This window comes from Chiroxiphia lanceolata, chromosome 2, assembly GCF_009829145.1.
Source record: "Chiroxiphia lanceolata isolate bChiLan1 chromosome 2, bChiLan1.pri, whole genome shotgun sequence".
NCBI lineage: Eukaryota > Metazoa > Chordata > Aves > Passeriformes > Pipridae > Chiroxiphia > Chiroxiphia lanceolata.
Genome location: NC_045638.1, coordinates 68,490,503 through 68,551,450, shown reverse-complemented (window position 1 = coordinate 68,551,450; position 60,948 = coordinate 68,490,503). Strand labels below are relative to the sequence as shown.

The 60,948-nt window shown below is 39.8% G+C and overlaps 2 protein-coding genes across 11 annotated transcripts in view; one reads left to right on the top strand and one right to left on the bottom strand.

Annotated features, from left to right (window-relative positions):
• Positions 1 to 4,167: 4,167 nt before the first annotated feature.
• Positions 4,168 to 21,110, bottom strand: SPART (spartin). 7 transcript variants are annotated; one of them, XM_032679135.1, is made up of 9 exons: positions 21,049 to 21,110; positions 15,212 to 16,044; positions 13,843 to 14,040; positions 10,886 to 11,015; positions 9,901 to 10,095; positions 8,787 to 8,945; positions 8,622 to 8,712; positions 7,577 to 7,635; positions 4,168 to 5,915 (listed from the first exon to the last, which is right to left on the bottom strand). In XM_032679135.1, exons 2-8 carry the CDS (start codon positions 16,040 to 16,042, stop codon positions 7,587 to 7,589), a joined length of 1,653 nt encoding a protein of 550 aa, XP_032535026.1. In that variant the 5' UTR covers positions 16,043 to 16,044; positions 21,049 to 21,110; the 3' UTR covers positions 4,168 to 5,915; positions 7,577 to 7,586. The 7 variants fall into 7 exon arrangements, with proteins under 7 accessions (XP_032535026.1, XP_032535019.1, XP_032535022.1 ...); XM_032679128.1 differs by lacking the exon at positions 7,577 to 7,635 and adding an exon at positions 12,730 to 12,834 and having other exon boundaries at positions 21,049 to 21,093; XM_032679131.1 differs by lacking the exons at positions 7,577 to 7,635; positions 21,049 to 21,110 and adding exons at positions 12,730 to 12,834; positions 20,893 to 20,968.
• A 34,199-nt stretch (positions 21,111 to 55,309) lies between these two features.
• The window catches only part of CCNA1 (cyclin A1), a 6,201-nt gene continuing 562 nt past the window's right edge, over positions 55,310 to 60,948 (top strand). The window contains exons 1-8 of one of the 4 annotated variants that reach the window (XM_032679138.1): positions 55,310 to 55,406; positions 55,518 to 55,666; positions 56,837 to 57,080; positions 57,316 to 57,437; positions 58,148 to 58,371; positions 58,983 to 59,187; positions 60,000 to 60,113; positions 60,779 to 60,912. In XM_032679138.1, the coding sequence (XP_032535029.1) occupies positions 55,538 to 55,666; positions 56,837 to 57,080; positions 57,316 to 57,437; positions 58,148 to 58,371; positions 58,983 to 59,187; positions 60,000 to 60,113; positions 60,779 to 60,912 (1,172 nt within the window). In that variant the 5' untranslated portion in view covers positions 55,310 to 55,406; positions 55,518 to 55,537. Of the gene's footprint in view, positions 55,414 to 55,512; positions 55,667 to 56,836; positions 57,081 to 57,315; positions 57,438 to 58,147; positions 58,372 to 58,982; positions 59,188 to 59,999; positions 60,114 to 60,778; positions 60,913 to 60,948 lie in introns of all 4 variants that reach the window. The other 3 variants (XM_032679137.1, XM_032679136.1, XM_032679139.1) reach the window with 3 other exon arrangements.

Below are 60,948 nucleotides of genomic sequence, written 5' to 3'. Positions count from 1 at the left end.
CTTCTCCCATCTGCTTCAGTGCCAGCTCTTGACATTTATGCAACTCTCCAATGAGCCAGTACAGCTCCTGAAACCCTGAAAACTTACATCAGGGATAATGGTTAATGTTTGTAGCTTCTGTTGGTTGGTGAGCTGAAAAGGCTCACCAGCTGCACAGAAAAGCACTGGACTTTATGCAAGGGACAGGGTTAAAGTGGGAGTGATAAGTGCACTCTTAGATCAACAGATAGTGAACTATCTGTTCACTTTCTCAGGAGGGAGATGGACTTTAATTTTCCTTTACTGATATCCTATGAAAAAATGAAGGGTGTAGTTTCTCAGTTCACTAAGTCTGTTGCATGAGTAGCGAGCCAAATGCAATAGCCCTACCACTTGTTGGGTAACAGAGGCACTGCTTTTAAAATTTAAAACATGGGTTATGTATCACCATTACTTTAACATAGCATAAATCAGTACTGCCATCCAAAAACCAGCCCTGAAATGTTGTGAATTGTAATCCTAAAGTGGTAGTGTGTGACACTGGAGTGGGCCAATCAACACCTCACTGATACTGCGAGGCACTAATCCAGCAGGATCTAATGTCTGGGAGTAGAACAGTAGGAATGGAGAGTGGGAAGCTTGATTCTAAGAAGAAAAAGTCATTGTCATTTCACTTGTCTGATATATATTAGAGCAGAATTTGAGTCTCAAGTTATAACTGATGCTGTCAGCTAATCAGTGAATTATCACGAGGTGTGGATTGAATTCAAAATTTTCTGAAATAATTTAATCAAGAAACAAATTGAAGAAGAGTTCTGCACTGTAACTGCATTTAAATTTAGCTGTTCATTTTGCATTCATGTTTTACTGAGTGCTACCTTTTTAAGATTCATATTGACAACACATTTCATACCAAACCAGTAATTTAAGTAATGACTTGGACCTACGTTAGCATTCATAACTAACTCAGGATACTGAATCTTAGCAGCAAAGGTGCTAATCAGTAACCATTTTTCTTGTTACCAGTTTTTGTGAACAACTGCTTCGAGATTAATTTAACCAGCCTGAAGGATTGTTCTCCACAAGGAGGGCACATTCGTAGATCTCAGAAAGAGCCCTGGAATCAGAAGGAAGTCTGAGAACAGAGGGCACAGGGGAACTGAGAGCTCTTTCCCAATCACAGTGTATCTCTCCGCTCCAGGAGACTTTCATTTGACCTCCTGTTCAGGATACTTTCAGGTCTCAGCCTCAACTCAGGGATTACCAGGTGTCTTAACTAGGTAAGCTCTCAGGAACTATGTCACCATGCACATAAAGATGTGCCCAGACCACACCAGTTGGGTTGGTACAGGACAGCAGGTCTAGCAGTGTGCTTCGCCTGCTGGTTTGGAAACTGCAGTGGGAGAAAAGCAACAGTTTCTTGTCAACTGAGGTGTGTGTAAAACTTCAAACCTTCAACATTTTCAACAATCACAGCAGTAACATAGTGACACTTGCAACACATGAGAATTTTCCTCCATTTCTTTATTCCAAATAAACCTGTTAAAATTAGATATGTGGCTACCTCTAAAGGTATTTGCATTGTTTTAAAGCTTATAATGTTATTTTTGAGATTAAAATGTTTAGTAAGAAAAGTTTGGAAACTTGGTCACAACACAATGTGTTTTGAAAGCAGAATTTTATACTTAAATACGTAACTTCATATTATATGAAGGCAATAAACTGCAAGAGTTACTTAAAAGCAAGGCAGACCAGTTGCTGAAGACAAGCATTTGGATTATGACATAAATTACAAAGAAGTGGTTATTTCTGTAGTACCAGTAACTAAAGTATGATGACTGGCTGTGTGGGCAAGGAGAAACTTGTGGATATTGTGTATTTTGACTTTACCAAGGTCTTTGATATAGTCTCCCACAGTACCTTTATAGCCAAATTGGTCAGCTATAGATTGGAAAACTGGGTAATAAGACTGATGGAAAATTGGCTGGGCCATCAGGCTTGAAGTCTGGTGATCAGCAGTTAGGACTGCTTGACTCAGGGATCAGTATCTGAGCCAATACCCTTAATTCCTCATTAACAGCCTGGAAGACTGATGTGGTGGTTTGGAATCATAGAATCAGACGGGTTGGAAAGGACTTCTGAGATCATCAAGTCCAACCCTTGATCCACTACCACCATGGTTGCTAGACCATGGCATGAAGTGCCACGTCCAGCCTCATCTTAAAAACCTCCAGGGACGGAGAATCCACCACTTCCCTGGGCAGCCCATTCCAATGGCTGATTACCCTCTCTGTAAAGAATTTCTTTCTAATGTCTAACCTAAACCTCTCCTGGCGCAGCTTAAGGCCATGCCCTCTTGTCCTACTGCTGGTTGCCTGGGAGAAGAGACCAACCCCCACCTGGCTACAACCTCCTCTCAGGTAGTTGTAGAGAGTGATGAGGTCTCCCCTGAGCCTTCTCTTCTCAAGGCTAAATAACCCCAGCTCCCTCAGCCTCTCCTCATAGGACTTGTGCTCCAGTCCCTTCACCAGCCTCGCTGCCCTTCTCTGCACCTGCTCCAGCACTTCAACATCTTTCCTGAACAGAGGGGCCCAGAACTGGACACAGTACTCCAGGTGAGGCCTCACCAGCGCTGAGTACAGGGGAAGAATCACTTCCCTGGACCTGTTGGCCACCCTGTTCCTGATCCAGGCCAGGATGCCATTGGCCTTCTTGGCCACCTGGGCACACTGCTGGCTCCTGTTCATCTTAGTGCTGTAAAAAGCTATGTAAGAGGAAAGTGTAAAGAAGACTGAGAAGTCAGACTTTCCTCCAGTGTGCATTATGGAAGGATATGCGGCAACGCACCAAAACACATATGAAAATCTTTGGCTTAGTATAAGGGAGAAATATTTACCTTTACCAGAATCAAGCTGGGCAAAGGTTGCCCAGAGGGGCCATAAAGTCTTCACTGTTGGAGATAAAATGTGAGCAGAACTGGCAGAATACTGTGCTCCAGCTAGACCTGTTTTGCAAAGGAGGGTGGATTACAGACCTTTGGAGTCCCTTCCAACACCATTCTGTGGTAAGCTGGTCAGCATGTTTTAGTGGAAGGGACTTTTACCAATTCTTTTTAGGGGATTACAGATTCAGTCAAGCAACATTAAGAAATAAGCTGTTGTAAGTTGGTTTTAAACCAGCATTAAACAGACCAACCCACTCTTGGAATCCAGGGTAATCTATTCAAATACAAGGGTTTAGACTTGAGGTAAAAACAGTGGTTTATACCTACAGAATGCTGAAAATGCCACAGACAGCAGTAGCTTAGAATGATTTGGAGGTCATTAAAAGTAATCTTCCCAAGACCAGATTCGAGATCAATATTATAGCAGAAAAGACTTTGAATAAATTTGGAAATAGGAATACATTAGGAATAGGGTAGTAGTTCATGCAGTACACAGTAAGGAGTCTTATAAGACTTCTTCTAGGACTGCCATACATCAAAAGATGTTCAGTGTCCAAAGAAACAAAACTGAGCTGTGAATAGAAAGCAAACCTAAGATGAGCTTTAGGGAGCTTAGTGTATAAAAGGGAGAGCTGAGGTAAAGCCCTAAGTGTGAGAAGACTGTTGCATATGGTAGAGGAAGTGGGGAGAAGCCTATGGATTTGCTACCCTGGGCCAAACTAGTGATAGCTGAAGCAAAGTAAGTTTGGTAGCATCGTATTCAGCTGTGAGAATTAACTAAACTTTGGAACAATGTAAAAGGGAAGATCATGGATGTATCACTTTACAAACTGGGGTAGGCATCATTAAAGAAAGTCTCAAAGTAGATAAATACTATTTTGAAAGACTGGCTACACGTGAACAGAACAACAGCAGGTTGAGCAAGACAACAATGCTTGCCTGATACCGATGGCATTTAAATCTTTTTTTACTCTTGGTCTCTTGAAGACCTTGATCTTAACTGTTGTTTTAAAAGAGCATGAGCTACGCGCAAAACCAAAGTGGAAGAAGGAAGACCCAAATAATACATCCCTATTGTAAATGTAGTTCATAGTAACAAAAATGCTTTTGCTAGTGTGAAGTTTTAGTAGCCTGTAACTGGTTACACATGCTGGCAAGTGGCAGACTACAGTAATAGAAACTGTTGCAGTGTACTTTAGATGGACTTTTTTAGTTTGAAATATTTTAATTGATGAGCTTGTTTGTATTGCAGACATACCCCAATACTGTTATTTTATTACTTCAAAAGTCCTAGTTTTTCCACTCACTGATCTGTACAGAAGCTTCCTGTCATAAAAAGGTCAAGAACAGATTAACCAATTTTAATTTCATCTTTATTTCCATAAATCAAAGTTAGACTTCAAGTGGTTAGATCCTTGTGTTTCACATTTCTCACCCTACAGCAGCTACCACAAAATGTGCACCTATTACCATTTTAATAGACATTAGTTGTTACTGTGTTTTTTTTTTTAATCTGATACAAATATCACTTGCTAACAACCATTTAGTTATTTTCTCCATTTACATGAAATGGAGATAAGTTGTAAATTGATGGCGTTCTGTTTGTTGCAGGTACAGCCAATATTAGAATATGCAGCAGCTTTAAAACTCAACAGTGAACTGTTAAATAAGTAGCGGTGCCAAAGCATTTCAAGGATTTGACATACTGAGTTATTTTACACTGGGCTACAAAGAGGATTGCAAATCTACACAGTTGCATCTATTCTACACACCTCTCTCCATTAAAAGGGCTTGCCTTTGTACCCTTTTTAAAGACTTCATACCCTTGTGCAACTATGAATTTAATGGAATAAAGATGATGACTGTTAGAACTATTTGTTCAAATATATACTGTCTTCCATTAGGAGGCCATGATATATAATCTGAATCCTTCTGGATTGCCTGCAAAGTACAGAATGCACAGAAGTTCCTGGTGCATTCTACAGAATATTTTCACAGAAAAATAATTTATGCAAAAACATACTTCTCCTCTCTACATAAAAATCTGAATTTCAAAGAATCTTTGTATATTCCTTATGGAGTCAAGTGGAAAATGCATTTTTCTAGAGCTCTAAATACTATCTTTTAAAAGAAATGCTTGGTATCTTTGGTTTACTTATATGCTGGATGAAAAAAAAAAAGTTTAAAAGGGAATAACTGCCTAGTTACCTGAGGTTCATCTTTCATTTCTCCTAACATGAACTTTGGATAAGATTAGCTGTTTGGTAGCTGAAAAGATAAATTCTCTATAAAACAATTAAACCCAATGCTTATTTTAGCAATGCATATTAGATAAGACAAGGCTAGGTTAGTAAAACTAACTCAAGGATCGTTATAAACCCAAAACTAATAATTCTACTTGTTCCAGAATTAGTAATCCTACTTTTTCAGTATCATCACCTTCTTTATAAAGTGTTACAAAAATATTCACAATAGTATTACTATATTAATCTATTATTCCATATATTATTTTGAAAAAGTGCTTACAGAGCCAAGTATATGAACTGCAAACTCATAATCTTCCAGCTGCCTAAAGTCCTGATCCAGTTGTTTAAAATTCTTGTTCAATACAGAACAAGGAGTTGACAACTTTCATTTTTCCTTCTACGAATGCTCTCCCTATTTTTACATTTTCATGTCAAATTAAGTAACAGTTGCTTGGAAAGTACAGTGTGATTTATGTTCAATTGCAGATGAGCAATGCAGTTACTTATAAATAGGAAGTTTCATCTCGAATGTAAGGCTTTGAGAAATATTTAATTGCTTTCATTTTTTACCCTTCTTCTCATTATCCAGTACTTTATATTCATCTAGCACAGCATGGCCAGTTTCCTTTGCAGTTCTCTTTACAACAGCTTTGATACCAATATTGTCAATGTTAAATGCTGTCACACCAACATTGATTGCAGAATTCATAGCATTGTCTGTAGCATGGCCAGCATCCTCTCCATACCTAAAGAAAGAGAGCAGTTTTGTAGATTTGTATACTTAGTTTTTTAATCTTCACTGGAATTCTTTTGAAAGTTTAGGCATTACCAAGAACAAATAATAAGTACAGAGCCTGAATGTCTTAAGAATAAAATTAGAAATTACAAAGCCATTTGAGTAAGGGCTGCTCCTCTATCAGATGGATTACCCTTTAAAAATACCAATGTGCTTCTGCCCTTTTTCCTCAAAAAACCTTCCAGTTTTTCTCCCTCTTTTCTCTCTAGTGTCAAAGAGTAGAAGACCTATCTATAGAACCATAAGCAGGGGAAGGGGAGAGAAGTGCAATAACCTCCAAGTCCTTACATAATATTCCTATACCCTCTATATAGAAAGCCAGCCATATCCTGGACTGCGTCAAAAGCAGTGTGGCCAGCAAGTTGAGGGTGGTGATTCTGCTCCTCTACTCTGCTCTGGTGAGACCCCACCCAGAGTACTGCATCACACAAAACTCCAAAAGGCTCGACACAGCTATCTTGAGGCTATGATGAAAATTACAAAGAGATAAAAACCTTTGGTGTCTCCCATGGGGTGTGGGTCCAGCTTCTTTATGCTTTAGGGCGAAGTCATTAGTCTCATATTAACTACTTAATATGCTCATCTGTACAGAGAGTTGAGCACTGAAGGAGGACAAGAATACAGTGAGAGCAGTAACTCCAACTGTTCTGGGCAGCCAGACATTTCCCCAGAGAGCACTGCAGTCAGACAAACCAGGCCAAAGGGAAGTATTCCTGGCAGCATCAGAATTCCAGCAGTCGCCAGAGTTACTTTTCCCCTATGTTTTTTATGACCAGAGATTCTTTGAGGACCTCGAAATAAAGCCAGAGAGAAGCACAGAATATCAAAGAATCCAAACATCTATAACATTATCAGTTCAGCAGCCAGAGCATATGGCTGGAACCAAGAATGAAACCGAATAAAAAGAATTAGTGGGTTTTTTTGTTTTGCTTTTAATTCTCTGATAGAGCAGCAGCCTTGAATCACCAACACTGGATCTGCAGATCACAGAATTAATCTCACAGCAAAGTGCAGTATTTGTCAATTTAATTAATTATTTTCACCTCAGGAGCATCATAATCCAGTATATAATATCAGTAGAACAGGTAACCTCATTTAAAGCAGGACTCTAGTTTATCCAGTACAGTAAAACTAACAACTTCTTAATGTCTGATAACTAATTTTTTAGTTTGCCAGTCTCAATTGCATAATTAACTTTTTTTTTTTAAGAAAAAAGTTGTGCACAGCTATATACTGCATTTATTTAAATTGTTTGTAAAAAAGACAGTAGCATGGGACTTGAAATATTACTTCTGAAGCTATGTTTTCCCCCAATTCCGATCAACATGCAAATGATGAGCATCTCTATATAATTCCAAAGGTATTGTAGCTAAGTTTTAGCCAAGTTTTTTTTGATTTAGAGACACTGTGACGGTGCTCCTTTAATGCTGTTTCCATTAAGGGAAATTTGGCTCATTCACTGGTATTTTGAATGGCAGAAATCTTTGTCAGTGACAAAAAACAGCTTCCAAAAGAGAGATTATGCAGAATTTTAATACAATTATAAAGATAGGTTTTAAAGATTAAATATCATTTTTCATTGTATTGCAATTAGCTTCAACATTTAATTACTTATTGTTTTTCACTGAGTGTCTGTTGTCTGCTCATCTCCATATTTTCTGTTTTTATATCTAAAACAAAAACATTAATTTGAATTTATGTAAAATGAGTACCAGTACAATACCTCCTGACATTCCTACCTACTGAAAACAAACATTAGCAGTAAAGCACCACTGCCTAGAACTTCACTGTCTGGCCTCCTATTTGAAATGCATCACAACACAACCCTGAACACCAATCTGTTTAATACTGTATGCTGATGTTTATCTTGTTACCTTCTGCTAGGAGCCTGTATGCACCTTCAGCCAACCCTTTTTAATATCTCTTTTGCTACGATTACCACCTGATTACATGCTTTGGCTTACTCTTCACTTTCTATTAAACCTACTGCACTTTTTTTGAGGGGTGCATTTCCTATCTTTCACAATTATTTCAATTCCCTTTTTCTCCATAGCATCTTCCAGTATGCGCACTCAGCTTTCATCTTTCCATCACCTTAGAAACATCATCTTAATCCCAAATGTCGCTTTCCTCTTCCCCCACTATCTTTTTCTAAGAACATCTGTATTTTGCAAGTCGAGGCTGTTCTATTATTGCTATTTATGCCTTAGATTTCCTTACACAGTTTTCTTTTTTCGTACCTCCTCGCTATAGCCAGACCTGCTGATAGATGAAGTTCTTCCATCTTTCTTAACTTTAGCTAAGTTTGCAAAAATTCAGGATTAGAGCCACGAGGTTTAATCTAGTAACTTTTTTCATAATGACATTATACTGTAGAGCGAAGATAAAAATCTGAACATTATTTGTGAGAGCCTGAAGCTGTAATACTTCGAGAGAGCTAAAAAAATACTTCACACAGTCATTCACTCATTTCATATTTTTGCTTACAGGAGACGCTCATTAGTGTGCACTTGGCACCTTATCACGTGCTACATAATTATAGCAAAGCAGGTATTTCAGATAGTTTCCCTGCACTTTCATAAGCTCTTTTTTTGCCATTATTCAAACAGAATGACAATGTACCATAGAAGATAAAATCAACAAAAATATAACTTACTTGTATTTGACAGTTTTTACAGTCTCAGTTGAAACACTTTTAGCAATGCACTTCGCTGCACTTTCTAAACCTTGCCACACTGTTGAAAACCCTGTAAAAACGATCAGCTTGAGTTCACAACTTGAAAATAATGCAATTTTAAAAAGTATAAAGAATTTTTATTACCTTGAACTCCACTTGCTGCTACAACCAGAGCACCATCAAAAGTGGATTTGCCATCTTTATCTTTCTTAAGGGATTCTGGAACTAATTTGCTGCCATGCTTCTTCACATGTGGAGCCAACTCCCTTCCGACACAGCTCGCTATAGAACATACTCCTTCAACTGCCATAAAACAATGGCATGCAGATTATTTAGTAAGAACACAGAACATCTTTCCTTAAAAATCTTTACTCTTAATTAGAAGAAAGCTTCACTGAAGTTTTAAGTGTTGCTTCTATTTAAATATGCTTATTTGAAAGACAGATTTTAATCCACACTTAAGTACCCAACTGATACAGAGCAACCTTATTTTTCAGATTCTGCACAGCTTCAGATATTAAGAAACAAGTAAGGTTGGTCTTATGGCTAAAAAGTGCTTTAAAAGAAATACATACACATCTCACACTTCAAATTTCAAGAAACTGATTCCATTGCCTTGTTATCCCCAACTTGCAGACAGGGAACAAGCTGCTGCTTTCCTGACTTGTCTTCTGTAGAAGACTTTCCTACAATCATTCCAGCTCTTCAAAGTAGTTTTATAACAACCAGCACAATTTTCTTTAAAACTTGGTTGAGTCACTAGACAGTAAATATGAACATTATATGCAATTAAATAATGAAATGAAGTTACTGAGAGCTGTTAGGGTTGCCAAGCACCTCTCAACACCAGGCCATTTCTATTTGGAAATTTATATGTAGTCAAACAGATTTGTTTCAGGTGTGTGAGTTTAAAAATATATACAGTGACAAGAGAGCTTTTAAAATACATGGTTATCAACTTAAGAAAAGAAAGAGACAATGTTCAAATTAACTGTCTAAAACTTTCAAAAGCATGTCAAACTTAAGACTATACACACTATTGTTTTAGGAAGGAAAAAGATATCTTGAGGCCAAGTAATAAATACTAATCCTGAAACATGTCTGTTGCAGGAGGTAACTAGGCACAAACTATTGTTCTCTGGATTTCATCAGGTCAGTTCCTCCAGCTGTTAATTGGCTAGAGAAACCAGCTCTCATTTTACAAGGTATTTATTATTTAAGGCAAAAAAAAAATACATTATGAGATGGAAATTTTTACCTAAGAATTGGCTGACTTTCACAGCTCCTCCAGTAGCCTGTTTTGCTACATGAAGTCCCTTTGCTACAGTTGGATTGACTTCCACAGGTTTTTCTTCTGGTTGAAGGTGTTCTCGCAGTTTAGAAGCTCCTTTGTGAATAGCTTTACCAGTATATTCTGCTCCTTTCATTAGGCCCCAGCTTACCCAAGATGCACCTAAAAGGCAAAAATTGCTTTTCTTAGAATGTACAATTTTACAGGTTATGATTCCTACGGCTATCCCTCCTCTACCTCTGCAACACTGACTTTAGAAACAGTCCTGATTACATAGTCTGCATTTATACCCTTTCCTGAATGGTCCAGCATGAATTCCTACATTAATTTCTGCTCCTAAACCACTGCTTTTGAAATTAATTTTATTTAAGTTTAATAGAGCCAGCCTTCATCCAAATGTCAGCTTAATACAGATAATCATTTTTTAATATATATCCAAGCCCCAGCTAGGTGAGAAGTGATAGAACGGCACACCTCAATGCTATTAACACTCATGAAAACATGCAATGAAACCCTCTAGCCCTCCTTGCAGATTCATATTTATTACAGTCAGCTAGTGGTCATTAGTATATTCCAAAGGCACTCAGAGGAAAAAAACCCACATGTTTATCTGCAGAAATCACAACAGGTGCCTGCTGTAATATAACTGCTCATACAGGGGTAAAATTGTTCTGTCACAATGGTCTGAGTCACAGAGGGTGATATCCTAACAGTGTCACATGAGGAGCCAGATTGATTTGCAATGAACAAGACTGTTGGCAATGGATATATATTCTGCACTGTTTTTATAAAGCTCATCAAGGCATCCTTTAGATGACCACAACTGGAACTAGTGAACAACTACTTCTGACCACTCAGCTTCTACCAACACACACGCATTTAGTTGAAAATACTGTTTAAATGTCACTCACGGAGGTTTATATTCAACACAGTGCTCTTATTACAACAGTACCTGACAAGATACCATGGGCAACCTTCTCACTCCATTCTGGTAACTCTTTCTGATTTTCTGCTCCTTCAGGTTGTGGTGGGATATGTACAGTCTGAGGCAAGTTAACTGCATCACTAGAGGCTTCTGAAGGCTGACAAGTGAAAGCAAAACATCTGAGAATCTACTTCGCAGCTTATCATCAGGATCATACAACATCCATTATCAAATAATATTAATGTTGTGCATGCCTTGGGGAAGTGTGGAGAAACTCAAGGGAAATTTAAGACGCAATTACTTTTGCACCAAAATGCTACACATCCAGAAAAGCTTATCAGATAGGTCAGCATTTTAACTACACTTTCTTCATCCAGCTACAATGAAAATATTTGCTTGCCAATATAGACATATGGTCAAGGAGCTGAGTAGGGAAAATTTACAGTACAAGTTCACTAGCAAAACAGATAAGAGACTTGCCCATCTATCATTTTTATCTTAGAGAGAAGTCCACTTTGTTGTTATTCAGCATAAGAACTGCAGTCTTTGGTCAGAGAATCCAGCTGCACTAAGGGAAGGCAGCTGTCTTGATTGTTTTTTTTCCTCATCCTTTCCTCCCAAATTAAAATATAAAGGACATGATTCATGCTGTGTGCTGTTTATGCTTTTGCAGACTGGCACAGCCAAGGCACACACAATGCTGTGCATGATACTGCTCCCTATTTAAAGCCGGGTGGACAGGTTCTGTGTGATTTTGTGTCAAACACTACAGTTTCTGGAGTAGATGTTAATCATTCAAACACAGCAACCACCAACACAGGCCATTTAGTGTTTCTAAAAAGTGTAACATCACTTTACACATATCACAGACAATGTACAATGAAACTTTAATTACAGAAAGCAAAAAAATTGTAATAGATCTAGGTTTTTGTTAAGATTCGATTTTTAGAACTTTTCCAATGTAAAAGTAAATGAAAACCCAAACCATTTCAAAGATTGAAAACACTGCTAGTTAATGACAGATAGAAAGGAAAGAAGTTTTTGTTTAGATTAAACCCATTGGCAAAACAGAATACACAATATAGAATATTTGCTATTACATGGAATTCCCCTGAAACATTTACTGGACATAAAGGCAGGCTATTGCCCATAGCTGACTGCTGAAGTAAAACAAAACCAAACCAACATTAACAGAAAAGAGTACATTAAAACTTAGAAGGTTGCTACCCAGAAGGTTAACACTGTATCACTGACATATCACAATTACTGCTTGACAGCAGTGTGAAATGTTGTGTTCAAGAAACGTTTTCAGCATGTCACCAAATTACCTCAATAAACAGCTATAGGTAAAACCCAACCAAACAAATAAACAATTAAAAGACCCAGACTATGTTCCAGATGTTATTTAGTTACACCACAGTTTGGGTCACTATGTAGAAAAACTGTCAACAAGACTTCTGAAGACTATACTAAGGAACAGAAATGGATTCTCTAATAAGACAGGTGACTCACTACTATAATTATATTAAATATAGTTGTCAACTAGATCCTCATGAATACCATGTAAAACAGACACATTAAATGGCTATCAGACTAGGCTTTGAAATATTTGTGCTATATCACAGTTTTCAAAACTCCTGAAATATGCTGACTTGAAAAATGTGGTATCCTGCAGTAACTGCAACTGCTCTTAACAAAAAACAACCAACCAAAGCAAAAAAACCCAAAAAGCCAAAACAACCCAACAAAAAAACAGCCACAGGACACAGCATACATTGCTGCTGTCAGTCAAATCAGCTTTCTAACATGCATTCCAGTGACTATTTTATTTTGTTTACTATAAATTTTGGAATGACTGTCCTGGCGTTTACCTGGACTTTGTGGCCAGACATCTGTTTAAATTTATCTTCAAAATGCGCTCTCTCAGTTGCTGGGAGCTCTGAAGATAACCCTAATCTCTCATGGGATCCTGGCACCTGTGACATCATATCAGGGAACATTAACAAAAACACGAAGTTTTAGGACAATAAGGAGCTAATGAGATATCAAATTTGAACCCCTACTACGCAGGAAAAATGACACCATTTTATCCATTGAGTCCTGCACTGAAATAGCCCATAATTCTGCAGTACTTTCCCCTTTTAAGTAAAAATTAGTGGCCACCTGTGCTAGTGAAACTCCCTGCTGAACTCGACAGGATTTATACCATAACAGAACTCCACCCTCACGGCATGCTCCAAACTGGTCCATCATCACTGCATTCAACTCTTGGTTGATTCAACAAAATTCTCTCTTTCATGAAAACACATAATCTTGCTATGAGCTCTTAAGTAGTTATGGATTACCACTCTTCCTGAAATGGTGCTCCAGTGCTCTTACAGTAACATTTTGCACCTTGTTCCCAGTCACTGTATGTTATCGCACCTTTGTTAGATTATGGGGGTTTTTTTCCTGTTTTCTCTACCTGTCAATATCTTACTGTAATAAGGCACCAGATTTATCTGAGATCCTATTTGAGGCAGATTTTTGAAGTACACACTATTTTCACAGATCTTCTCTGAAGCAGCTCACCATTTTTGAACTGTAAACACATTTAGGCACCATACCCCAAGAATGGTATCATCCATCATAATTTGTGTGCATGTGTGTGTGCGCACACAGGGAAAAACATGCTTTCTCCTGAACCCCAAATTTTATTTTGGGTTCTGTGTTCTCTTTTGGAAAAATAGAGAAAATATACAAAATGGTCTCCAACTACGGTCTGTGCTTACAAATCAGTATTTTAAAAATTCTGTACTCCCATGTCACAGGATCTACGGTTTCATTACACAGCTGCTTAATCTTGGCCTACTTTATCTGTTTCTCACTGGTCAGCTTACCAAGCAAGACACAAAAATTTGCAGTTTTACACAACTAAATGTAAATGTGAGAATATATTGATGACTTATACCTTTCCTTATTGGTAAGGCACCTCAGAAATTTACCTGGATTCGAAGGTCAGACATCTGTTTTAAGAGATCCTCAAACAGCTCTCTGTCAGCTGCTGGTAGTTCTGAAGACAGCACTACTCCTACATAGGACCCTGGTATCTGGGACATTGTGTCAGGGAACATGTAGACTCCAGTACTGCAGCACAGAACAGGAGACTGGTTACACATTAGAGGATACAACCAGTCACAAACCTAGAAAAGACAAGTACACGGAGGAATTAAAAGATGCTTTTAAAAAGAAAGACAGACAGAGCATAGTGATAAGCACCACAAACTTGATTTTCCATAAAGTTTCTAGTGAAAGGTTCCCTGCTGATGGCAGGGGTGTTGGAATTAGATGATCTTTAAGGTTCCTTCCAACCCAAACTATTTTACGATTCTATGATGAAAAATAAAAAGCCTTATGCCATCTTTTAGAAACAAAAAAAAGGAAAACAATCCCAAAAAACTACAACCCACATGACTCTGGAAATACAACTCTTCATTAGTTCTGGCAGTCTAATATAGAGAAAATATTAATTTTCACAGGACTGTAATTCAGGCTGGTACCCTCTTAACTGAGGTCTAGTCTTGAGGTATAGAAGGTATAGAAGTCAATGAAAAGAACTGCCAAACAAGTCAGGATTCACAGTGCCTGTACCATCCTGTAGAACTCAGGGCAGGTTTATATGATAGGATAAATAAAATGTATGGCTGTCACTGGCCTACTGCTGAAGACTGCTAACACAGGTGGAGTTGAACCAGCAGACTCAAAATCAGGAAGTAGTTTTTCTGTATGAGACTTCCAAGAGCCAATCTTAGCAAACACAAGGAGATCCAAAGTCAGAATCCACAACGTTCATTAGAGAACATGCCCACATGAAGCAAGCAAGGACTGAAAAAATACAGATAATGCATCTTTTTTATTTGTAGTTCAGAATCTGTACTAACATGGGCCCTCAAATTCCAAATTATCAGTCGCCCTAACTTCAATACCTTATCACTAAATGAGAATGAAGTGGGTAGTTTGCAAGCCCATTTGACACTGACATGTTACAGTATGTGAATCAACATGTCTTCTCTATGTGAAGGAAGTTAATTTTATGAAATGAAAAGACATGTTCAGTCAACCCCTTTAGAAACTGGGATTCACCAGAACAGTCGGCACTTGACAACCTTGGGAAGACACAAAGGTACTTTTCACAGAAAAAGTCATAAAAGTGTATACTTGCACAAAACCATTTCTGCAACATCTATAACATTCTTCATATTATCACAAAGATATTTAGGCTTTGAAGAGCAAGAACTTAGGAAGATTTCCTGTTAAGAGTTTTATGACAATTCTTGAAATTTTAATTAAAGACGAAAGTTATTTTCCTGTTACCTGAAGAAATGCAGGTGGACGATTCTGAGCTGCTTCACTATCTGTATCCAAGAACTTCACAATGCGTAGATATCCAGGATATGAAGGAGCACTAACCTGCCCATCAGGAGTCACAAAAAATATCTGTACTCCGTGGGGAATCAAGATCAGCTCGTCTGCATCCACTCCCAGGTTTTCCAGGGGAGGTGGCTGAGTACATTTGTTGTAATAGTCCTCACCTACAGAAGAAAACTCTCCAGAGTCTGTGCCATAAGACACAGTAAAATGGCCGTTGGTAGCTTGAGGAGTATAGGCAGGAGGTGCTTCATTTGGCAGACAGAGAGGTTTTCCAGAGGATGGACTCATAGCTGGAATTTGACCCTGGCTCACAGCTGCAACACCTCCATCTGCTGCAGATGGTTGACTTGGTGCAAACAGAGAATTAGGGGTAGGTGGTCTTTCTGGCTTTTCTTTGGAAGGAATGGATGGATATAACTTGGGCACTCCAGGAGGGGCATCCATCGTAGCAGGACTTGCTTGTACAGGTGGGGTGTTTTGCTCTAGACTGCTGAGTCGAGCATGAACATTTTGCAGGGTCTCCCTCATCTTCTGCTGCATTTGCCTGGCAGACTCCCACTGGGACCCTACACACGCAGGACCCTCTGATGGAATGCTAACTCCTCGGAGCAAGTGGTCAAGCCCTTTCTTATAGTAACTTCTTGCCTCTTCCTTCTGACCCAGTTCATCTGTATTCAGTCCTTTATTGATAAAAATAAAGGCTTTCCTGTACTCTTCATTAATAGCTTTAATATTTGCATCTTCTGGCATAACTGGATCCTGCAGTTGTTCCATTACTGCAAAATGAAATAAAAATCAATAAAAATATTCATCAATAAAGCCAAACGATGTTTACCTTAGAATAAAATGTCTTCTTAATGATAACCATACTGCATGTATTAGCAGAAATCTATTTGCTTGGGACAGCATCTGATATATTATGGTTATCTCCTAATAACATTCACATTGACATGATTCCAAGACAGCAAGGAATGTACAACCATCAAATCTAGTTACATCAAAGACATTTAGTTCTTAAAAGTTAAACATCAGAAGAACATGGACATGCCTGATATTAAAACTTTCATCTTAAAGATCAATAGCAAACAGAGGAGTAAACAAATAACTTAAAAAATTTAACTTTTCCAAAAACATCTCTAAGGTATTAAAAAATTCAGTTAACATTTTGTCTATTTAAATAAAGGCTGAACTAACAAACAGTACATTTCTATTTGAATAATTTAAGAGAAAGCACTCAACATATTTAAACAAATCTTGATCAACTTCAGCTAACATCAATACACAGAACTGGGAAATACTTTGAACAGTTAAAGCTGTGCTTTACAGATTGAAAACAGGGAATTACTTATTTCCTTTACGGTGTTTATAGAGTAAGAAAAGACAATTCGTTTTACACTCCTTGCTCCCCAGGTGAAAAATAATTGAAAGTACCAAAAGGTACAAAAAGTTGCAGGTTTTAGGTCTGTTTTGGAATGTATTCCTCAAACTGCCTCATATATTTCAACAACTGAAGGGCAGAAAAGAATATGGTAGGTGTATTTGAATTCTAAACTGTGTAAAATCATTGTTTTAATGGTATGCAGATTCTCAGTCTTGGCCAAACGCAGAAAATATAAATCATTCTTGGACTAAGATAGTGCTTACAACATACAATGTAAAAAATGCCAGTGATCTGGTTTTTTGCTGGCAGCCATGCCAGCATTGTCAATTCAGAAAAATCAGGTAATTATACTAGAAAAGACTGTACCATGAACAACAAAAATGTGATACTATATAAAAATTAAAGAGCATATATTTTCAAGCAAAACCATGATTCCCTGTGTAAGATGGATGAAAGAAAGGAGACATCTGTCAACCACAATATCAAGCTACAGAAAACATGAGGGTAAGTAAAATCCAAGTGTAAAAATAAAAACACTGCCATTGCACATACAGAAGCACTAATGCCCGTGTGTGCAGCTCTGGTGAGAACTCACACAACGCTGAGCCACACTCAAGGAAGCTGCGCCGGAACAGGAAGAGGTGTGCAGAAAGGTACTGATTTTTTCTGGATGAATTGATCACTTTTCCCTAGAGAGATGTAGGTTTGGCTTACCAAGCCAATACAACAAAGGCTAAGAGATTGGATTAGTCTCCACAAATATAATGGATGAGAAGAAGGAAGTAAATCAGTAAAGAAAAAAAGAATTATTGAAATCCCAACTTTTAATAAAATCCCAAAATAGTACCTGCTTTTAAGTTTATCTAATGTCAGTTCTTGCTTTAGTGTAATTACCAACTAAGTAAAAAAAAATATATATATATATAAAATCTGGAAAATATCTTTCCTCTAGTCCAACAAATCCAGAGAAACTTAGGAAGTGCAGGTCATTAAAAGAGTTTTAAAGAGGCAAAGATGAAATGCTGTGCTCTACTCCCACACCCTTTAAAATCAAAATGCAGACAGCACTTATATGACTGATGCATCTGCATCACACAACAGAAATGCCATGTCATCTGGAATGCATCTGTTCTCATGATGTGACAGGATCCAATTTCATGCAAAAGACAAGATGTGTGGTTTCAGTCCAACGACAGACAGACATAGCTAGGAATATGACAGGGACAGCCTGAGAAGGCAACCCACATGGAGCAGATCAGCAGTGACTCAAGCCACTATGCTCACTGTTCGTTCCCCATCACGTAGCAGAAAAATGAATCTTGGGCTGTAGGAGATTTTTCCGATTGATTGCAGTCAGTTACTGCCAACAGGCTCAGCATCTTTGATTTATACACTGGCATAAGTGTATATTTAATAACCTCCAAGGACATCAAGTTTTAAATTTATAAGCATGCTTCTGACAAGCACGACAGCAAACAATTATAATAAAAATAATTGGAAAGAACTCTCACAAATTTGTGAACATAGCTGGGTCCTTACACAAAAGATTATACTTAATCATGCAATATATTTTATGATCTATACATGACCATTAACACACGTGTAACTGAATTATTTAGAGCAAAAGAACCCTGGCAACTACATCATCTTATGTCAATGCTTGTATTTAATACTGAAAAATCCACTTTTCAAGAAGAGGATAAAGGTGAAAAAAAATTTAACATCAAAGACCTCTGATTTGAGAATTGTAGGTATGCAAACACAGAAGATGTTTAGAAAACGGAGAAAGGCAAGTTTTATCTATCATCACAGTTACTTCTATATAAGTAAAATTTAGTGATTTGAGACTTTTAGCGTCTGTATACCCAATTGTGCATAAAGTCCTTTCTTAAGACTTCAAGTAAACAATTCATTTGTGTGAACACAACTGCAATTTCATAGTCTATTTGCCCCACGTATATTGATTTGTTTATTCTGGGTGAGGCTAAAGCGAAGATAATTTACAGATTTCAAATAATTCTTTTATAACAAGAAGAGACATCAAGTAAAATCCTGAAGTCAGAGCTACATTTCAACTGAATAGTTAATTAATTTACTATTCATTGTACACTTGTCATACTGTCAGCAGCACTGTTCTTGCTAAAGCTCAGTCTTTATTAACACCAGAAAAGGTCTGTAAGAAAACAGAGATGTCAGCACGATCAGTGTCCACACAGCACTAGTGCACAGCGGAGGTACAAAAGCTGGCTCAGCAACTTGGAAAAGTGGGATTGTTGCAACTCATCTCTGATTGTCTGAAACATCCCAAATTCGCAGTATATGTGCAGTGTAGTTACTACCAAATTATGCATTTGGGTGGCAAAGCACTTGGAAATGGAGGAAGGAATTCAAAGTAGATTTTAAGTTAAACACAACATGACTAAAAGCCGAAAGAACTGAATTTCATTCTCAGTAAATTATTAAAACTAATGCAAAGTAATGGATGATATAAAATAAGCACACCTACTTGCTCCCTCGCAACACAACAATAAATATTCTCTGAAACACAACACTGAAGTAGCAATCTGATCACATGCAAGGAATATCCTCAGTCATTACTATTTTCAATGTATGAACTTAATATAGTATTTAAGTGTTCTGCATGTTTTAGTATTTTTCTGTAATCCATTTCTGTACAATAAAGTCTCATTTCCTCTGTTTTAAAGCAAAGTGCATATGAGAGCACTGCAAGCCAACCTTTGGTCCTGTGGCCAGTTCAGATCGGCCCAGGTCTGTACTACTTAGTGCAAAATAAGATTTAGAGGGACTTGTCTTGGAGAAAGCAGGTCCAAAACTGAGCTAAGAAAAGAGCTAATGGGCACTGTAGATAATCACAGATCAATCCAGCGCTTGAGCTCATTCCATAGCCCTTTTTCTTTTATCAGTCCAGATATACTCTGTGGTTTTAAATGTCTTGACCAAAGGAGGCTACAGTGCAACAGGGAAACTTGAGTTTGATATTCTAAGCATCTCAACTATCTGGATAACCATCCTTCCTCTTAAGCAGCAAAACCCACTTCATTAAACAGTGGCACAAGGTAAACACGAAGCCTAAGACTTATTGAGAGGATTAAACATCCTGACTGACAGAGGTAAGACATTCTTTACAACTCACTACTTTTGAAACATGGGAAGTATAGGGGAGGAAAACGCAAAACAAACAAACAAAAAAATACCACCCTTAATCCAAGAGCTTTTCCTATTTGTCAACTGTTTTCTATCAGCCACTCATTAGGAGAACTACCATGCAGATAGGACTGTTTAAGCCTTATTTCTGTAGAGAAGGAGCAATTAAGAAAGTATTAGTAATTTTCAAGAATTTAAAGAACAAACTGAATTAGAATACGTGTTATGTGGAATTTAAAACAATACAAGCCAGGTACTAGCTGATAAATTTACCTTTTCATGTTTTTAGTTTATTTAAATTAAGAAGCCCTTAAATTTTTCACTAAGTGCTGGCCTACAGCTAGTTTTTAAGCACATAAGGCTAGATGATATCACAGACTAGACAACAGAGAAAGTCAGTGATCTGATATACGACAGTAATTCTTACTCTCAAAATTACCAGATACTTCAGGAAACTCTCGTCCTCTGACATTTCAACCTACACCTCAGGCTGGTATCCCAGCACCTACATTCACCCAGCCAGCAGCTCTAACTTTCCTCTTCTCAGTACTACTGCTGTCTCAAGCTGTTTATGTCCAAGTGATTGTACTTCCTTCCCGACTCCTTGGTCTGTATCTCCATCAGATGCTTTCAACGCAGAGCTTTTAGGCTACTTGGCACTTCTCTAAAAGGGAAACTGAAAAACCAGTCGGACAGATAATGCCCAGCACAGACATCGTTCAGAGTACCGACGTACAAAAACATTGCCTCCCATTCCGTGGCCGAAGATTTCAAGGTCATCATGGGAAATTCAGTATTACATAAGATTGCTATTTAATACTTTTTCATTAGCTGTGTGCCTGCCAGTTTCTGATCATTGCCAACATTTCTACGCATTCGGACAACTCAAAACTATCTAACACGAATCCTTCAAAAGAAAAAATACAAGGAGCAGTTATACAAAGTATTCTGACAAATAACCTCCCGCGTCCATAAGGAGACACTCAATACATTATTTATCACCATGGCTACTTCAACCTGCCCTGATCACGCCTCCCCCCGACCCTCCCTCCCTCCCTCCCTCCCACCTACCACCTGCCTGCCCGCCGCTCTCCCGGCCGCCCCGCTGGGCTCCCCGCGGCTGCCCTGCCCTGGCCTGCTCCGTATCCGTCCCGCCGCCCTCCGCCCGCCCCAGCTGAACCAGCGCCTGTGTCCACGGGCCCCCGAGGGCATCCGGCCCCGCGGCCGCGCTCACCGAGCCGGGCCCCGCCGCCGAGCCGAGCCAAGTGAGCCCCGCCTGCGCCACCGCCTCCCGGGTCAGGCGGCAGCGGGCGGGGCCGCGGCTGTGGCGTCACCCAGGGGCCGGCGGAGGGCGCGGGGCCTGGCACCGAGGGGTGAACCCCTTCGTGACCGACCGGGAGCGCCTTCCTAAGTCTGGCAGTGACATTTCATACAGTTCATAAATAATACTGAATTATGCAATTTATCCTGTTTCTTCTTCTTGTTGTGTTGTTGTTTTGTTGTTTTGTTTTGGTTTTGTGGTTTGGTTTTTTTTTTTTTCTGGGGGGTGGGCGGGGCAGGCTACACAGAAGATTAAAAATGAAAAATTGAAAGTGCAGAATTAGAAAGCAGTGCGTCTCATACTGTATTCATAATTAAACAGGTTTTTTAATGCTCTTGATGTTTGGAAGAAACAGATGTCTGCATGTTGGATTCACTTCCCCATAAATTAATTTCTCTGGGAACATGGAAGATAACGTCTCTTTTGTCTTCTGGTTTTTGTGGCTCACATCAAGCACTAATGTGTCAAACTGAAAACTAATGTATAGCCCCAGTGATAGCCAGTATTGTTTTTTCTATTGCTTTTCAGTGGCCAAGGGGCTTTGCCTTTGTGATAAATTGCATTAGTAATTTGATTGCATGTAGTCTTTTCATCTTTGCTGTAACTCTCATTAGCTGTGTGTGTGAATGTGTGTACAAAAGCTCATATACCCAAATTCTAGCTAAATAATTGATACCAGTATCCAAAAGTGGAAAAATAAGCCCTACAAGCTGTCATTCTGAAGATTAAAAGTCTCCCTTTTCATGTCACGTTTTCAAATTTCATTTTGACTTTTACTTTAATTGTGCCAAAATGACTAGCTGCATTGTTTGGAAAGATGCCGTGTTTCCAGAGGTGGCTGTCTCAAGATGAAACTCGTTTCCCAGCCTGGACAAGGTGGAGATGGCTATCACCCTGAGTGCTGGGCTGTGGGACAGGGGAGCTGCATTTGTGCACTGATGGTGTGAAAAAATCCCAAAGAAAAATTATCTCAGTAAATTTCCAGCACTTGCCTTAGAACATGAACACTCATGTTATCAACGAAACTTCCAACTTCTCGGTGAAACAGCTGTTAGAATTTCTGAATATAATCTGGCAGTATATTATTGCTTTGCAACTTTGATAATCAGTGCTAAAAATCTTCTGCAATTTGACTTCCACATAGAAAATTTCCAACCAGGTTAAATCTAGCAAAGGTGCATTCTGTGGTGCATGGTTCTTTACCTGAGCTAGCTCTTCCGGAACTTGCTGGGTCCCAGGCATGTTGAGGTCCATTAACTTGTTTTCTCAGGTACTGTCATGTGCATGCTGACTGTGAATCAACCTTTGATACGCTCAAGGCCACAGAACATAGGAAATTCAAAGTAAACATTGTGTTTAGGTAGTGGCAGCCCTGTCCATCACTGCCCTGGCAGATGGGTTTACCTCTTAATGTCATTTAGCTCCGAAATATCTCTGGAAGTTCGTTACACATTGTAGTTTCTAGCATAATGTTTATCTAGGAATTCTCTGTTCCAAACTTTTCACATGCCCACTCTTCACTTCTTTTCCTGCCAGCAAGAAACAGAGAGCAACCTGGAGGAGAGACAAGCTGTCCACAAAATCAGGGAGAGTTCCTCTCTTCAAACACCAGTGAGGGTAATATAGTGAGGATGATGTTTGTATATGAAACAGTATGCATACAGATGAGGGTTTGGAGTGGTGGAGAAGGCCATAAACATTTGTTTAAACAGATGGTAGGATGGGCTCAGGTAGCTAGATGTCCTTGAATTACATTATGTGCATATATGCAAGATTTGCAAGGAAATAAAAACCAGTTCTGTGATGAAAAGTGGCACTCTCTTCTGAAGCAGTGCTGCAAGTCAATAGAGGGACATTTTAAATTTTTTTTTAAGTATGCAGGGGGTATCTTTACCAACACTGTTTCGTGGGAGCAGGCCTTGCAAGGTCCAGAAGTCGGTAAAGGGCACAGTAGTGTCACAAGCGAGGGAGGGATGAGCTGGTCAAGTGTGCACCAAAGCCGCCTAGCTGTGTGCTCTGAGCTGTCAGGAGCATGCAGGCACATGGCCCTGACAACCTTTCCTTTCACCAGATGCTGCTCTGCCATATCAACTGTCTGACAAAGGTAACACTGCACCTTTTTAAAATTATGCCAGCCACTGACCTCAGAGTGAACTGGCACTTCGTTAAGGTGCAAGAACTCGTCTTCAGAGTGTATGTGCAGTGTTGATAGCCTTGAGCTACAAGCAGGGGTAATGCACTTAATAACCTGGATGGCAGAAGAGTGTGAAACATCTGAAAAGGCACCTACCCCCTGAGACAATCTCATCTAGTATTCCCACTCCCAAAGGGTGATGGAATAACCTGCCTGCTAACAGTACTGCCTTGGGAAGGAGGATGCTCTACCAATTCAGAGACACAGATACAGGTCCAGATACCATCTCTGCATTGCATTTGACCACTTGCCAAGCTGCAGACATTTTGTGCAAGGTTTTTTCCTGCCCTTCACTGTGACCAGTCATTTGCATGTGTGTAATCCTTAAATCTGTCTCCCTAATCTGCTGTATTCTTATGTTGAATAGGAGTACCCTCAGAGTAAGCACAGCAAACTTAGACCATTTTATGGGACCCCAGATTTAACATTTCTTACCTTCAGAGATTCTACAAGCATGGTCCTCAAGTCCAGCCCAAGGAAAACTTTTCTGGAAAGGGATCAGAGTGCTCTTGCGGGGTCTGCTAACAGCAGGGCCTGCAGCAGTGGGGATAGAAATATGAGAACTAAGGAGACAGATGAGGGACCAGCTTAAATTGACTGGGAGTTCAGTTTGTTAATTCAGCAGTACATAAAGTTGACAAAAATGGTCAGAAATTGTCAAAATGGTTAGAAGAGGAAATACCAGGGAAACACGTGGCTCTGTAAAGACTAGTGGTAACAAAGCTCTTCTGTTGGATTGTTTATAAACACATTTCTGCCAGGACAGACAGATGTAAAGCTGGGCACCACAAAACTCAAGTTATTCATACACGTTGATTACAATATTGAGATGCTGCTTGTTCAGTTCAGAGAAAAGATAAATTCAAATGCTGATGGAGCCAGTATTTCATCATGCCCCTTTATGGCACTTTGGAATACTGGCTACTTTATTAGATAGCAGCTATGTGTTTTCCAGAATGATTTTACATACTGTCATACTGCAGAAGGCAGCAGAGGTGGTGAAATATACTTATTTCAGCACCAAAGCTGGAAGGGCACTTTGCACTTCATAAGTCTGGGAGTGAAATTTTTTACAATTAATAAGTACTGCATTTTGCAATTTATCCTGGTTTTTTTTGGCTGTTGTTTTAGGGATTTTTTTTGGGGGGGGGAGGGGGCGTAAGGCTACACAGAAGATTAAAAATGCAAAAGTGAAAGTGCAGAATTAGAAAGCAGTGCATCTCATACTGTATCCATAATTAAACACTTTTTAAACACTCTTGATGTTTGGGAGAAACAGATGTCTGCATCATAAATTAATTTCTCTGGGAACAAGGAAGATAACTTCTTTTTTGTCTTCTGTTTTTTGTGGCTCACACCACCATCAAGCACTAATATGTCAAACTGAAAACTAATGTATAGCCCCAGTGGCATCAAGTGTTGTTTTTTTCTATTGTTTTTTCAGTGGCCAAGGGGCTTTGCCTTTGTGATAAATTGAGTTAGTAATGTGATTGCATATAGTCTTTTCATCTTTTAATAAGAAGCTGTAGCTCTCACTAGCTGTGTGTGAGTGTCCATGTGTGTACAAAAGCACATATACCCAAACTGTACCAGTCCAAAATCTTATTGGCAGAATTAAGGCCCTGTGATTTACTGTATGTAAGAATAACTTTCATCAAGATTTTGCCACAGATGATGTGAAAAAACACCTCTTTTCCTAATGATTTAGATAAGGCAATATGTGACCCTGTTTTCTTGTAATCTCAGCTCTTCGCAATTTGAAACTCAGACTAATCTCCTGTTGCTTGAGTTAAATGGGTCTGATAGCTGTTATTTTGTAAATAACAACATGTATTCTTGCATATTCCTTTGATGAATCTGGTATTGACCAGTTTTTGGACTAGAGAATTGTATTAACTTGTCCCATGCAAGGATATATGTCATATTTTGTGTCCTGTTCAGTATGGATATATGAAATACTAGTTAAAAGACATCTGCTTATGTAGATTTTCTCTCCTTTTATGTTTGTCTGTCTCTGGATAGGTTTCACAATCTAGTTAGAGTACGACTCTGTGTGTGCTAGATGAAGTAGAATTTTTTTTTCTCAGGTGGGAAGCAGATAGCTTTCCCAATAGCTTTCCACTTAGAGACTGTGTATTTAACTTGGTGGCATGTCTGTCCTGTAATTACATTATTTTTCTCCACCTAGGAAAGAAAGTTGAAGGACTTGTATGTCTCCAATTGTTTTGAAACACAAGCTCCTCAAACTGATGGGCAGGAACTCAACCAGAATGATTCTAATTATCCACTGAGCAAACTCAAACAAGAGTCTGACTCTGCACAGCTCTGTACATAATGCTCTGGATGAAATGTGAAAATCAGTTCTTGTAGTTCCCAAGTTTATATGCTGAGCCCACCCATGTCCCTCTCAGTATCAGGGCAAGTCCTGTGCATGTGTCTTCAGTCTCTTGGTCCTTTGGTTACCCAAAGAGGTGTTCAGTAGGATGCTTGGTGAATCAACATCTTGAGCATGCAATGATATTCATCCTGAAGTGGCTCCATACAGCCACAGTACAACTCAAATAGTACAATGAGAATACTGAGGGTTCAGCTGACACTATGAAATGCTTCCAAATGGTTTATGGATCAAACGTGATAATAAGAATATTTGTTAAACAAAGTTTTCTGTAGAAATACTGACCTCTGGTAGATGAATCTCAAATGGGAAAGCAGATCTAGACTTCAATTTCCAAGTGTGTGTTTTAACTTAATCATTAACTCCATTCAGCTGAAGGCATGTATAAACTTTTGAAAAATAAGATCCTGCATTTGTAAATTTGCTCACCATCACATGCAACAATTTTAACCTTTTTGTTCTTATCCTTTCAGCATGCAAAACAGTATTTTATAATATTATAATTTCTTTTTAATAATGAATGCTGCCATCACCTCTTTAAATTGACAGAAGTGCAATTGGAATTTTTGTATCTCTATTCTGCTCTATTCCAAACTGAAACTGGAAAGGTTTATGTCTAGCAGAACTGGACTAAAGATATGCTGATACTGTGTAGCTAGATGGCAGCATTCACATTGCTTTGAGAAAAACTATGGTTATTTAAAAGAATTTTGGAAAAATTTGGCTGCTCTGTAACAGTTAAATGGCATGGTCCTGTTTTGAAATGTGCTGCCTAAGAATGTATGAATACCTAACACATCTGAAAATTTGACCATTTCATTTAGGTGTCTAGTTGGAGATGCATACTTTGGCCCTACAGATGAGTATGAAGTGTATATTACCCCATTTATCTAAAAAGATAAAAATCTAATTATGTGTCTACATATTTTAAAACAGGCTAATGCATTATTATATAAGATTCCTTTTATTTAAGAATTTTGTAAATAATATAGTGCAATAAAATACATTCTTTTTATGTACATACTCCATTTCTCTAAAATTTGAGGCAATATTAATGGGAAAATTTAATTGACTCAACAGGTATTGAATCATTCCTAAAATTATCTTTTTTTCTTTTCCTTCAGTAGAAAACATTCCAAAATCATTTATTTAATTACAAAAGCAATTGAACTTAGTACAGTAAAGTGCACAAGCTATTGAACATGTCTGTAATAGGCTAATCTGTAAACACAGTGAATAGGGAAGCAGATGCCAGGTTCAAATCCTAAGAAGCTACTTTAAACACCATTAGAGGGAAATATATTTTACGATAGTATCATGAAATAATCTACAACAAGCTTGTTTTGATGATACACAAAATTTCTTCCTTTCAGACACAGAACAAAATACTTATTCGACAAAGTCTTTCTCAATGTCTAACAAGCTCCTTCCATCTATCCCACCAAGCCTTACTGATCTCCCTCAAGCATAATCCTACTACCTCCCGCCTTGCCCTGTAAGGGGACAAGGACACCTTTCAGAACATTACCACATTTTTCTCCCTACTTACTGAACATGGGCCAGCAGTGTGCCCAGGTAGCCAAGAAGGCCAGTGACATCCTGGCCTGTATCAGCAATGTATCCTGGCCTGTATCAGTGCGTCCAGCAGAACCAGGGCAGTGATTGTCCCCCTGTACTCAGCACTGGTGAAGCCGCACTTCAAATCCTGTGTTCAGTTATGGGCCCCTCACTACAAGAAGGACACTGAAGTACTGGAGCATGTCCAGAGAAGGGCAATGAAGCTCATGAAGGGTCTGGAGCACAAATCTGATGAGGAGCAGCTGAGGGAGCTCGGGTGGTTTAGCTTGGAGAAGGAGGCTCAGGGAGACCTTATTGCTCTCTACAACTACCTGAAAGGAGGTTGTAGCCAGGTGGGGGCCAGCTTCTTCTCCCAGGTAAGAAGTGACAGGACAAGAGGAAATGGTCTCAAGTTGCACTGGGGAGGTTTAGACTGGATATTAGGAAAAAATTCTTCACTGAAAGGGTTATCAAGCAGTGGAACAGGCTGCCCGGGGAAGTTATGGAATCACCATCCCTGGAAATGTTCAAAAACACGAAGGCATGGTACATGGGGACAAGGTCTAGTGGTGGCTTGGCAGTGCTGGGTTGGACTTGATGATCTTAAGGGTCTTTTCCATTGGTTCTGTTTTTTCCAATTCCACTTCTGGCTTCTTAAAAATTGTCTCTAAATGTATGAAAATGATATATTCATTTACTCATGAGATATTTCCTAGAACATTACTTTGCTTGACATTCCTGTGCTGAGGATTGCAGTGAGGAAGAGAACAACAGGGAAGCATCTGAGCTGGAATGACTTGTCTTCTCCATAAGGACAGCAGAGAATACAGATGAGAAGTCCAAGAAAGCCATGGACTGTTCAGACCCTTAGACTAAAGTAAGTTAAACAGTAAATTAGTGTTTTCTGATGTCTTCTGAAAATCAGCTCTGCTACATTTAAAGGGTTCATGGGAATGGTTGTGGGCTACATCAGATAGGTTGGCTCCCTAGCAGGGAGAAAGAAGAGGAAAAGCTTACAGGAGTGGCTTTCCACAGGTGCTAGCCACCACTTCAATGGTGACACTAATCATAAGAGCCTTTAGGATTGTGCTGATCTGATCTGGAGGCCAAAGGAGATCTTTTTGGCATTGTCTTTTTTGGTGAGCTGTTGCTGTGGCTTCAGCCATAAAAAAGGGCTGAGTTTAGTGCTGCTATCACAGTTCAATTATTTATGTATGTCAGCTAACTCTCCTTGGAGGTATCATTGGAAGAACCTTTTCTGACACTCTCTGTACTTTCTTATCTCTAGTTTATGGACTAAACTGCAGAAAGGAAAGCAGCATAACTATGTAGTATGCAGAGGTGTCAGCCTGAAATCAAATAATACTGCAGTGAAAATCAGGCTTTGCTCAGCGTCTGTCTGTACTGCAGACTATAGGACAGTACAGAGATGTTTAAAACTATTTTCAGTATTTCTGCATAACACTGAGGGTTATACTGTGGACATATCTACTTGAAGTCATTATGTAAAGCCTAAGCATGATTTTATTAGCAAAAATGTATCATTAGATTTCTATTGAGTAATTCTGGTTTTACAGCCTTGTTTTGACTGCATTGCTTGCTAACCCATAGAATAAAAGCTTGCCTTATCCCTGCAAATCCAATGCCTGTGCTTTTTAGTTTATCGGAAAGTTTTTATATTTATCAGTTCAATTGAGAACTGCCATCAGAAACTGAAATAAAGCTCCAAAGTTTCTGCAGATGGATAATATCAAGCAAAGGTCAGTAAATTTCATAGTAAAAAGCTGTATAATATGGAACAATGGTCAATAGTTCATTAAATCTCATCATCAGAAGCTGTAAAAGTTGAATGAAAAAAATCACCTGAAAATTCACAGATCTGTTATCAATATTTAGAGAGCTCAGTGTGAAGCCTTAGCCTTGAATACACAGGTAAACATGCTAGGTAATATATTACTTTGCAGTATGCTTGAATTTGTTTGTACATTTGCTAAGCATAGAGAAATATGAGACCATGATGATACAGAGACCTAGGTACTTACTGAATGTAATGACTGACCTGCTGTAAGTGGACCTACATCTGTAGGATTTTGTCCAAGTGTCTAGAGAATTTGTGACCTGTTAACCACTTTGCTTATGCTAATTCTTCTTTCTAGGTTAGGAGGCTGCATCCTTTACTCAGACATACCTCATGGTTATTCCAGCTTGGAAATCAAAATACTTAAGTACCTGAAGCATATATAAAAATTGAACTTTAAAAAAAGCTTCTTTGTTAATTATCTTTATGTACTTCCGTAGATAAATTGCCTAGTACAGGTGTTGGCATGTTGTTCTAAAACTGTATTCATAAATGACAGTAAACTTACTATTTTCTACATTCAATCTTCTTGAATGAAGGAGAAATATATATTAAATTTCATGAACACGAAACTTTCCTGAAATTAAATTGGAATTTTTTAATTTTCTTGAATTTACATTAGACTTCAGAATTATTGTAATTGAAATATTTAATATCCTTCCTTTTTATAAAAGGATTACAAGGAAAACCCTTCTGGGGCTAATTTAAAACAAACAAGTCCCAATAACTATTACTGAGAACTCTTTAACCTACATGATAAAGTATGTGTATGATATTGAAATGCAAGTAACAAGGTAATATCTCAATGATTACATTTTAATGAGTTTCATACCTTTTATTCCCTCAGTGCTTGAGACATTATTATATTCCATCATGACTATTTTATTACCCTCAAATATTATTAATTTATTAAAATATTTAAGGAAACATACTATGCAGCTTAATATAACCTAGATTTTTTTTTTGTGCGACGTCTCAATACGTGCTATTAGGGAATTCACCTGGTTTGAAGTCTGTACTTGTAGGATCAATTTCCTTCTTGCAGATCAAATGAACTAATATTCACTTCACCCTTCACAAATGCAGGAATTCATACCATTTGCTTCGTCGTGGAATGCAGAAAGGCCAAAGCCATAATTACCTTAACAGTCAAATCATCCTGGTTTAAAAACCAGCCAAACAAAAATAAGCCATTAAAAACTGTTTCTTTTTCTTTGATTTGGCAGGTGTTTTAATGGCACTGATGCCATTCATGGTAGGTTCCCATCATCTGCAGATCTGAAGGGATGATGATCTGTAGTTGGAGGTGAGGAACTTGTTAAAATAGCCCTGCTGCCAGAGAAAATAAGGCACCAGCAACACCCTAAGTATCTAAAATACACCCTCTAGGCTATTTATGGGGTGTGCAGTATTAGTTCATTTCTTTTGCTAGCATAAGCTAACAATAAGCTAACAATAAGGACATGGATCACCATTCTTTGTTGAGAACAGCGGCTCTGCAAAACTAAGGTGTTGTGAGAAAGGCACACTTCTGTGCACAAGGAAGTATGTGCATTTGGAGGATGGTGGCTTACATCATCAAGGAAAATGATCCTTCTACACTGTAGGGGTAGTTTGTTTTCTGGAAGAATTTGTAACGGGAGCTAGGAACTCTGTTTTCAGTAGGAAGGCTTTCTACCTAGAAGGTAACTTTCTCAAAGGCAGTTTCAATGCTTTCTTCCCCCCCACACATAGCAAGAGAAGTTCTCAGCCTCTCTCTCCGATATGTGAGAAGAGAGGGATAACGTACAGAAATGCTACAGGGCTCTTGCAGCCTGGTGAGAGTCAAGGGGGCCAGTGATGATAAAGCTAGGGAGTGAACAGAAGGTTTGCCTTTTTCTCCCTGGGGCCCAGTGTGTAAACTGTACTTTGTAAGTTTCTTGTGTTCTGGCCTTCTGAATAAACTTTTTGAACTCTTTCCACTTCCTTGGCATTTCTGGGGATACTTGGGTATATTACTTTACATATACATTATCAGCTGTCAGTGAAAGGTAAATTAATAGATATTAATAGTGGCTGCAGTTGGGCCAGGAGTTCTTAAGCTGAAAGTGGAAAAGGACATATGTCCTATGCCTTGTTCATGTTTTGTGATTTGCTTTCTATATAGCCCAGGAAGTGTCTCACTGTGAGACAGGTAAAATATACAAGTTTACTGTGAAGCAGTTGAAAACCAAAGTGTTTTCAATCTCCACATAGAAAGGATGTGTGCAGGGCCACCAAGCTGTATTCTCACAGTGACTCCTGAAAACTTGTCCTCTGCACATGAAGGGATTTGTGTAGGGACTGAAAAGAGAAGAGAAAAAGGCTCCCCAATCCTGAAGGTGTAAGGATATCCCTACCTGCAGAAGCTGAATCCATGTCTCGCATGCAGTTGCCCTTTTTTTTTCCAGATGCTTTGATTCTTCTTTCTCATTCTTTTAGGGCTGGAACTGACACAGGCTAATGCCTCCAACACACCATAACAGCAAGTACTTGCAAAGAATTGAGTGCACAAGCATTCACAGTATTAAATAAAACCACTAATTTCTTCAGTTTCCCCATAGAATAACTGTTCCCTAAGGAATCAATATTTTGGTTCTGTCATTTGTTGTGTATATATGTTAGCAACTAGGTTGATCTGGGGCTGTAGCCTTTTAAAGCACATCTTTTGCTGCTCTTTTATAATGTCAGCATTCTTAAAACTATCAGATGAGAATGTCTTTATGATCAAGAACTTGTGAGGAATGAAATACCTCAAGGTTTGCTGGCTGCCCACAGCTTCAAAAGAGATGGTCTGTGTACAAGAAACTGATGTCTGGCTGTGAGCCTCACTTTTGCCTGGCTCCCCTGGGCACAGCTGCTGTGGGAGCTGAGAGCTGGACTTTGAGAAAGTCCAGGAGTGGTGAGGATATTCAGACAGGCACTCCAGGCACCACTCTCTTTTTATTGAAGTCTCTGCACTTCTTGCACAAGTGACAATAAGGATCAATTAATTAGGAAAACTGCAGGAAGGTCTGTTTGCTGTAACTGTTGTATACCTACAGAGGTCCAGGTGATGTGGGGTGCCAGCTCTGCTGAGAGCACCTGGGGTGTCAGGAAGTGGCACTGGCAGCTGTGAGAGTGCTGGGTGGCATGAGGGGTGGAGGGGAGCCCCAGCCAGGCAGCCAAGGACAGGGGGAGGGACAGGAACAGGTATGGTCCAGCCCAGCTTGGTATGCAAGGGCACAAGAGGCTGTGCATCTGAGATGTGGGGACAGGCATATCTTGTGGGCGCTCCTACAGCAGCAGTTGCTTGAAAACTGACAAACTCCATCTTGCTTCATCCCTGCCAAGACCCATATAATAAGTCCTTGCATTTCCCAGCCTCTCCCCACTGCCCTGGGGACAGCTGCTTACACTGACCCTGTGGTTTTGAGTCAGTGTTAGCAGCAAGTCTTGTGTATCAGCTGGAGAAGTTGACTTACACAGCTCATCCTTCATGTTTGTTGTAGAATTGCTTGTGCTCTTCCTCAGAAATGAATGAGTTTCTGTGATTCCTTTGTCTGGTGTGTGGAGTTAATTAAAATCTCTGAGAGCAAAGCTTTTTTGAATGAAATGTCCTATATAGATGTTATTATCATTACCGAAATGATGTTGAAACCCTGCTTATCTCCATCTTATTTTCCTACTGTGGTTCCTTTGGAAATAGGCATAATAATAATGAATAATGTGACGATACCATCTTTTCTATTGCTTTAGTTTTCTAGATATGTCAGTATTATCTGTTTCAGCAGTCATCATTGCATGGAATCAATATAAACTCTTATTAGGAGACTGCATTACAGCTTAAATTACACTTAGCAATCAGCTTGAATTTGCTTGTCTGTCCTCCAAGCAAATTCTAAGCCAGAAAAGCATTGGACCTTAGTTCTCCTGATGTACATCACCTTTACAAACAACTCAAGTCTTAAAAAATTAAATTCATTCAAAAAAATAGTGTCCTGTGTTCTTAAAAATGAAACAAATCCTATCACTTCACTCTTTCCTAATTAAAGCTGGAGAAACACTTGGTTTATGACTTGGAGACAGACAGTAAAGAAACACTATGGATCACTCATTTACTCTTTCCTCCTGAGACTAGTATCACTGGATCTGCACATCAATATTCTACAGTGATGAATAAACAAATATCAATAGGCACATAAAGAAGGTGGCTCTTGATAAACAGTCGTTTATAAAAGACTGCTTAGAGAAGCTGTTACCAGTGGAAGAGAGTGACCTCCCATGTATTTGGTTTTATTATGAGTTTCTATAAGTTGTAAGCTAGTTGATGTGTAAACTAGTCCTAATTAGCATGACTGCACATCAGCTTGAAGCTTTCTCGGTAGCTAATATCAGCAGTGCTACAACTAGCTGCATAACTGAAGAAATGTGTGGCCATCACTGTCATGCTACACTCTTGGAATTACAAAGGTATTTCCGTCTATTAGTAAAAGACACTGCAGGTTAGAAGATCTGGTATTCTGGATCTTAAAGCTGTAGGGATAAAATCTATGCAGAGCTTAAGGTGTAGTAACAATTTCTTTGAAACAGACTAAGCAAAACCATTCTTTTTTAATAAGAATAATTTAAAAAACTACAGATTTTTTTAAAAAAATCTAGATACAGATCTGGGCACCACAGAAGGTGCCTAGTGAATGCTAAAACAAAGACCAAAGGGCACTGGAGAGAGACATCCTTGTCATCTTTTTGCTACTCTTCTCTGACCTTACTTGCATCCATTAGGCCCAGAGGGGTGTGCTGTGCATGGGGCACCCCACCAGCTTTGCCTGTCTGCAGTCCCAGCAGCAGACGGCCTTTTTTCTTTTCACTTTTTTCATCTTTTCTTTTTCAGCTTTTTCTAAGTCCTGTGGTTTATGTTTTGTTGCTCACCAGAGGGAGATAACAAGAATAAACTCCTTTGTTCCAACCAAGATAAAAGCACAAGAGGGAAAGATGGCATCCTTCATCTTCCTTCAAATCAACAAAAGGTGGTCTGAGAGAATGCTGTATGTGTGAGGTTGTGGATTAAGGAGGTATATTGAGGCAACATGAGGCCAGGGCAGTCTGCCTCATCCTCTTGGCATGCAGCAGCAAAAGACTCGCAGGAGAAAATTTCTTTCTGCAGCAATTCCTATACATTTCTATCCAAAACATCTATTTCTCAGTAGGAAGGAAAGCAGTAACAAATTGTTCAAGATCATGGGTAGCCAAAAGATCCTGACCCTGCAAGCTGCATATCAGAATCTCTTATAAGCTTTGGGACCAGTTTGCAGGCAGCAGCTTTCTCAGGGTTCTAGCACTTCATTTTTGCAGGATAAGGCTAGGTTGGGCAAGTTGGTGATGGCAGTCTTAGCAGGACATGATGTTTGCTTTTTCCCACTACGGAGAGCTCAAATAATCTCCTTAGCACACTCTGCCCTATGAGGGCTCGAGGACTATTCTAGGCCTATGAGATAATGCAGATCTAGAATTAAAGGGTAACCACTCCAGGTTTAGATAGCACTCTGAGCATAAAAATCTCCACTTTTGCTAAATATAGCTTTTTCAGAAAGAGTTGTTTAACATACAAAAATCAAAATGAATACAGAACCCTTGGTGGCCTAGATCATTAGACTGAAGTTTCTTGTCAAGAAGGTATTTTTCCCTTCACTCCAAAAATGAAATTACTACATTATCCAATGTCATATTCCATTTACACTTTAATTTTTCTACTTGAAGACATTTTTATAGAGGTCTGCCCTGGCCACTGCTCCAGAGCTGAGGTGACCGGGAGCAGTCTATAAAGTGATTAGGACAGGGTTCACATTAGGAAAGGGGACAGGGTTCACATTCCCTTAGTTAAGGAGACATCTGGCATGAAGCCTCCCCCATCTTAGCTTGGGTCACTTATTACCTCAGCATTGTTACCATCACCACGAACAATTTTATGATCCTAGGCTGTCATTTCCCAGGCTTTTCAATGGTCTTAAAACAAGTTCTCAGAAAAAAAAATTCCTTTGTTACGAAATCAAATAAATGCAACTCCCTGAAAATACTTGTTTTATCTCAGTATACCTTCTTGGTTTTTTGGTAGATTTTTTTGGTCAGGCCAGAAAAGAAAAAAGGATAATGCCGCAATCTTGATCTATGCTACCAGGCAGCAGATTCAAACCCTGGGTGTTGACTAGAGGAATGGATCTCTCTGGTAGCCCCGCTTCAGGTAGCAGGGTTCCCCCTCAGTGAAACACTTTGGCAATGCATTCAGTGAAATGCCAGGCATATCAGTTAATATGGATCTGGCTACAAAGCGTGATTTTTGTGCATTGAAAAAGTCATGCATGTTCCTTACTCAGAGGCTATGCACACTCTTTTCAAATTCATTGTCAAAAGCATAAAGAAACAAAATTATATTTATTTAAATATAGCATATCTTATTTTTCTAATGTCCTTACTTTGCAGTGAGTTTCTATACATAATGCTGTGCATTGTAAAATATATGTTGGTAGTATTATTGAAAAGTCAAACACAAGGGAAGAAAAAATATTAAGTTTATCTCATTTTCTTTAGGTGTCTCCAGATAAAATTGTAAATGTGTGTTTTCATAAAGCTTTCCAGTTCTCACCATCCAGTACTAATCAAAGCTTTGTATACATTCACTCATCTTGTCACAAGCACAGAAAAAGTATGGGGTAATTAAAAATGTAATACATACATATGACCTGATAATTTTGCATATTTTGCTATCTTTGTTTTGAACTTTTGCAGGGGAAGTCAATGCTGTCCTATTAAGAGAGCTCTTTTATATGCGTGTGTATTAACCGTAGCAGTACTTGCACCAGCAACACAAAATTCACAAATGAAGTTGAGCTAATACAGACAGAGGGACATTCACTCTCTTCCCAAGAGCTTTCCAATATAATTTAAAATAAGTTGCAAGAGAAAGGAATCATCATTGGGAAGAATAAGGGGAGAGGACAGGATGTCTCAGATAGCACCGAGATACATAAGCCATTGTAGATTTAGCTCTTCTTTTAATTTCCTATGTAGCAAGCATCTGGCTGGGTGGGTATTTCTGGCTGCTTCTGATATCAGGGAAAAGCAGGAGCCTGCTCTGCTGGGAGCTGCACAGATTTTTTCAGTGGGACATTTCTCCCCTCTCAGTCAAGGCCACATGGTATTTCCAGAGTGCACCCAAAAAAGCTTGTCTTCCTGAGAGCCATGTTGCCTTTGTAAATCAGGGCAGTGCTGGGGTGTAATTGTTTCCTTGATATTTGAGGTCTCTCTCTCCCATTGGCCAGAGCTGTCCCTGAGTCAGAGGCCCAGTGCACTGTGCACTGCAAAACTTGTGAGAGGTGAGGTGATGTTCTTGTTAAAGTAACTCTGAATCCCTTGGGAACATCCTGACTTTCAAGGAACTCAGTTTCTTGTTTGACCTGTTTTCTTCAGAGAGGCCACTGGAGAACACATAGGAAAGATTTGACATATGGTGCTCACACTGATACATTGGGCAGAATCACAGGAATACGTCAATCATGAATCATTCTGCATTAACTCACCTACAGCTCTACAGAGAATACAACTTGTAAAAGAAAACCTTAAAATGTTACCTGAGGTACTGCATAGCAAATCCATTAATAATTAGTAATCCACTAACAACAACCAATTTCTAAAGTTTAATAGAGTTCTGTGATGAAAGGTTGTTTCAGATGGTTATAGGGACTATAGATTTCAGGAACTATAGATTTTATATGCATACGTATGTGTTTGATTTCTTACCGCCTTGGATTTTGTATAATCGTATGGATATGGAAAAAATGCTAGAAAGCTCCATCAAGTCAGACAGATAGTGACACAGTTTGGATATTTACAGATGACCAGATGGGTGGAGAATTCAATCCTTTTCTGTGAAGACAAGGGTGAAAGACCAGGCTCTAAAGCCTAATTTGGACTGTAGGAGATAGGAGAGTTTTTATCAATTAATTAATAGTGCATTTATTCAGCAAACCACTTGTTTTAGTGGCTTCTATCGTTTTAGCAGTCTTTTTTATTTGCAAGTCTCCACAGATCATGCAAAAAAATGAATTGTGTCTTGGCAGTCACAACATTAGTCTGCTACATATTTAAACAGACTATTGAAAGAAAATTTTTTAACAGCTAAAATCCAAGCACCTGGCAAACAGAGTGTTTTGCAAGGAGATTGGTTATTTCACTTGACAGTTTTATTAAACTTTAATCACCTTCTCAATGAGTGCATTGTTTAGTACCTGCTGTTCCTATGGCCTAAATCGGGGACTTTTTAAAAGATGAATACTTATTTTTCTGATTCTCAAGCACAGTGCAGTTCTGCTGTCTTTCATTATTAACTGTAAACCAGAGACAGAAACTGTGGAGATAAAAGGAAGCAATAAAACAAAATTAAAGTGCTGTCAACACTAGATTTGTCAAAAATTTAATGAGCTGTGCCATAATGGGTGTTGATCATAGGTAATACATCAAATGCCATTCATCACTCAACAAAATAATATACTTTTAGGAGACAGTTGTAACTGTGTTCTGCAATGATGTGGGTAGTTATAGACAAGATTGATGTGTGCTGTGAGCAGGTGCCATTGCTACCATGCTGCAATTAAAAGCTATGTGCATTACACAATGTTAAAGTTGTCTCTTACCCAGTATTTGCTTCACAGAAAGAAAGCCTAAATAATGGTAACAGAACACCCAGCTCAACCGGACCTATCTCCTGATAGCCATTCATAGAATCATAGAATTGATTGGGTTGGAAAAGACCTCCGAGATCATCGAGTCCAACCCTTGGTCCAAATCCAGTCCATTTACTAGATCATGGCACTCAGTGCCACGTCCAATCTGCATTCCTATGGTTTTGCACAGATAAGATGTTTCTCTCCATTTCCCTCTAATCTCCAGTTCTCCATGGTGCAAGAATGCCTGTGGCATGTGCAGCTGAGGGATGTTAGAGTCAGTAGGCAAGGCTGTATGGTAAGTCTGGCGACTGTGGATCCCCCAGCCCTGTGAGCAATCACCCATTAGCAGCCAGGCTTCATGGGAGACAGCCTTTATGATAAGCATTATGCAATGATAAAATTTGTGGCACAGGGAGCACAGAGAGACACTTTAATTGCTCTATCACTGCCCCTGGTACCTAGGAACCTTGCCTCCAGTTATTTTCTAGGAAAGTGAAAAACCAGAAGAGTTTACTGAAGGACTTAACGGCAGATTTTCCAGCTGAGTCAGATCTTTCATTTGCCTTCAAAGTTTTTTTTGCAACTATAAATCTAGTTGTTTCCATTGTTTACTTTCACTTAACACTTGTGGGGATGAGAAAATTAGGTCTCACATCTGATGGGTGCCATCCTCCACTCATTTGCATTGGTGTAACCAGATAGTTGCTAAACCTGTGAAAACAAGAGAGGAATGAGTAGTTATTAGACCAATGACTCACACCTTGTGGGTGTGCACTTGTAATCTCGCAAGTGTCTTGCCTGATGGGGAATCTGCTTGGAACCTGATCCTTTGTGTCCACCAGGAGTTGTGTAGAAATGACAGTCTGAATAAAAAAGCAGTTGACTTCAGAGTGGACACATGTACTTAGACATCCAAAACCTGGAAATCATTTCAATTGCACAATCACCTTTATGTTATTTTTTACAAAAAATACTGGCTGGCTTTCTTGCTAGCACAAGTTGAGCAGATTACATCACAGATAATAAAAAAAGCAGTTTTAGAGGAAAGCTATGGTATGTCAGACCAAGTCCTTAAAATATTTGTTGATCCCAGTAGTCTGACTTACTCAACCGCTTCCTCCTTATCAGAGCCCTCTTCATCTGTAGAAGGAGTACCAAACAGTCTGACAAAATCTGATCACGTATTACCTGGACCTGGCTGTAAGGTTCAATACATTAATATTTCTGAAGCTAAGAAAAAAACGTTTATACACACTAAGATTTTACTGGTACCCTGATCAGCAGTATTCAGTATTCTTCAAATATGTAGCCACTGCTTTATTTTAACCACCTTTTGTCACTGATCCATGTGATATCAAGACATCAGGCCATCAGCAATGTAGGCCAGAGCCTATGGACTATTACATGAGGCTATGGCAGATGTTCTGTGTAATCTAATATGGAGAGGGAGGGGAAAAAAAGCAAACCCATAGTAGCTATTATCAATGGCTCATGCCATACAGTGCATATAGGACTGGACCTGACACTGACATTGAGTTGCTTAGTATTGAGGGGCCCAGGATAGACCAGGAAGCTCTAAATCTGGAGCATTTAGAGGTATCCTAAATGTCAGCCAAAGCATAAACAGTATTGTTTTGCTTTTTTGAGGCATGCCAAATCACTTTTGGATTGAGATTTGTGAAATTCCTTTCTAGGATGCTCTGAAAGATGATATCAAGGTTGTGAAAATGGCTAACCAGCTGTTTAATGAAGTCCTAATCCAATACACGCTGCAATGAATGGAAAACCTTATTTTGTCTCCAGTCGTTGTTAGATGAAAACACCAATCTCCTGAGATTCCTTACAAAATCCAAAACAGTGCAGCCCAGTTCAACACCCAGTAGCCAGGAAGTTGCCTTGGATCAACAGCTGAGGAGTTTTTGGTCCATCATTTCACTTTGGATATTCACAGTGTGTGGACATGATAAAAGTTCGTCTTTCTCTTATTTCACAAGGATGAAATCCAAGCTCAGTGCCTATCACTGCACATACAACACAGCAAACTCTCAGTCCAATACCTGCATCACCCCATGCTCCTCCAGACTGAGGGAGAACCACCTGCCAGCAGCCACCTTCCTTGGTAACTTCTTGTTCTTAAACCACAGTTCTTCATGGTCATGTAATTTGTTTCAGTCTGTTTTTATTGACTGGGTAAATAACTCCCTTGATTACAGCAGTTACAGTTTTCCCTGGGGTTATGTTTGGCAACAAGCTGCTCACCCTTCCTTAACTGCACTGTTAATTAGGAGGTCTGTGTTTCCCTTCTTGTCAAAAGAGACTAAGCTCCCTGCCACTGGAACTCTTTCTTCTCCCTTCTCTTACCATGAGAGAACAATGATTATTCACTTGGTTATGCTTCAAATCTTCTGGATGCTTTTAATAAAATCTGTAATTAATATTTTGAGAGGATTTCTACCTCCCTCCCCCCCCCCCCGTGTCTGAGCACATCCTGAGCACAGCTTTTTAATGGCAATAAACAAAACCAAAAAACAGTTAATTGCATCCCCAGCATGAGTCTGACAGTTCTCTGAATGATGCAATAAGTCTTGGATGACTACATGTGAATGTCTAAAAGATGTTAGTGTTGTACTTGTAACAAGCAACCTGACTCCATTAACTAATTATGGGTTAGAGGGAAAACACTGCCAAATCTTTTCTGGTGTTCAAATATAGGGATGCTGGACTTTCTGGGAACACAGAGCAAGCTATTAGTGCCTTTTCCAGGTTTTAGAAGAAAGCAGCAATAGTCTTTCACCTGTTAAAATGTATAAAGAGCATGAAAGGCTTGAATGGACTCCAGCTGAAGCCGAAGACAAAACCAGACGTCAATATAAGCAGAAATGAGCCCAAAACATTCCCACATGGGAAACTGATAATAGTATTGTTTCTAAATACTGAGTATGTATTTCTTATGCCATCAGATATCACAGAGTGAGAGTTTTTAGACTTTGAAAAAATTAGACATTTATGCTTCTAGATACAAAATAATCACAAGATATTGTGTTCATCTCACATTCTGTTTATAGCCAAAGGAGGGAGAAAGGCACCTCCTGAGACTGACTCAGTCTTTCAGTTTTTAGGCTCCAAGTTTAAAATGAGATGCGCCCTTAACTTACAAGAGAACATACATTTCAAATTTATAATCAAGAGAAGACAATTTTTCAAGCAAGACATACTACACTTTCCATATCTGGGCTACAATAAAAATTTTTTATTAATATGCCACTTATCACTACCAGGACCAGAAATCTGGAATATACTGAGGATGCAGCTTTCTGTATTCACATAATGTGCACTTGAAAGGATTTTGTATTTTTCTGAATAATAAAGTGTTGGGCCTTGCCTGAGGTAGGCTGTTCAACTAGATGAACCACAGATCTGCTAGGAAGACTGTCATGTAGTTAGTAATGTATTCTTATTCTTACCTATTTTCATATTCTTTTAAGAGCTTTATATTACATTTTAAAACCTCAACCTGACTTTCTGAAAGAAGTATTATTTATATAGTCATTGAACAAAAAATATATTTATTGGCTCTGAAGAAACATACTATTCCCTACTATGAAGTGCCCTGTTCAATACTTCACATTTCCATATAGTTTGATTTGAAGGCATCCAACTGCTTTTGAGTTTTGGGAACCCCTTTTGTACTAAAAGACTACATAGATAGGTTATACAATGCCTTAGGACAGAAATCACAGGTATATTTAAAAACTTGAGCCTAGGAGAAGTGATGTGATATATGCCATATCCATGCAGCCTTCAGCATCTATTGTGATGATATAAGAAATGGCAACTCTGTCACATGCAAAGTGTGGATTAGATAAAGTGACAGGAAGGCAGATTGAAAACTGGCTGAAATGGCAGGCCGAAAGGACAGTAGTCCAGTAAGGACTACTACTTCAATGAAAATTCCTCTACAATTTTCTCCATATATTTCATTTTGGAATATTTTAATTTCAGAAAACTTTGAAACTCCTTCATATTTGATTTATGCATTTTTATTTATTAATTTTTAAGTGTTTCATAACAATTAGGAATAGTAGTGCTACAGAATAGAGGGAATGTTAAATTTTTTAAATCAGTAAAAGAGTTAATACATTTTACTGATTGACTTTTTTTTTTTAATATCATATCTCAGGTTGATTCATTTCAGTGCACAGGGAATCTAGAGAAGGTATGCTGTCCAACCACAAAGTAGTAGTTTATCTTCATGATTCTAGAGCAAAATTAAAATAACAAGAATATTTCCTCTATGTATATTCAGTATGCTTGCTTGTGATAGTGCCCATTATATACTACAATAGGTATTTTATGACAAAAATTAACATTAAAAAATATGAAATTACATTATCAAAATTTTAAATAAGTTTTGCATATTGATTTTTATGTGAAAACCCCATTTCATTAGAAAATAAAACTGTGTCTTGAGGCAAGAAAGACATTTCAAAAAGTCCTAATTTCCAGCAAATTTGGAAATCTGTTTAGCTCTCTCAATTTCTCCAGATTATGACTGTTTTACTAATACATTTCATAAGCAACATCTGCGAAAGAACATCACATAAGAAGAGGAGGACCTGATCCCCTGCATATTATGTATACATAAACTGGAGCTGAAAGTCTCCCACGCAGCAGAGGAGAAGTCTTTCTGGACATTTCCAGCCAGATGTTGAGAAGCCTCAGTTTCCCTGAAAGGAAAATGTCTGCACAAATTAAAGATACTCAGTGGCATCCAGAACCATGTTCTGATGGTCTCTGGTGAAAGAGCCTACTCAGGGACTGCCAAATAACCACATCGGCACCATGTGCTGGGGAGGGACCCTGGGGAAGGGGAGCGTCCCTATGGTGCTTGAGCAGGACTGCTACAGAGAGGAACTGGCCTTACCTGCTGGGGCTGATCTGCCATGACAGACACTGGGTCATTTGCAGGCAGAAACGTAATTACCATGTTCCAAAAGGAATACTGAAATTAAATGAACTACAAAGAGACAGTAATTATAGGAGAAGCAGAAAACAGTGACCTTCATGTCCTGTTTTGATATATCTGGCTCCAAAGGCTCCTTATTCACCCCAAAACAGTGGGATCCCATGTCTCCATCATCCTAGTGCTGAGATCATTGCAAGAATCAGGTACAAAGCTCTCTGCAGTGCACAAATATATGCTGGAAAAGGGCCACCATGCATTTCTGTCCAAAAATAAGATCTGAAACCCTAAAACGCTGGTAAAAAAATAAAAGCGCTCTACTCTCTTGTCACTAAGCAAGTATAAAAAAAATAAAACAAGAGAGACTGAATACATATGCCAGACATTAAAAGGAGATCTAAATTCAGTAAATGAGAGTTCTATAAGTACTGTTTCTGATAGTATATTCTATTTCAAGAAAGGCATTTATTTCTCACTACCTTATCAGTACCCCAGTGGTAGTCTGTGAACTAGAGATAAACAGAAATAATTTTTTTCTGGCTAACAAATGAATTCTTACAGTCCTGAGCTGTTTAACAGATAAGGACTTTTCTAAAATGGCTATAGTTTCCTCATTTCTCAGATGTCTATCTCTTTTCAGGAGGTAAAGTTTCCACAGGCTTTAGAGTCAACCTGTGGATGCTCATTAACTACCCAAGAACAGGACATATGGCTTCTGGGGTGGCAAGCAGGGAAGGATGAAAATAGAGAGAAGGCAGCATCTGAAGGACAGAAGAACAGACACCAATCTCTTGACTGTATAGAGTAAAAAGGGAGGAAAGAGTTTGCAGTTCTCTTACTATGTTTTCTGAGGAAAGACCTGCTTCCAGTGTAGGAAATTAGGTAAAGAAAAACATGCAGGTGAAGGCTTATGGAGTCACTTAGTCTGTGATGCTACAGTCCAAACATAGCTCTACAGGAACTAATTTTCAGAAAAGACTTGTTTTGATCTTAGAGGCCAAAAGGTCTGTTAGACCATCACATTGATCTTCTTACCTATTAGCATACCAAAATCTGTTTTTCCCCAGTTACTCCAGTATACAGTTTGGCAGCATGTATATTTTTTATACAATGTATATCTTAGGTAAAGGCATACTGAAAACCTTGAAAGACACCCTGCTTTCCCCTGGGGGATTGCTGTAATGGGTCATGTTACGAACATTTGCTTTATGTCTAATTGGAATCTGACTGTTTTCAGGTACCTATCACTGAAGCTTATTATCTCCATGTCTGCTAAAATAAATGGGCTTTTCAGGCTTGGTATCTTCTTCCCAGGGGAATCCTAATGCAATCCTGTCATCCTTCAGTCTTCTGCTTAGTAAGATGTTAAGATATTTAAATCTCTTCCTGTAACACACTTTTTTTTTTTAATAAAAACCTCCCCTTTTTTTTTTTTTTAGCATTTATTCTGTTCTGCACCCTTTGCTACACTTTCAACCTCTTTTTTATATGCAGACTTTGGTTTTCCCTACTAAAATCATTGTGTTTTCTACATTATGGAGTTATTTTCCACTAGACTGAATTTGGAAATCCAAACTCTATGACCTCAAAGCTTCTCAGATGTCCAAGATGTAGCCAAGATTAAGCAAGCCAAAGAGCAGATATGACTACGTCAATAGGCTTTTAAAATTTTAAACAATGTAAAATAGATGTGCTGAATTTTCCAGTCCTCTATTTTCCCCTCCTAATTACCCATCTCCACTCTTTATATACAGATCTGCTCTATATTTAATAATTGGATTATCCTATTGTTTGGATTTCTTTATTCACACTGTTTGGATTTTTTTTATTCATAATAGTCTTTTAATACCTCTCCCTCCCACAGGGTCATTTTTTGCAGCTCTGCATTGCATTTTCGTGAGAGGTATACACTTGCAATTACAGGTGCTCTATAAATCATCATCACTGTGAATCACAGACATAAATAAACAAGGTTGATGAAAGACCTTTTACTGCTATCAGTTACAACATAAAATGGGTTACACAGACAAGCTGTGACCTGTGAGATCAGATTGGTACCTACAGTTTTAATCTCTGTTCTTGGCTGTGGTAGAGAAAAATGGCTATCATTTATCACTAGCAAAGCATGCAGTAAGCAATAAGAATGTGTGAGCTCAACTACATTAAAGAGCAGCTGCTGTGCACATACATAAGCAGTGATGTACCATACATCTACTACAAACATTATGAATACATTGTGATTATGAACACAGATACATTATAGGTGACTTGAAACAGAAGAGTTCAGATAATTGCAATGGGAAAGTGTAATTGCGATGAGCAAGCATCATTAACTAATTTACTTAAATAATCAAGGGCCAACTAAAATTTCTCCACTACACTGTGGAGAAACCACACGCTATTCCAATTAAACCAAAGAAAAAAATGCAGGGGAACTATCCAAGTAATGGAAGAATTTGGCTACTTTCGTTTCCTCTTTCAGTACACTGTCCTGGCCATAAGGCTAATAATCCTGGTATACAGTTCAGGACAAACAGTGCATTGCTGCAAGCGGCCATATATTTACATTTTTCTTATTTTGAAAATAGAGACACTGCAGTGCTTCGGGTATGATCAGTACAGTACAGCCTATTTGCTTCACAGGTTATGGAATCCACACTGATGGCCTGATGTCTTAAGGAGCTCATCTGACAGTTTTGATGCATCTAATCACTGCCTTCTAGAGGAAGAAGGGAAATGAGTGCCAGCGACATGAATCTACCAGGCAATGGCTCTGTTAAGCCATCCTCTGTCTACTCTCTCATCCATGCATAGTGGCATGAAATCATGTACTTAATATGTAATGCATAGAGTTCAGAGGACAACTTCTCTTCCAGTTTAGATAAAACATTGCCAGACTCCACAATGCTTAATATTTCACGCAAAGCAACAGTTAATTGTCAAGATTCACTCTGATAAATAGTTGTAATTTTGAAAATTTCCTCCAAAACCAAAATATGCATTGATTTTGTTCAGAGATTGTTCATGCCTTCAACAGAGATTTTCAATTTGAAATAAATTCTTGAAATATCAAAAAAGCTAAATTACTGAAAGATAAGATCTGAAAGTTTTAGTGTTTGAATTCTTTCTATTGTAAGTCGAAAAGGAAATCTCATATCAAACTGCTATTCTATTAAGGAAAATATTAAAATGGTTTCAGACAATTATAATGACCAGTTCTGCTCACATCCTTTAGTTTAGCTGCAGCAGAGTTTTTCAGCATAAATTTGATCTTGTGCAAAGTCACAAAGAAGTCACCACTGTCAACATCTAACATACAGCATTTACACTGGTACTTCAGAACTCTGCTGAGCTGAGGCCTTCATGAATAGCCTTTGCCTTCACAACACTACAGATGTTGATCATTGCACCTACTTTTCCAAACAACAAAGATAAAAAAATATTGCCCAAGATTACTGTTGCTATTGCTATAAATTTTGCCTCAACTTTGTTACAGATAGCTGATCTTCAATTAGTCACACAAGCAAAACTCATCTGCTTTATATGCATACAGGCCACTACATTTTAATTACTAACACAAACAAGTAGAACTGATATCAACAAATTAACTGTTCTTTTAATCATAGAATCACAGAATGGTTTGGTTTGGAAGGAGACCTTGAAGATTATCCAGTTCCAACTCCCCCGCCATGGGCAGGGACACCTTTCACTAGACCAGGTTGCTCAGTGCTCCATCCAGCCTGGCCTTGAACACCTCCACAGTTAAGGCACCCACAACTTGCCTGGGCAACCTGTTCCAGTGCCTCATCACCCTCACAGTAAAGAATTTTTTCCTAGTATCTAATCTAAACCTACTCTCTTTCAATTTGCATCCATTCTTCCTTGTCCTGTCACTACATGCTCTTGTAAATAGTCTTGCTCCATCTGTCCTGTAAGTTCCCTTCAGGTGCTGGAAGGTCACCCCAGGGCCTTCTCTTTTCCAGGCTGCACAATTTTAATTCTCTCAGCCTGTCCTCATAGGAGAGGTGCTTCAACCCTTTGATCAACTTGTTGGCCCTCCTCTGGATTAGCTCTAACAGATCAATGTCCTTTCTGTGCGGGGGACCCCAGAGTTGGATGCAGCACTCCATGTGGGTTCTCACCGGAGCAGGGGGGCAGAATCACCTCCCTCGACCTGCTGGCCACACTGCTCTTCATGCAGCCCAGGATCCAATTGGCTTTCTGTCCAGATGCTGCACTCTGAGAACTAGTCTGTGATTAGTAACCTGAGAAACAGTGCCCAAGAGCCAGCTTCCACAGAATCATTAAGTTAGAACAGAAGTTCCTTTTGAAACTTTTCAGTTGTGAGTAGAAATGAATAGTAGCTGTCCGTAACAGCTGAGTAACAGATACCATGAGAATAGGGACCATAAATTAGGGGCCTGACTGAGACAGACCTAGTACATAACAAGGGCATTTCAGCATGCACTTCAGCAATATCGGGCTAAAGGACCTGGCAGTGGAGCTAGATGGTTATTAAAGAGAGTGATTTGAAGAATTCAGAAATGTCTATTTCTGAATTATGCAGTACCGTTTCAAGGTTCTGTCAAAGTTATGGGTGTTTTCCTATGTTGTTCTGAAATGAAAAGCAGAGTTGAGATAATAATGTTCAGTGAAGGATATTAATTTAAAACATGCACAGGGCTAAAGCATGCTATCAGCTGCTTTATGATACAGAGAAGTTTGTAAGGGAATAAAATAAGGAGAGCAGAAATATTTGATTTTAAGCTTGGTGTTTTCCCTTCAAATACAGCACTAAAGGGTATAGTTTATATTCTGTCACTGTTCTGATATTGAAAAATCTCATTTTCTTGTACTTCTGGGTGAAATGGGAGTAACTGCAGTGGTGCTGGGCATCCTACATAGTCACAAAGCTAGCACGACCAGCCCAAGACTGCTGTGGAGAAGCAACCCCAAAGCTGGAAATGTTTGGAGCAGTATTTGTCACCCGTTACACCACTTGATTCAGAAACATTTTTGGGGTCAACTTCAAGCTATTCTGCTGATACCCTCTAGTACAAGGCTAGTGTATCTTAGGATCCCAGTAAGAAAGGCACTCAGTCTCCATAAGCTATTGTGTAAAATACCATTTTCTGGAGCTAACCCAACAAAGAGAAAGAATACAAATAATCTTACACCCCTTCAGGTACTGGGAGCCCTGAGTTTTGCAGCATCAGACAGACCTCTGCTCAGGGCACGTATGGATCCTATCCACAGAAAAGTTCCCTGACATTTTGGTTTTGAGCCCTCTTCTAGAATTTTCTTAGAAAAAAAATATTGTATTCGTCATATCTGTTGTCAAACAACCACATGTTTACATGAGAGCTTGCTGCTCCTCTTTAAGAAAAAGAAAAGGCCACACAGGCGGTGTAATCAGCAACACAGCCCGCTGACTGCAGGCTCCTCTGTTACCATCACCCAGCTTGAAGGACAAGCTGTACTTGCACGACAGTGCAGCACAGCACTGGCCTATGCCTGCTCACGCTGGCACTCTACATGGATCACTAACTCTTTGATGCACAATAGTTTTCTCGTTAGGATTGTTACAATCCCAAAGGGAAAAAATCTTGCAGCTGCTTAAGGTTTTAGGCTTTGCTTCCCTGCTATGGGCATCGGATGGTGCTCTGTGACACTTTGGTAGCTCCTTAAGGTGAGCTCTGCCTATTATCAGACATGAGACACAGCAGCAAAGGATTGTTGCTGAAGGGTCCCTTTATTATCAAGCAATAGGGCCATGGGATTTGCAGACAGGCTATGCCCCAAGGTCAGGGGACTATAACGATGTAGAGTGCATCAGGCTTCTTTCTCCCAGCATCAACCACAGCATGGACAACACAGCTGCAAGCACAGGGGCAAGCATTCCTCCTGCTGTACAGGGAACAAGATGCTTATGGCTCTGTCTGGGATGTAGGATATGTCGCTGCTTCCCTTCTTTACATAGACGCCCCGGGACTTCATCAGATGATTTCTGTTTTCCATAGCAAGTGGCGGATGAGTATGTGCACAATACAAGTAAATCTCACATCTCACCTTGCAAAGCATTTGCCAAGAACACAGACTGTGTACTGTAACTCTGAATGAGTTCAACATCCGGGGAACATCTGCTTTTGAGGGCTTCTCTGGGATCATCATAGCTCTTCTTACACCAGCTTCACATGGTTGTCTCTGGGCTCTTCTACAGAATGGATTTTCAAGAACATTCTACTTACTAAGGTTCTACATTATTGTCCACCCTCATGCTCACTTTACATTTAATATAAGTGGTATGCAGTACAGCAAGAATCAGAAATTGTCTCATTGCACTCCATGTAACAAAATGGACTGCTTGATTGATCCTGCAAGCCAAGCAATATGAACCATTCCCAGTGACTGATGGTTTTTTCTTCCGGAAAATCACTTATTTCACTTTCCAGTTAAATTTCAGCTCTCAGATTTGATAATCTGCTATCATACAGGTAACTAGAAAAAGTTATTAATTTAGGCCTCTGTTCAGGAAGAAAACTTTAATGCTAAGCCTTAGAGCTAACTGATCTTAGAAAGTCAGTATATTTAAAAATACACAAAAGTTTGTATGAAAGCACAGCTCTAATACACATAGAGAAATAATAATTTTGCCCAATATAAAATATTTTTTATGTCAGTTTGTTTTCTTTTGTATAACTGAAAGGTTTAGTGCATGAAACCTAGTTAACCTTAATAGAGAACACTGGCAATTTACAAGAGCAAATTTGATCACTATATGGTTCTGAAAGGAAAATATAAAGTATTTTTCTAAAGAAGCATAGGGAATACTGATGCATTACAAATTAGTGTTATGTAGATATCATTCACAGAAGCAGCTTAAAGGGGAAACGTAGATTTTAAAGTATAGCAGGTGTGCATAAGCAACAGTTTAAAGAAATATGTCCATTGGAAGAAGCTACTTTCTTTTACATGTTTTAAATTACAGGTAAATATTATACATAGCCTCAGCTGACAAGTATACATGTAGCCCTATTTAAATGATACCAATTAACACTACATAATCAGTACAACCTGCACTATTAAGTTTAGATTAAGTGTTAGTAAAAAAAAAGTTATGAACATCTCAATATATCTTCTATCTTCTAGGACTCAGAACATTTTTCTAACTTTCCTAAAACATTTTAGAAAAGCAATTTAGTGTTTTAAAACTCTAATTTATTAAACAGTATTTCTTCCTTTATGTTTTTGCCCACATTTTGTCTGTGAAGGCAACAGAATAAATTATAGGTCTGGTTTTCTTCTACTTTTTCATTTGGGCAAGTGTAACATTGTAAAGGTAAGGGCATTTGGAAAAGTTAAGGAAGGGCAAAAGGAAAAACACAAAAAGATGAGAGGAAAACAGGTAGCAGATTACTGATTTGATTGCATCCTGATAACCTCCTTCAGTTATGGCCTTTTTTGAGTTTCTGGAAGGTGCTGCACAGAGATAATTCTTACCCTCAGACCATGTCTTCTATGCTTAGGAATACAGCCTCAGAAAAACTGGCCATGTTTACCTTTGGACTATGCTCACAAACTGTTGAAAAGAACAATCTGCCATGAGCCTGAGCTGCAGCAGTCATCAGGTCAGAGCTGTACTAACAACTGTACAGTAAAGATGACTAAACTGCATGGTAGTGTACATTTTCTGGCCCTTTTTAATGCACTGTCACAAGCCATGCAATACAGACTGTGTCTGTGACTGACCACTACCAGTAATATGTGATGCTATCTGTTAGGTGCTTGGGTGCACAGAGCTTTTTCATATTCGGCTACAGAGTTGTCCAAACTCACTGTTCACTGTGGACTTTCATGCAGAAGAAAATTAGGTAAGCTTCGACTTGAGTGCTAGTTTGGGTCTACGCTGAATATCCAGTACAGACAGAATAAATATAAAGTGATCTACCAAATATATGTGAAGAGTTGGTGGCTCAACCAAGACTTTCTTAGTCTTGTCTGTATGCCTTGCCCAACAATTCCTGAGCCCTGGACTAATGTGTTACTTCCTGACCATTTTTCTGATTCTACCCGTTCAGAAAAACACTGAAACTCACAATAAACTCCACATATTCTCAAATAATATTAAATTAATTTATTGGTATGATAATCAAAACACTCTGCAGCCAGGGGACTACTCATAACCCCAGGAATCATAGCCATGTGAAAGAAAAGAAGTCGTGTTCTTCACTGCTTTGCTACTTTAGGGCCATACAACAAGGTTGTGATGGGACCTTGCGGGTCACTGAGTCCAGGCAAGTCTCGCTGTCAAAGAGATTTCATAATCTTTTTTAGAAGCTTTCTGAACTCAAAAACTGCTCCCACAGCACATTTTCCAGGGTGTTATGCAGCTGTGCATCAAATTTGCTATGCAGAGGGACTTCCATTGTCACTCTGCGAGGAAGCTGACCTAAGAAGAGCCAGCGGCACATGTGGACCTGCTGTGTGATTGCTAATATGCTGATCTGGAAAAAGTTGCCGAATACTGAATGTGACCTGGTCAAGGTAACTCTGTGTCTCACCTGTTTGAATGGGTTTTTCTTTATGAATAGTGTGTTGTAATTCAATATGAGACTTAGAGAAGCAAGGCTGGGAAGCTGCAACAGTCCTCCATTAACTGCTTCTCATCTTATACTTACACATATTCTCAAGACTATCTTTTTTTTTATTACAAGTGAAGATGCTACTTGCAAGGGTGCAGGCCCAATAGCTTTTCAGGCCAAGATGAAAGCCTATGAATTAAAACACAGTAGAGGCCAAAAGATATTTCAAAGGGTTAAGAGAGAAGGCGACAGTGGTTTGATTTGTGGGCAGAGAGATCCGTGAACTGAAGCCTATGCAGAGCTTGCTGTGTAAGAGCTGGGAATAAACAGTGGTCCTCAAAGAGGAAAGCAGGAGCCAGTGCCTGCTCCCACAGCCCTTTAGCTGAAAAAGGTACCAAAGGTGGAAATTTCAACATTTGAAGCAAAACCTGCAAAAAGGAGAAAGAACTAAGGAGTTAGGAAAGATTCACAAGACAGAGACAGAGCCCTCTAATACTGTCTTTACCAGAGTCACAGAGGAAGCATCCTCACCAAGTCAGGAATTGCTCTGACTTCTCTGTCTTCCTAGAAATCATCAGTAAGACAGTGAATACTGCAAGAAGCCCTAATGAGTCCATTCAGGAAGGCTTCAGTTTCCTCTCAAGCACATAGAGGGAAGCTCAAAAGTAAATGATTAATGGCCCAAAGCTTTATTTGATCTGCAGCTACAATTAAAGTAGTGGCTGCTAAAGCTCACTGGCCTCTCCCAGGTACTAATCTATATTGGGCTGTTTCAAAGAGCTCCTGAGAAACTGGAGCTTAGATAACCTCATTAAAAGCTATTCGAGAGGCATTTCAGTTACATTAATGTACTGTATGACTACTGAGTATACCCATACTGCTCATATATAAAAATACGAGTAAGTCATCTGTCGGGTAGCCAAGGTTCTTCAGTTATGTCTAAATGGAATACAAATATTGGCATTTGGATATAAAGGATGGTCACTGACTGAAGATGAATTTAGTAAATAAATTCCATCCACACATTTGGCTAGACATGTCATCTTTCTATGAATGCACTTAAATGTTACACCTGTAACTACCAAATTCTAACATTCCTCATGACAAATACCATATGGAGAGACTGAGCAGTTAGAAAAACAGATTTGGGCAAAGGTAAGATTATTTTTATAAGCTACAGGCAGTTTTCACAAACAGCATTTACCTCTCTGAAAATATGTACTTATATAATGTTTCATCTACCTCAGTATCATTCCTAGACACTTTTACTGGAAATTAATAAAAACCAGCTCTGACACTGCCAAATGAAAGAACAGCTGTTATTTTCAATGCTGACAAAGAACAGCATAACACTTTTAAAATTGTGAAAAATTAAACAGCACCTAAAATTATTCAGTCATGGAGCACTAGGTCTATAAAGACAAGGGATGGCACCACCCTCACTGCCTTCCTGATGCAGTCTCATAATTTCTTTTGTGCTGGACCTACAGTTCATGGAGCTGTCTAGAAACCAAACTCAGAGGACCGACCCTGCCAGTAGCAACACTATGTTGCTGTTGTTGCAGCTGTTTTACTTTTCAGGTGGACTAGGTCCTTGACTTGTCTCACAACCACACAAATTATTCTGCCAGCAGAAGGGTGGCAGCAGCAATGAGTGGCTGGGAGCAGGACAGTCCTTGTCCACAGCAGGCCAGACCATGCTGAATGTAAACGGATGTGCAACGAGGGCATCAGGGACATGTATGTTCTTGGGGATCTGAGTCCTAGAACCATCATCTCATAGATGTCCTGAGGCAATGAGTCTCCTGACTCATTCCCTTATGTTTTATATTTAAATGTTTTACTATTGAATATATAATTTCCGTTCTTTTCAGAGCAGATTTTGAAACTATCAATTAGTATTGATTTAAGGTCTGAATAGTGTCAGCTACTTAAAATATAATTAGAGACAGAAATCAGAGTCCCGATACCCCTGAAGTAGAGAAATGTTTCTAAATTGTAATTTGAAGCAAAAGGAATTTTTTGCTTTGATGGAAAAATCTAATTTTTTTTCTTCCTTTATTGCTAAAAAGTGTGCAACTGGACTTTTTGCTTCCTCATAAAATATATAAACTTCAAAAGCTTTTTATTTAAAAATATTATCAAATCTGAAAATTTTAATTAAAATGTAGAATAGTCACACATTTAGAAATTGTTTTGAATAACATTAACCTTCTTACACTGCTCTAGGTTCTACATATATTGCAGCACAGGATTTCTTCAACATTTTTTAATAATCCCATCAAAACAATAGGATAAGGAGTATTTAAAGTTCCGCTTAAGCTAATGTTTAATTTCAGTGGTTGGAAACTATCTTGATTTATTTCAGAAATTCAAACTTCACATGAAAATATTTAAATAAATGTCCTCAAGTGAAGCGTTCCTTGTACAAAGCTGGAGTTCAGAAATTAAAGAAGAAGAACACAGAAGTACAGCATAACCTTCTGTCCCCCTGACCAGCATTTGCCCACACCTGCAGCTGTGACAGCTCCACTATGATAACTACCTGCTTACAACTCTGCTGCTGCCAGGACATGAAGCTTCTCCTACCTAAAAGGAAAAAAGTAGTGTGACATGGACAACGGATTAAACACAGGTAAAGTTTTTCAACTTCACATGTACCACTTACTTCCTATAGTAAATTCCTTTTGGGGGGTCAGAGGAAGTCACTTAAAAAATAAATATAAGAAAAATGGGAAGAAAAAATACAGCCCTTAAGACAGGCTGGATCACAAGAACTGCAAAAAACAATTCTGACATAAGACCCTCCTTGATATATCCAAATTTCAGATAACTCCTACATTTCAAGCACGCTGGAGAGCACCTCAAGAAGTACCACCACTGCCAAGGCACAGACAGTTTTGACAGAAGTCTCTTTAACTTGCTCTTATAGATCTGCAACAAGGGAAATCCCCAAATTTCCCATGCTGTCTCTTCTGGGGCATCACAATTCTGATATCTAACCTAAATCTCATGCTGAGGTTTCATCTGCTGTACTGCTTGCTCTTTTGTCTTCACTGTGGACTTTCAGAGCGCTCATGTGCCACACAGGCTATATTCCTGTTTGTTCATGCTAGGACAGCCATAAGCCTGGTGAATCATGCTCAGACTGAGGTTCACTATAACCTCCTGATTCTTCTTCATGGAGCTGCTCCCTACTTGGCTGTTCTCCATCCTACATTTCTGCAGCCACTGGCTTTGACCTTGCCTTTGTGCTTCAGGAGCATCCTGAGTCTCCAGAACATTTTTCTAGTTTGTCAAGATCATGTCTGAAATCTAATCTTGATCCCCGGCATATTCCCAGCCTTCTCAGCACCACAGTCGGCGTTACCCACAAATCCAGCAAGCGTGCTGCCTGTGTCATTAGCCATATCACAGGTGGAAAACTTCGACGGCACTGGATGAACCTCTGCGTTTATAAAGCTCTGCATTTCCACGGCTGGCAGCTGAGAACTGCTCAGACATGTAACCGTACAGCCCCGCATGGAGTTCCGCAACTAGTTGTCCCTTGCCTTGGACTTTATCGAAGTGCCACGGGAGTCAAATCCACGCTTAAATGAACTATAATCTCATTTTTCTCCCTCTTCGTTTATCAAAGAGGGACGTCGAACTTACAAAGCCGCCGCTGTCGCTTCTACACCCTTCCCTCACCCTCCGCGCGTTCCGCAGCGCTCCCTGCGCGGCCGCGGCCCCCGCCGGGGTCACCATGACGACCCGCCGCCGCTGGGGCCGCCGGGGCGGCGCGCCGGGGGTTGAGCCGCCGGGCTCCCAACCGGCCGCGGCCAACAGCCGCCGCCTACACCCACCGCCTATTTAGGGGCGCCGGGCGGGGGGCGGTCTCCGTGGCGCAGGGCGGCAGAACTGCCTCCGTGGGCCAGTGGCGAGCGGAGACAAGCTGAGGCACATCGGGCAGCGCGGTGCGGTGCGGGTTCCTTGGCAGCGGGGCGGACAGGAGGGAGGCAGGCAGGCATTGCCCGAGGCGTCACCAACTATTTGTGGTGGTTTAAAGGATTTTATTCCCCCTACCACAACTTAATTTTATTTTTGTGGGGTTTTTTTTCTCTCCTCCGAAAGGTACCGACGTCGGGGCGGCGATGCGTCGTACCGGTGAGAAGAGCCGGGCGGGGCGGCGGGAGTCGTGCCCCGCCGCCCTCCGCAGCACCGGCGGGCGGGCCGTGCTGGGGGTGCTGACGGAGAACCGGCAGCAGCGGCCCGGCGGCCAGGTGAGCCCCGCTGCTGTCGGCACAGCCTCCCTCCCTGCCCGCCGAGAGGCCGCAGTCCTCGCCGCGGGCCGGCGTGGGTGAGCTCCCCGTCCCGGTCAGGCCCCGGGGCTGGGGCCCTGCCGCCGGCAGGAGCGGTGCGCGCACCGGCTCTCGAGGCTGCAGGTGAAGGCCTGGGGATGACGGGGTGAGTAGGTGACTCAGGCTCCAGTTATAGAAGTGTGAGTTTCTCGAGAAGCCCTGCTCAGTCCTAACTTGCAGGCACTTCCTCGTGGAAGTACTCTTGAGTAAATAGTTCATCCTGGAAAAAAGGGAGACTTGAGCATTTACCACCTGTAGTGTAGCGGGTAGTTTAAGGAAGGGCTGTTCACTGATGCTTACGCAAAGGTTCCACTGCTGTGTACTGGCCATATTCCCTTCAAGGTGCCAGAGCCTTCAAGAAGCTCAAGTTCCTGGCAGGTTGTCTGTCTGGCTTTTCTGTTCCTTGGGTTCTCCTGGGGTCTGCTGGTGTGGCAGGGAAAATGTTACCGTGCTGACTTACAGGATCTAACATAGCAGCTAGTACATGTACACAAACTCTTCTTGGTTGTGACTCTATAAAGCCCCTAACTCAGTTTGTGGCTTACTGGTAGTAGACAATGTGAAGGACTGTAGCCTGGTCACACTGTAGCCTGTAGTCCTAGGGATTGCGATGCTTAAGCGCAAAAGTTCAGCCTTCAATTTTTCAACTCTGCTTGAAGTGCCTTGTTGCAAGTGAAGTCCTTCATAAGTCTGTGGCAATGCCTAAGCACTTCTGTTATGTTAACTTGCTGCACTTGCAGCTGCTCCTTGCCAGAATTGAATGTGGAGCAGACTCTGCATTTTCCAGCCCCATTAGAACCAAGCAGCACCCTTATTCTCTTTGGTGTTAGGCACTGAATGTGGAGCTGCTTTCCCCCCCCCATTCCTAATTTTCACTATACCTCACCCTTTCTGTGAGGAATTTGTCATAGCAAGACAGCAACAGGTGGTACTTCTGAAGCACCAGTTGTAGCTGGTGGCTTTTTCCATGAACTTTTATGTTATTGGTGTCTGTTAGGCAAGGAAAGTGGTTTTCTTTCTGAAAACAAGTGGCACTTGCTGTTTTCTCCCTGAGTTGCCCTTCCACAGCTTATATTGTGTGCTCTGCTTCAGGGTGCTGCTGTTACCAAGCGCTTCCCTGGCTCTGAAAACACCATCCCTTCATCTGGAAAAGATGAAGTGCCCAGCTGCTTGTTCAATGCTGCATCGAAGCAAGGGTTTGCTATCTACATAGATGACCCAGAAGATAAGGAAAACTACAGCTACCAAGTGTCTGAAGAGCTGGAATCAAGCCAGTGTGACCTGAATACTAGTGCAATGACATCCAGTATTCACCTGCTACTGGATCTGAGTTCAGGTAACTCCTGTTACTACTCAGATGGTATCCATAGTGCAACTACACATAGGGTGGCTATGAACTGTGAGGCTGGTAAAGTAGTGAATAGCTTATATTACATAAATAACACTTCAAGATAACTTTGTTTGTGTCTACATGAGGCACAACACTTCTGAGTTAAAATAGGAAGGTGCAGGAGGAGGTGAAGGAAGAGGTTACTTACACAAATGTCTTGCTGCTTCCTATTACCTGTTAGGATCTCCTATGGTAGTGGACACATCCTTCCAGTCCCAGCCTGAGGATCACATGGAAGATGTCATAACTCTGACTGTGGAAGAGTATGCAGAAGACATCCATCAGTACCTCCGAGAGGCTGAAGTGAGTGGCTTGTAAGAAGCTTACAGGTATTTGTGGTCCCTGTGATGGGCTACATATTGCAGAGATGTATGGCTGTATGGCTGCCCTGGGATAACCCAAGGCTGCCACTGAACTACAGAGGAGAGAAAGCAAATAGTAAAAGTCGTCTCTGAAGGCAGTATATAGTCAGTGATAAGATCTTTCAGGATTATTGTGTTCCTGAAATTTCCTGTGATTGGAGCATCTCAACTCTTTGGAATGAAGGATTCTTGCAGATGGGAATAGAACGCTGAAAAAAATACTAAAGCAGTTTGATATGATCCCACTGACAGCTATCTTGCTATAGAAGCAGTTTTTCCTACCTTTGTGTCAGAGTAGTGAAGTGCAGGCTCCTAATAGAAGAGGGGGGGAAAAATGTCACTTGTTCATTTTCAGGTCCGTCTGAATGATTTAATTGTTTGATGGCAAAGGCTCTCTGTAGTCCAGGAAGTCTTTTACTGTTCTGCTGCTAATACAGTAGCTTCTATCTCTTCAGTGTAGAAATACCACTTTCTAGAGATGGCACTAGCTGGTAATTATTACAACTAGCACTATAATTGTACGTAGTAGTAATTGTTATTAACAGTGGAACACTGCTGCTCATTTTAGTGTAAGTGTAAAGAATGTCAACCAGCTCAGAAATCCATAGTTCTCTTTGAGGTGAACATCCTGATTCAACTCTTTCCAAACAGCTAAGATTCAGGCCCAAGCCCTATTACATGAAGAAGCAGCCAGATATCACAACAGGAATGCGTGCCATCTTGGTAGACTGGCTGGTGGAAGTAGGGGAGGAGTATAAACTTCGGACAGAGACTTTGTACTTGGCGGTGAACTTCCTGGACAGGTTTCTTTCCTGCATGTCTGTTCTCAGAGGGAAGCTGCAGCTTGTCGGAACAGCAGCGATTCTTCTGGCTGCGTAAGTATTTCATCTCCTGAAATCTTGGTGAGGTAAAACTTATTTTTGGACTCAGTCTCACAGAAAAGGAAGGAAAGAAGCTTGCAGTAGTAGGTAGTTTCTCATGATGTCTCAAGATTAGCAACTTCAACTACGTTGGCGCTAGCAAAATTAAAGATTTAATGTTCGATGTGAGGAACTGTAGTGGGGAAACCTAGTAACCATAACAGCAGGAGTGAAAACACTACTGTGTTAGACTCCTAGCCTGTAGGGCTGCAATAGATTGACAGTTGCAATCTGCAATTAGCCTTCAACTGCTTTAAGTAGACAGGGTAAGCAACATGGGCTTTTGTCTGGAGTGTGTTGTGTTACTGAGACATTCCTACTGAAAGTTTGCTATTAAGAGCTAATGTGAGTGTGTTTCTATCTAGACTGATGACTTGGAGTTCCTCTAAGCATATTTGCCCAAATTTGAAGCTAAATTGTTAGTTAGCCTGGAGGAACAACTAAAATTAGAGCTCTACACAAGTCTTAGTAATGTCATATGGTCATCCTGACACAGGTCCAGCAGAAAACTTTCTTTTGCTATAAATTTCAAGCTGACAAATGTGGCTTCTCTATCCCTTTTTCAGGAAGTATGAAGAGATCTACCCACCAGAAGTGGATGAATTTGTCTATATAACAGATGATACCTACACAAAGAAGCAGCTGCTAAGAATGGAGCACCTGCTTCTCAAAGTGCTTGGTTTTGATTTAACAGCCCCAACCATCAACCAGTTCCTCCTTCAGTATATTCAGAGGCATGGAGTCTGTATGAGGACAGAGAACTTTGCAAGGGTAAGAACTGTCTGCCTCTTGGGACTGAGGAGGGAGAAGGGATACTTGAAGGAGCTGCAACAGGCCTAAAAACTGGATGTTTTGTAGTCTGTGGCTTGTGCTGAGATTTTTGGATAAATGTGTCATCGAAGTCCTAGGTTTGGCCTATCTGTCTGAACAGGCAGTTATGTGGTAGAACTCTGGTTGTTTTTTCAACAGTGCTTGTGTAGCAAGTCTGTCCTGGATTTGGTGCTACTGCATATTGCTACACAATGACACAGAATGTCTGCATAGCTGCATTGGACTTGCATGGAGTAGGCAACCCTGCTTAGAAATGGCAGGCTTACAGTAAAATGCCTGACCCGTTGCTTCTCTGTAAAGGGTATAGGGATGTACTGTGACTCTACTTCAGCAGAGCCCAGATTCTGCTTCTTAGAGCTGTCCATTTCTTTGTGATCTCCGGGTAAGGTCCACCTATGCAAATGAGCCTTAGAGGATAGGAAGAGTGTGTCTTTGTTATTTTTATGAAGCTCAAATTTTCTAAGTCTCTATCTGTAAAATTATGTCAGAGCTGATGATGGGACCAGAACTTCAGAAGACTGTAGATTTTTTTCAGGCTTTGGCAAAACTTGGTCTTTCTGTCCGCCCTGAAACATGCTAGAGGATCTTCTGTGAGATCAACAGGACTAGAATGCTAGTTTTTCTCTCTAGACATGTAACTCATGCTTTTTTTACACGATACTGAGACCATTGCCAAACTTTAGTGCTTGCTGTATTGGACTGATTGTACCAGCGATGCTTATTCTTGAAAAACTTAGGGTTTTCTTGTTCAGTATCTTGCAGAGCTGAGTCTTCTTCAAGCTGATCCTTTTCTGAAGTACCTTCCTTCACAAATTGCTGCAGCAGCCTACTGTCTAGCAAACTATACAGTGAACAGATCTTTCTGGGTAAGGACAACTGTATGTTAATAACTAGATCAAGCACTTTGTTATTTTATGTTTCATTAGAACTGAGCTGAGAAGTAGGAGGAGTAGCTGCAAAGTACATTGTTATAAAGGCTGAAAACCTAGGATGAGTAGCTGCACCCAAGTTGATGCGACTACCTGATAAGTTAAGTAAACCTGAAATATCGTGCCTCTTCACTGAAATGAGAGGGACTTCCCTGTTTTGCTCATTTACATCAAGCCTGTACCTATGGCCTTGCTAATCCCCAAAACTCCTTCCCCAGAGACAACACAGGGGCTTTCTGGGAAGTAGAGGAGAACTGAATGTGTCTATTTGAGTAATTACCCTGAGTGGCTTCTTTAATGCAAGTCTTGATAGGCTTTCCACCTGTGTGTTGGAGAAATAGCTTTAGAAAAGAGCAGGATCCAGAAGAGACGTAATGGATGGCACATGCTTAGAGCAGAAGGAGCTTGTCAGATCTCATGGAAACAAGGAAGACCTAGAGTGAAGCTTATGGCAGAGTACACTTGAATCTTCTTCCTGCCTAAAGAACCTAGAGCGAGCACTGATGTAGTGAAAATGGTTTCTGATTCCATAGGAAATGCATCTTCTAGATGACTGACTGCAATAGAGTAACACTATTTTTTCTTTTTTCTCATCTGACCAGCCAGAAACACTTGCTGTGTTCACTGGGTATTCATTAAGTGAGATAGTACCTTGCCTGAGTGATCTGCATAAAGCATGCCTTGATGCTCCCCATTGCCAGCTGCAAGCTATTAAGCAGAAGTATAAGCACACAAAGTAAGTAACCACTAAGCCAGTGTTGTGTAACTTGTA

Coding starts and splice junctions, on each gene's coding strand:
- SPART (XM_032679128.1), bottom strand. CDS start 16,042: ATGGAACAACTGCAGGATCCAGTTATGCCAGAAGATGCAAATATTAAA. Junction 11,016..12,729: donor TGTCTGGCCACAAAGTCCAG/GTAAACGCCAGG, acceptor TTCACTTGTCAG/CCTTCAGAAGCCTCTAGTGA. Junction 8,946..9,900: donor GAAAGTCAGCCAATTCTTAG/GTAAAAATTTCC, acceptor GTTTTATGGCAG/TTGAAGGAGTATGTTCTATA.